The sequence below is a fragment of the Bidens hawaiensis genome, unplaced genomic scaffold (genome assembly GCF_021521415.1).
Source record: "Bidens hawaiensis isolate Kalapana, Puna unplaced genomic scaffold, B.hawaiensis_p1.1 tig00011793_1, whole genome shotgun sequence".
NCBI lineage: Eukaryota > Viridiplantae > Streptophyta > Magnoliopsida > Asterales > Asteraceae > Bidens > Bidens hawaiensis.
The window spans coordinates 27147-99235 of NW_027491937.1; the positions used below are offsets into that span (position 1 = coordinate 27147).

General features: G+C 33.0%; 5 protein-coding genes and 1 non-coding gene across 6 annotated transcripts; 2 read left to right on the top strand and 4 right to left on the bottom strand.

Annotated features, from left to right (window-relative positions):
- Nucleotides 1–10789: 10789 nt before the first annotated feature.
- Nucleotides 10790–13668, bottom strand: LOC143539075 (uncharacterized). The gene is made up of 5 exons (XM_077032496.1): nt 12124–13668; nt 11952–12003; nt 11744–11874; nt 11534–11632; nt 10790–10867 (listed from the first exon to the last, which is right to left on the bottom strand). The coding sequence occupies exons 1-5, from the start codon at nt 13666–13668 to the stop codon at nt 10790–10792; spliced, it is 1905 nt and encodes a 634-aa protein (XP_076888611.1).
- Nucleotides 13669–25827: 12159 nt separating this feature from the next.
- On the top strand, nt 25828–27608 carry LOC143539036 (uncharacterized). Its single transcript, XM_077032456.1, has 3 exons — nt 25828–25934; nt 26033–26108; nt 26751–27608. Exons 1-3 carry the CDS (start codon nt 25881–25883, stop codon nt 27521–27523), a joined length of 903 nt encoding a protein of 300 aa, XP_076888571.1. The 5' UTR covers nt 25828–25880; the 3' UTR covers nt 27524–27608.
- Nucleotides 27609–32518: 4910 nt separating this feature from the next.
- TRNAI-AAU (transfer RNA isoleucine (anticodon AAU)) lies at nt 32519–32592 on the bottom strand. Its single transcript has one exon. It is a non-coding gene; the product is annotated as a tRNA-Ile (tRNA).
- A 7932-nt stretch (nt 32593–40524) lies between these two features.
- Nucleotides 40525–40872, top strand: LOC143539077 (rapid alkalinization factor-like). Its single transcript, XM_077032497.1, has one exon. The coding sequence runs from the start codon at nt 40525–40527 to the stop codon at nt 40870–40872; it is 348 nt and encodes a 115-aa protein (XP_076888612.1).
- Nucleotides 40873–46118: 5246 nt separating this feature from the next.
- LOC143539037 (uncharacterized) lies at nt 46119–49419 on the bottom strand. Its single transcript, XM_077032457.1, has 5 exons — nt 49350–49419; nt 47850–47903; nt 46732–46755; nt 46605–46647; nt 46119–46459 (listed from the first exon to the last, which is right to left on the bottom strand). Exons 1-5 carry the CDS (start codon nt 49350–49352, stop codon nt 46305–46307), a joined length of 279 nt encoding a protein of 92 aa, XP_076888572.1. The 5' UTR covers nt 49353–49419; the 3' UTR covers nt 46119–46304.
- A 3796-nt stretch (nt 49420–53215) lies between these two features.
- Nucleotides 53216–56214, bottom strand: LOC143539038 (WD repeat-containing protein GTS1-like). The gene is made up of 8 exons (XM_077032458.1): nt 56023–56214; nt 55745–55943; nt 55045–55140; nt 54535–54609; nt 54235–54345; nt 54041–54132; nt 53862–53946; nt 53216–53648 (listed from the first exon to the last, which is right to left on the bottom strand). Exons 1-8 carry the CDS (start codon nt 56166–56168, stop codon nt 53280–53282), a joined length of 1173 nt encoding a protein of 390 aa, XP_076888573.1. The 5' UTR covers nt 56169–56214; the 3' UTR covers nt 53216–53279.
- Nucleotides 56215–72089: the final 15875 nt, after the last annotated feature.

Below are 72089 nucleotides of genomic sequence, written 5' to 3' on the forward strand. Positions count from 1 at the left end.
CAACTAGCCCTGAACAACTTTGAGAACCGAACAACTCGTTTAACCCGTATAAAAACGAACTTTAAGTCAAACCTAACTTGTCTAACTCCAACAAAATAGAAATTTATTGAACTCCTTGTTCAATTCAAACTCAATCCCTGGGAACAAAAAATATCTCGACTAAAAAAACTATTACCTTTATTTTTTCTTTAATCTGTTTGTTTAATCACAAAAAAAATCAACAAAAATGTTGGAATATCAAGGATTGAACACAAGAAAAATTGAGAACTCAAGGAATTTTGATTACATTGAATTGATCGTACAATGAAATTGTTCACCCATTAACATATAAATAGTAAAAGGAAGCCATAAAAAGCTCAACAACCTACTGACTACTTGGGTAGTGGGGACACCACTTAACCCATTATTTCTTAACTACTATGATAGATAATAAAGGAAAACATGCAATCACGTGGGTGACGTGGACTTATTATAAACAGCTTCATGCACCTTGAGTTTAAACATGTGACAGTTGAGTCAAATTTCTTCATCCCCTCTTGAGTCAAGCTGTCGCATTCCAAGAAGCCATCTGAAATAAACAAACTTTTCCATTTTCAGAGACTTGGTAAGTACGTCTGCAGCTTGATCATGAGTTCCACAGAATTCCAAGGACACCACTTGCTCTTCTACCATTTCCCTAATGAAATGATACTTCAATTCAATATGCTTTGATCGACTGTGATGAACAGGATTTTTTGACAAACTGATAGCTGACTTGTTATCACAGAATATGGTTGTAGGTTCGGTAAGCCTCAGACCCATATCTTCAAGAATACGACGCAGCCAGATGGCTTGACATGTGGCACCTGCAGCAGCGATATACTGTAACTTCTCTTTTGCAAGATTCATAATTGTCCGGTTTTTCCGTTCCACCACCCCGTTATGTTGAGGGGTGTATGGCACGGTAACTTCTCTTTTGATCCCAGCAAGTTCACAAAATTATTAAATTCTTGTGAGCAAAATTCTCAGCCTCTGTCAGAACGAAGAACCTTGATGGTTTTGTTACATTCGTTTTCAATCATTGCCTTGAAACGTTTAAATTTCTCAAAGGCCTCACTTTTCTTATTCAAGAAGTACACCCAACACATGCGTGTGAGGTCATCAACCAATAGGAGATAATACAAGCAGTTTCCCAAGCTAGGTGTTTGCATTGGTCCACACAAATCAGTGTGCACAAGTTCTAGTTTGGCCTTTGCACGCCATGAACTTGAGTTAAATGGTTTCCTAGCTTGCTTCCAAAGTAGACAAGCCTCACAATGTAGTCTAGACTTGATTTTGGGAAGACCCTTTACCATCTCTTTGTTATGTAACTGTTTCATACTTTCAAAGTTTAAATGACCAAACCTGCGATGCCATGTTAGAGCTTCTAGGCTTGGTGCTTTCAATTGCAGTGAGCAGGTTCATAGCATTTACCACAAACATATTATTAGTAGCAACAGCAATCTCCATGACAGTATTCCCAGTAGCCTTATTCCTCACCGTGCACTTACCATCATCAAAGAAAAGCGAGTAACCTTTTCTCATAAGTTGCCCCACACTTAATAAGTTGTACTCCAACTTGGGTGCATAGTAGACATTTTCAAGTGTGTTGTACATATTATGGCCAACATGCATCTTGACGGTCCCCTTGCCTTCAACATATAGCCTTTTTCGGTCACCGAGTTGCACACCGACCTTGAAACTTTCATCCAACATCGTGAAGCTCGATCGTAACCCAGTCATGTGGTTTGAACATCCTGAATCGATGATCCATAGATGCGCCTTGTTGCTAGATTGCTCAGCTACCGTCATTAAGGCTAATTGATCATGTGGTTCTTCATGGAGAGTAAATAACAGGTGTGGTATTTCATCTTCTTGCACTTCAGGGTTTTCATCATTTTCGGCTAAGTTGACTTGCGGTTCTTCTACATTGTACCAGCAATCCTTTTTAAAGTGCCCATATTTCTTACACACATGACAGAGAGGTACTTTACTCCTGTCAAAAGTGCCACGACCCCTGCCAGTTCCTCGTCCACGTGGAGTTCCACGACCCCGACCTCGAACACGAATGGCTTTGGCCTAATCATGGGCAACGTGGAGAGCCTGCTCATCTGGGAGTTCAATTTTTTTTTTTGTGTAGCATCAGTAGTGATACGACTGTTGAGTCGTTCCTCCTGGGACTGTAGGATCCCCATAAGTTTTACCGGAGAGACCTCGGCTAGGTTATACACCACTTCGATGGAAGGTATGACATAGTCATATTTTTTGGAAAGGCTTCGCAATAAATTTTCAACGACTTTCTGATCTGTTAGCTCTTCACCGTACGATCGTTGGCGACCTACGTTATCCATAACGCGAGAAAAATAGTCACCCACAACCTCATCATCCTTCATTGCGAGATTCTCGAAATCTCGTCGGAGCCCTTGAAGTTTCACCGACTAAACTTGTGAATCTCCTTGCAACTCGACCCGCAGCGTATCCCAGGTATCCTTGGTCGACTCTGATGCAGCAATTCTAGAAAAAAGATGATCATGGACTCCTTGTTGAATGATTGACATAGCCATGGCATCTCTTTTCTTAGTTTCTCGACGATCAGGAGTGGTATCTGTGATGGCAGTGACACCAAGATAGACCACGTCCCATAATTCACAAGACTTGAGAATGGCCATCATCCTGATGCTCCAATGTTCGTAGCCATCCCCTTTAAACACAGGGATCGAAACAGCAGACGGAGGGTTTGGGAGGGAACAGTTATCAGCCATGGTTTGGGACGAAAGGGTTTTTTTTAATGGAAGTAACACGATTGATCGAGAGCCGGCGCCGGCTCTAATACCAAAACTGTTGGAATATCAAGGATTGAACACAAGAACAATTGAGAACTCAAGGAAGATTACTTTGAATTGATCGTACAATGAAACTGTTCACCCATTAACATATAAATAGTAAAAGGAAGCCATAAAAAGCTCAACAACCTACTGACTACTTGGGTAGTGGGGGGACACCACTTAACCCATTATTTCTTAACTACTATGATAGATAATAAAGGAAAACATGCAATCACGTAGATGACGTGAACTTATTATAAACAGCTTCATGCACCTTGAGTTTAAACATGTAACAGTTGAGTCAAATTTCTTCAAAAAATATTATTTAAAGTAGGAGCAGTCAACCACTAGGGGTTTGATTGTTGAATTATTTTTTCAAACGCAACAGTAAAAAAAGTCAATCAGAGAGTTTGGTTTTGTTTCGAAGACAACAATTGGCTTTTCGGTTTTTTGAGACGTATTTGTGATCGGGTTTAGCGAACAAATAGGTTCGGTTCTAAAAGTTGTTCGGTACTTAAGTTTTTATACGGGTTGAACGAGTTATGTTTTGGCCAAAGTTTTTATTTGAATGATGTGCTCGTGTTTTGATTCGAAAACTTTAAAAGATCAAGTAAGACTGGTGTTCGCTTGACACTAGTACAAAAAACAAGAGCTAATAAGACGTTTTTTTAATCAAATAAGACAATAACCTTAACGTCTTAAAAGCCACCGTAGTATTTGATCATTTACCGTCCTTTTTAGTACTAAAATCTTTTAAGATGGTTACTTATAAACGTCTTATTATGCTTCATTATAACTGTCTTATCTATACTATATGTCTATATATAATATAGCATTGATGGGCAAATTAAGACGCTCTTTTTAAGTAAATTACAACATGTAATGCATGAGGTACAACATGAACTATGGGCAAAAATGTCATTATAACCTTAAATCTCACGAGCATTTGCAATTTTTCAAAATAATTACAAGTTTCATCCCCTAAAATTACAACATTGGTCCTTAGTTTTTTATTCATATATTATTTTATTTTTACTTTTAACCCAACTACCCCCACGATTGTTAAACGGTTATAACTTTTTCGTACGTTAATATTTTTTAAAATAAATGGCATCATAAAAACGAGCATTTTATTATCTTTAATTTGAGTATCATATTGCTAAAGTTTTCGATGTAAAAAAAGTTATGCAAAAGTGTATGCGGTTTGCTTTTGATGGTGTTTTAAATTAAACCATGAGCCAACTTTACACGGTTTTTTTTTTCGTCGAAACCGAAACTAAACTGTTTCTAATTAAAACCCAACTAAACCGAACCATTACCAACGATTAGGTTTCGATATAGTTTGTACTTTGATAAAAAAAATTGAGTTTAAAAATTAAAATAAGAATTATTAATCTACGTATACATTCACTACAAACTAAACATCAACTAATATGTTATTAAGAGAATCATACTATGAACAAAGATAACTTTAGTCTCATAAATAATAAACCTTATTAGAATAAATAGAATGCGAAATCATAACAAGAACAAAGATTATAAAAAACCATACTAGAAATTTGGTTAAATTAAAGTTGTAATAGACAAGTTTGCTCGTATTAATTAAAACTTTGGTTAACTATATTTTAACTATGTCTTATATATATGTACGGCCAGCTCCGGTTTCAACCGTGAAACCAAACTGGTGAATAGTCATACAGTTTCAAACAAAATAATACACACCCAAGAATTTGTTACATGATTATCAAAGTATGTGTTTCCAGTTTCCCGCTGCATCGCGCTGACACTTTTCTAATTTGATATAAAAAGACACAACACTAAAGCGTCTTATTAAAGCATAATAAGACGGTTATTAATTTTTTTATCAAAAAGTCAAGACGATTTGTTGGTGGCCTAGTAAGGCGTTTAGTGGTTTCTAGTTTTTTAATATATATTTCACGTAGATCATTAACCATATAATGGATCCTTTATTAATCAAGTATCAAAATCAATATATATACAAATTATAAGAAAATATATATAATACATCAAACAAGGGTAAATTAAGACACTTGATTTTAAGAATTCACAAATCAATTAACATATGGTACAACCTTTAATGCATCTAGGATAAGGGCAAACTTGTCAACAACTAAAAGAGGTTATTAAATAGTTACATAATTGATCCCTTAACATTGCTTAACTTTTGTAAATTTTAAAAATTGTTACAACTCTGATCCTTGATCTTTCACTCTTATATGATTTTTATTTTCATTTTTAACTCAACCTCCCTTATTATTTTTAAAAATTAATGACTTTTTCATGTGCTTATACTTTTTTAAGGAAATTATACTATAAAAACGAGCATGTTTTTATCTTTAGTTTGAGTATCATATCGTTGTAGTTTTTTCATTTAAAAAATATCATTTTACGTAGGGGCGTTTGTTGTCTGGTTTTAATGGATTTTAAATTAACCGTGGGTCAAACCATTAGTAATCGGTTTTGTCGTCGAAAACCGAAACAAACCTTTGAAAATTGAAAACAACCGGGCAAAAGTTAATGAAAAAATCAATGGTGAAATCAAACCAATGACCGGTTTGAACGTTTTTCGGTTTCAAATCGAACAACGAACATCCATAACTTGTTACATGATTACAAATGTAAGTGTTTCCCGCTGCATCGCGCGGGCACTCGTCTAGTAAGAAAATATACAAAACAAAGAAAATTTTATAAATAACTTAAATATCTAAAGCATCCATATTGACCAATTGGTCGAAAGCATTCACTTATAACATAAAAACCATACGAGCATTCACTTTAATCCAAACATAAACAACGATCAAAAAACCTTCTTTGACTTCGTACAACCTCCTTTATCCACCACAAGCTCCAAGGCTAGCTAAAGTCCGTTTTGCGCTTTGCCACTGATCAATACATATAAATTGTCTATTAGCTACCATAAAATTAAGATTAAAATAAAGCACATTCCATATTTGGAATAATAGACGAAATAAAAATGACTTTGAAATTAAAATGCCTAAGTCATGCCTACTAAAATCAACATTAATAAAAAGCCATTTCGGGTTCCTATGAAAACCTAACATTATATGTGATCTATGTTGTCAAAAACCCTTTAGCGAATGTAGGCTTTGGGTCAAACAAACGGGTCAAAATGGTTGAATGGGCCAAAGTGACTTAAACATACATGTAATGAACTCTAAATATAATAAATAAAATGATTGTGTTTTGAGGCTCACTCAATCTTCCTGAACAATTATTTTTTTATAAAAAATAAAGAAAACGAAAAAAATAACTATAAAATAGATAGTATACTCTACTTACCTTCATTCATCCTCCTCATCCTTCTCATCCTCTTGGTTAGCAAATAACATTGTAAACGCTTCTAAAGTACGCTCCACAAATTTATTAATCTCATCTTGACGAACCATTTTTATTTTATTTGGCAACTAAAACATAAAGATAATACAAGTTAGATTACGTTTTAATGTACATTGTGAATATATATAAATAGAAGTGTATAAATATGCTTACCATGCGTTCTTTGTCACAAACCACGAAATCATACATAGCCATCATAACACAATAACCGCACTCCCATCCGTTAGGTTGTTGACGACACTAAATATTTAAATGACTTAACAGTTAGTTAATTAAAATATAAACGGAAACACCCTATAAAAAACGAAAGAGAACTTACCTTTGCCATATCCCACGTTATTGTTTGGTTTGTGGCCTTCTCAAACAATTTTGTGATCTCATAATTTGAAGGATCGTTTGTAGATTTAATTGAGTCAAATATGTGACCCTTCCAAGTTTTAGAAATCGGATGACATTGAAGCAAAATCAATACCCAATGTCCACTGCATAAGTATGAAAATGATATGACTTAAACAGCACTTAACAAATAAAAATTACAACATAACTAAAAGAAGGTTGAGATACTAAAAAAATTGATCCTGATATGATATATATATAATATAAACTGATACCGGACACATATAAAAAATAAATTTATATTACCGGATAATATGTGGTGCCATAAACCATTGTTTGTCATTATGAAAGGTTATGACTTTTTTGATGTGTTCAATCACAAAGTCAGCATCATCCGAGACAAGATCAGCATCGGTATAACGAGGATGAAAGTATATGGTTTCATTTAAACCCTTTTGTCTCCCAGTTTCATATAAGTACCTATAATAAAAGTAGAAATGAAACATGCTAAGGTTAGTAACACTCCACTATAATGTAAGAAACAATGCATATAATATTTAAACAAAAACAAGTCAAACATACATTGTAAACCAATGCATAAAGCAAACTTCTACGAAACCATTGACACATAATTGTAAAACCTCCTCAAACTCAACTGTCTCTTCCAAACCATCCTCATGCATCCCCGGTGGCGCGATACAAAGTACTGACAAGGATTTTTTAGATTGAATTGCCACTTGTTGTGCTAATTCGTATATGCTTTGAGGCCGAGACCTCGCCTTTTCTAAAAGTTTTGATATTTTTTTTCTTTCTTTTGATACTTCTATTTTTTCTGTTAAAGGTTTAGAAGCAGCAACAACAGGCATTTTTGTTTTTCCTTTTGATACTTCTGTTTTCTCTGTTAAAGATTTAGAAGCAGCAACTGGCAATTTTGTGTTTTCTTGTGATACCTTTGTGTTTTCAGTTAAAGGTTTAAAAGCACCAACAGGCTTGGTAGGTTGACTATAACAAACGGATGTTGTAGGTTGATTAGCAACGAGCTACATTAACCAATAATGATATTATTAGTAAACATAGTAACACACACACACACATATATATAAATAATTAATGTGATTACCAAGTCGTTAAAAACATCATCGTCTTGTAATGCATATGAGTATATTTGATACTGATCATCTCTTTCATCTAGAAATGTTTGATGTTGTTGAGTAGATGTTGCCTCAAACTACTATGGCAAAATTAATAACATTTTATTTCAGATATTTATTCAATAATTATATATATATATTAAAATTACCTGTGGCCTATAAGGTGTATTCATAGAATGGTGAGACGATTCTAGAGATTGGGAAGAATCATTGTTTAAAGTCTGTACGTTGAAAACAAAGTTAGTATATCAACAAATGAAATTTGTATATAATTATTTATATAAAATACCGTATACCTTTATTAATTTAAATGGCCACTGAATAAAACTTCCTTTTGCATCTTTGAAATATTCTATTTCGTTTGTACATGACTCAGGCAAAAGTTGGGTTGATCCATAACCTTCTACAACTCTATCCACTTGCACTTTGACAAAGCCATCTATCATTGGGCATCCATGAATAATCCTCCCAGGATTAGGATGAACACGACCCATAGCCATAACCTTTAGGGCGCCTTGGACGTCATGATGTAAAAGGTCACATTTTTTAATAGACTGAAAACAATAAATTATGGTAAATATTCTTAAAATAAAGAAATTAATAAACTTTGACAATATATTACCAAGATTTCTGTAGGTGAACTACAAGACGCGCGACTCAAGTCACAAACATCAAGTCTCTCATTAACCGCTAACTCTCCAGCCTCGGTCTTCTTTTTCTTTTTTTTTTTTGTTCAAGTATTGCTGTCAACTTTTCTTCCGATTCTAGCTCTTCTCCAAGTTCATATAATTTTGTGATCGGATTGAAATGCGCTTTACTAACCGTCAGCTCTTTAGAACGTTCGTCTTGAATAAAATTTAAGAATGGATAGATTGAAACAAGTTGATTCCATCTACTTTCAATGTGGGGCTCTAGTCCAGCGTATCCAGAGCGTCCTAAATGCGCAGGAGCAGTGTTATGTTCTACACTCTTATGTGCTTTTTGTCTTTTTTTCTACAAAAATATTATAACAAGAGTAATTAAGAAATACAAATATAATAATAAATAAAGAGAATAATGATAAACTAATAAATAATGACAAATAACCTTCCAAGTTTCATTTTTAACAGCTGAAACAAAAGATTTCCAAATTCCCTTGTCTAGATAATCATATTTGCTAAAAGGATTTTTTTTCCTTATCTTCATCTTCATTTTCATCTCCATCTTTCTGTTCGTCTTCATCGAGAGATCCAACCTTATAAACAAAATCGTTTCTAAGAGTGTAACGAAATTTCCTCGTTATAGCTTTCCCCTTTTCTAATGTAACTTTTTTTGCGTCGTCATTCGGAATCTTCCACGTTTCCTACATATTATAATTAATAGTTAAACATGAGGAAGAACAATTAAGCATGGCAGTAAAGAACCCAAATCTTTTGCCTACTTATTAAACAAAAGATTCAAAAATATATTTTTTCAGATTATATAGAAAAAGAAGAAAACAATACCTTGGCGAACTGCCAGATATCTTCGTACTCTTTTGGGTTTCTCTCTCTAACAGTTTTATTATACGGAATCCTTCTTCTGAATTCTTGACCAAGCCAAGACATAAACTCCGCTCCGGTCTTACCGACAGCTCTACCAATTGCATCAAAGGCAATTGTACTTTCATCAGGATTCAAGAGCTTCTTTTTACATTTTGCAACTCTCCTCGTTCTATTTTTCTTGTAGGACATTTTCAAACTTTAAAAAAATAGTTTCTGAATAAAAGTATGTCTCTAAATATGATATCAACTACTCCATTAAAACAAATTTGAATCCTACATAATATACAGTATCTACATCTACATAAAAAAGAAAGCAAAACAACAAATTAAATGGTTTCACATATCCCATCTATAACGTAAAACCCATTTCAAAACCCCGACCGAACCATTTGTGGATGGTCCGATTTCGGGTTTGAAAATCCCATCTAATTGGTCCGGGTCGTACCCGTTTAGGGAAGGTTTGCTGCTACAGGTTGCATAATTACAAGACTAGAGATTAAAAAACCAACTGTCATCTAGTTCATTCATAGACAAAGCTGGTTGATTTTGTAAAAACTCTATATGCGATCGAAGTTACAGTTTCACTTTCAAACAATTCAATACAAAACAAACCGAGTGCGTGCATTTAGAGTTGCGAATTTCGTACCTAAGTCTTTGGATTATTTCGTCGTCCGTAGAGTCGATCGTGAAGAAGTTTGGGGACTTAGAATTAGCGGGATCTAAGAATTGAAATACAATGTGGGAGGGAGACTTAGAATTTTGGCGGGGTAGATTAAGGAAACTGTAATATCAATTATCTGGAGTTATACTATATTTAACATAATTATTCTTTTAAAATCAACGAAGCTTTTAAGTTTTGATCCATAAATTTGAATTTAGATTCATAGGATTAAGCGAAACTACTAGAATGTGAATAATCGTAAAAGAATTATAATCATAATAATTATCTAATTTTAAAGAAAACTACTTTAAATGTCGACATTATGATCGGTTTCGGTTCGCCTTCAAACCGGTTTCTTACCATGTTACAATAGGTTTCGGTTCGGGGTTTGACCGGTTTTGGCCAGTTTCGGTCCAGCTAACCGGTTTGGAACCGGTTTCGGTGAAGAAAATTACAAACCGGTTCCGAGCCTACGGTTTCAATAGATTCCAAATGGTTTCTACATAATCGGTTTCAAACTGGTTCAGTGTCGGTTCAATTTTTGAGTCGGTTCGGTTTAACCGGTTTGTTTGTCCACCTCTAAATCCCACACCATTCAACAACCAACAAAGATTATACATGCATCAACAATCAATCAACAATAAGTAAATATTAAATTTACTAAAATTACCAAACGCCATACCCAGCAAGTAAACAAGGTTTTCAAACGAGCCAAAAACCCTAGCTATAGTACTCGAAAGATTATGTAAGTTTAGCCGATAAGCCAGTTTAGAGCAGCAAACAAAACAATAATAATTGGATTTATTATGTGTTTGAACAATTAAAAGGAGTAACTAAGTTTTGTAAACAAAAATTAAAAGATGGCTAAAACGGAAATAAAACACTTTGGATAACAACCTAAAGTATAACCAAATAATCGACATATATCATTTTAGTCATGGTAATATTGTAAGTATTCACCATTGTTAATTTGTCCTGAAAAAAAAAACAAAAAGCTTTTATTAATAAAATTACTTTTATTTAGTTATTTACATATAAAGAATATATAAGCATAAGATTATGTCAAACCTTTATTATTAGGTTGATGTTGGTTTTTCGACGTATATCCCATCAGTGTGGTCTGTTCGTAAGTATGAGGTGCCAAGAGTGGTAAAGTCATTATCTGGTTGAGTACCAACGGAAAATGGTGGTAATTCGTCAAACTGGTTATATTCTTCCTCGTCGTCAACATCATCAACCCCAAGAATGTGTCGCTTACCTTGCAATACTATTTGGTATCTTGGTTTGCTTGGGTCTTTGACAAAAAAATATTTGTGTGGCATGAGTTGCGAGAATGAATGGTTATGATTTATACCCATTTGTTGAAAGGTCGACAAGTGTAAAACCATGTTTGTCAACTTTAACACCGGTGCGATTATTGACCCACTTACATTTAAACAAAGGTATTGTGAATGAAGAATACGATAACTCCCAAATTTCTTGTATGACACCGTAATATGATTCTTTGGCGATCATCGTTACGTCGACTATTGTACTAGAGGCTATTTGTGTAACTCCGCTATTTTGCGTTGTACTTTTATCATCTTGATTTTTAGTGTAAAATGTATAACCGTTAATATCATATCCTTGGAAAGATCTTACTCTAAAATCCGGCCCCTTTGCTAACTTCTCCACGGTTTTATCAACGTTTGGTTCACCATAATTTTCTTCCACCTTCTTCTTCAACCAATCAGAAAACAGCTACTTATGTTGTTTGGTATACCAATTATCTGTCTTATGCAAATGTGTCGACCGTAATATTTTATTGTGTTCATTAACATAAGGATCGATGCATGTCATATGTTGCAGAACAGTAAAATGAGCATTTTGTAGCTCATCAGATAGTGGGGTGATTAATTTCTTACCAACTCCTCTCACGCCTGTAAGTCGACCTGAATGACGTGATTTAGGAACGCCAATGCTTTTGACCCCTTCCATATAACCTGTAAATAAATCAAGTATTTTAATGAATTTTATAATTAACGGAAATATTATATTATAAATGTTGTGTTATAAATACCTGTGCAGAACTCGGCCGCCTCTTCGGAGGTATACTCTTGAACAATGCTACCCTATGGTCGATTAGGGTTTCTCACATAACCTTTTAGCACACCCATATATATTTCAAAGGGGTACATGTATCGTAGGAATACAGGGCCACAAGACTTTATCTCTTTTATGATATGAGATACTAGATGAACCATTATATCAAAAAAGGATGGTGGAAAGTACATCTCTAGTTCACAAAGGGTAATATAAATACCCTTCTCCAGCTTATCTAGGTCTTCGGGATCAATAACTTTTGAGTGAATCATGTTGAAAAACAAACAAAGTTCAGTGATTGTGTGTCGGACTTCCTTAGGTAACAATCCACAAATTGCAATAGGAATCATATGTGTCATCAAAACATGACAATCATGAGACTTCATACCAATCAATTTACGATCTTTTATCGATACAAACCTCTTAATGTTTGCAGAATAATTAGATGGACCTTTAATATCATGCAGACATTGACAAAACTTTATTTCTCTTCTTTTGACATGGTATGGCATGCGGGTGGAAGAAAAATACTTTTTGTCTCCCTCAACAGGGGCAAGCTCTTCATGTATTCCCATCTCTTTCATGTCTTCACGGACTTTAATCCCATCTTTAGTTTTTCCAGGAATGTCTAGCAATAAACCTATCAAACTTTCACATACGTTTTTCTCGATAAGCATAACATCCAGGCAATGTCGAACTTCTAAACTTTTCCAGTAAGGTAAATCCCAAAATATTGACCTCTTTGTCCAGTTGTCTATTTTCTCGGTTCGAGTTCTTTTTCCCATAACGGTATTCATATTTTCTACTTTCTTATATGCATCAGAACTTTTCCTAGCCCTTTCAAGCTCGACATTCCCGTCAAACTCTTTTGTAAGTGTTCGATAACGGTGATTTCGCGGAAGAAAACGCCGATGTCCCATATACACAGTTTTTTTGCAATGTTTTAATCGCTTAGATCTTGTTTGGTCTTCACATACAGGACATGCTTGTTTACCTTTCGTACTATATCTTGACAAATTGGCGTATGCCGGGAACTCACTTATAGTGCAAAAAATCATGGCTCGCAACTTAAAGTTTGCTTTTTCATAAGCATCATATACATCTACACCTGGGCTCCATAGGGTTTTAAGGTCATCAATCAAAGGAGACAAATAAACATCAATGTCGTTACCAGGTTGTTTAGGACCTTGAATCAACAGTGACAACATTATGTATTTTCTTTTCATGCACAACCATGGAGGAAGGTTGTAGATGGATAGAAGAACCGGCCAAGTACTATGACGACTACTCATGTCTTTGAAAGGATTGATACCATCTGAACTAAGACCGAATCGTATATTTCTATCCTCCTTACCAAATTCAGGATAATCATAATCAAAATTTCGCCACTGAGGTGAATCCGCCACATGCCTCAACTTTCCATCATCTTTACGCTCATCAGAATGCCAACGCAACAACTTTGATTCTTTAGGATTAGCAAATAAACGCTTAAGTCTCGATATAATGGGGAAATACCACAATACTTTAGCTGGTGGCCCATTTTTCGTCACATCGTCATCATATTCATCATTTTCATTTTTACGCTTGTACCTTGATTCACCACATGTAAAACACGTATGAGCTTTTTCAAACTGATTTCTGTACAATATACAATCATTCGGACATGCGTGTATTCTTTCAACCTCTAATTCCATTAGGCACAATAGTTTCTTAGCTTGGTATACGGATATAGGTAGCTCGTTGTCTTTGGGGAGCATGTCATGCAATAACTCTAACAAACATGTAAAACTCTTATCACTCCAACTGTAGGTTGTCTTTAAGTTAAAGAGTCTCAACACAACGCTAAGCTTAGAATATTTTTGGCAACCAACATATAACGGCTTTTTCGTGTCAGCACATATCTGTTGTAGTTTTTCTTATTCAGTGTCACAAGCATTAGTTTCCAAATCATTGAACATGCCATTTAATTATCATTCCCCTCGTTTAGATTATCACTGCCCTCATTAACGTTATAAATGTCATGACTAATGTGCGGAGCATTGTTCTCGTCTATATATTGAGCGTCTAAATTCTTCAAAGTTGTGCTACTACTAGCAAGTGACTCCCCGTGTTTTGACCAACAAGTATAATTGAACATAAATCCATTTCTCAACAAATGATACTCTATTTGTTTGATATCCTCGAATTCGGTAAATGTTTTGCATTCCATACAAGGACATGAAATGGTTTCCTTTCCTTTTTTCACACGATCCTCTTGAGCAACCTTGAGAAAATTTTCATGCCAATCGCAAATCTTGGGTCAGTATATCTATTTCCATACATCCAATTATTACGATCCATCTGAAATCAATAAACAGAACCATATATTATTTGAAATATGATATACAATGTGGATAAATAAACCAAAATTAACCTAAAGCGTTGGATCCTTTATCTACGTAAGTTTGCTTATAAATAGCAAGCTTGATAGAGTATATAGAAAGTTTATCGTAAATTTGTTGGTTTTTTATTAACCAATCAAACTGTTAAAACATTTAGTATATATATATCGTAATGAGTTAGAACAAAAAATAAACATTACCTTCGGACAGGGACAATCCAAAAATTAATTGCATACGGTTGTAAATCTAAATTAATATGAATGTTTGTAGATATTTAGCAAATCAACAATTTAAAATTAATTAAATATAATAAGACGTGTAACTTCCTAAAAATTATAATCCTAAATGTGCCTTAAAGTAGGGCTGCCACTTTCACTCAAAACCCGACCCGTGAAAACCCGCACCCGAACTAACATGAGAAAAGACAAATCTAATCTCAAATCAAAGTAATTCGGGTTGTTATTGGGTCTGATTTTCGGGTTTTTGGTCAACCCGAAAAACCTGAATAAACTTTTTGTTTTAAAACCTTGTATTATTAGTTGGTTCAATTATGGTATATTCTATTTAATTGATTATATTTTTTTGATTGATCTAATAACAAGTTTGATTATGGTACCTGCTTCCATTTTTAATCAATTACAACAAAAAATAACATACTTAACAACTTCTTATGGGTTGAACAAGTTAGTTGATATACGTGATGTTTATACCGGCAACCACTTTCTTAAAAAAATGTACATAATAGGGGTGTTCACGGTTCGGTTCGTAACCGTGAAACTGCTCAACCGGTCATCGGTTCGGTTTCACGGTTGGTTTTCTTTTTCAAGTTTCGGTCGGTCGGTTTCAATAATTTCAAACCGTCGCAAACGGTTTGGTTTAAGGTTTGTATAAAAAACCAACCGTATAAAACTGGACCGGACCGTATAATTTAGTTATATTTAATTTTATAAATATTTACTTTTATATGTGTCAATACATCTTAAATAAACTGACAGTGTAATACATCTTAAATTATTATTTAATTAATATTAATACCTATATAGTAATTAAAGAATGGGGTCGACCCAAATCCCAAACATTGTTAGTAACACATCGGCCTTTAAAGTTTTTTAATAAAATATAAAAATCTAAATCTGTATATATCTTATACTTATACGAAATTGTAATTAAATAAGTTAAACTTTTACAAATTATTTAAACCCTAACATGTCTAAAACATGAAGCTAAACCAGAACCAAACCGGAAGTAACGGCTTAGTTCGGTTCGGTTTAAAAGTTCAACAATTTGGTTTTGATTTGTAAGAGTCAAAAACCGTTATCAACGGTTCGGTTCGCGATTTAATCCAAAGACCGCGAAAACCGGACCATGAACACCCCTTATACATAAAACTTTAAAAGTTTCTTGGAAAAAATAATCATTGTACCATTAACCTATATGTGAAGAGGATTCAAAGAAATAATAAGAATGGAAAACGTACCTTGAATTACAAAACCTTCACTTTAATTTGCTCAATGAATGAAACCAAAATCTAACAACATATATATTTTAAATATATATACTTTTTAATCTTTAAAATACCTTTGTTTAAATTTTAAATTCTAAAAGGATACAAATAGATATATCATAATTATTGATATAGAAAGAATACATGATGATTTTCTTTGTTTAAATATTTTACGTTTAATATTTAATATATTAAAGTGAGAAACCTAATATGATTTTCTTTAAATGAAAACTATCAGACTTTCCGTCCAATATATAAATAAGACGGTTATTATAAATTATTTAATTTAAGAAATGGATTTAAATATCAAATTTGGCATTCCATCAAATAAGACTGTTTTAGTTATACTATTTAATTTAAAAAATCAAAATAAATATTCAAATATGACGTTTTAACTTTAGGAATCAAATGAGACGGTTATCAAGTAAGACGATTCCATTAAATAAGACGCTTTCAGTAAATTATTTAATTAAAAAAATTGGTTTGAATCTTAAAAGTCACTATTTTCCTTAAAACCGTCTTAAAAAGTTTTCACAAACCGTCTTATATGACGTTTTAACTTTAGGAATCAAATGAGACGGTTATCAAATAAGACAATTCCATTAAATAATACGCTTCCAGTAAATTATTTAATTAAAAAAATTGGTTTGAATCTCAAAAGTCACGATTTTCCTCTAACCCGTCTTAAAAAGTTTTCACAAACCGTCTTATTTGATGTTTTTTGTACTAGTGTGATTAGCTTACTTTGTCACCCGGGATCCACCACAGGTTGGGTTTGAGAGCCGTGTGATGGGTGACTATCCAGCACGATTCGGAGATCACTTTTAGTCTGCGCTGGTGAATGGAAGCCCCCCTATCAAGCAAGAAAGAAGCGGCTCTTCCCACGGCGGAGTCCGCATTGACTCTATTTATTATTATGGTAAATTAGTGTATCAAGATGTCAATCTTAGATCTTATTTCGGTTACCAGTATCGCAGCCAAAGGAGTGGATGTGTGAGTTCATACGACCGAGCGAATGGTCGGGGACAAGGTCATGAAGTTGATCGAGTTCGGGAGAGCCAAAAGAACACAGTCATGGATCAAGAGAAGTTTCAAGAAGTCAAGACCGAGATTATGAGGACCAATATGGTTGTGAAAGCCAAGATGGTCAAGATCGTGGTTCAAATCAGTCACGTCAAAGGAGACAAGTTTGGAGACAAATATCCACCTATTTTCGAGTCGGAAATTAAGGGGGTGATTGTTGGACTTAATTCCCGTCCTCGAGTCAACGAGGCGGGTTGGGCCGACCCATCGAGCCTATGATGGATTGGTGTCTTGTTAATCAAGTTGAGCACGCGACTTGGTTGACATGGAATAAATTACCCGGTGAACAAGTCGAGCCAATGACTTGGACAACAAGGAATTTATTTATTAATTATTATTTAGATTTGTTTTACCAATTAGTATTTGAATATGATTATGGTATTTGTTCTAGTCTAGTTGGGTTTTGAAATCTAAACTATAATATATACCCGAGATTGTGGGTTATATCATTAAGAGAGTTAAGTGAGTTTAAGTATTGTGATTTTCGAGCTAAGTGAGTTTAACTTCGTTATTGTGTTTATCGATCCTGGTCACCAAACTTCATTTTATACATTATTATTATTATTACTATTATTTTGAACGACAAATTTTCTTTAAATATTACATTTAAACCCAAAATTGAAAAGTCCGACCCACACTAATCAGAACCCGAGTACCCCAAATTTAAATGGGTCAGTTACCAGTTCAATTTTTCTTGAACAAACCGTCCCGAAAAATACAAAACCTGAAAAACTAAACCAAAAACACCCGTTATGAGATGAAGATCAATAATACATAGGAGTCCTTCACTTTGGGATTTATTGCAATAAAAGCTGAATTACATTATATACAGTATACACATCATCTGTGATCGGGACGCACATAAAAGTTTATGATTTTATCGACTGCCATGCTTTAAAGTACTGTTAGACTTTAATGAAGACACGAACATGTGAGCTGTATATTAAATGCACGATTTGTATAATGCCTTTTTATCTTTCCACATGGTATTTGAATTTTTTTTTGAACTATGAACTTTTATAAACAACAACTGACACAACAACACCAAAAAAACCCCCACTAACAGGCCCTCTCCACAACCCGGAGACCAGCCACTAACAAAAACAAACTACAAAAACGAAAAATTACACCAATTAGACCAATCTATAGATCCATACTTTGACTTATACTTGAACCAGAGAAATCCAAGCACTTTTGTATCCCCAATAATATCTTCCACTTTGATTTCTTTACCCTCAAACACCTTGTCATTTCTCGTTTTCCAGATTCTCCAACAAACAATAATAATGACCCCATGGAACACTTCTTTTTCTATGACTCCAAGTTTAATGGACTTGTGAAGCTCCAAAAGATCTCTAACCGTGAACCCGAAAATAGGAGGAACTTTACACCAACGACTAATGTGCTCCCAAATTATCACCGCCACACCACAGCCCGTGGTTATATGATTTGCCGACTCCACCTCAACCTCGCACAAGGCGCAAACATTGTCAGACACACTAATATTTCTGCTTTCCAGCGCCCTCCGAGTAGGAATTCTGTCCATCTCTGCTCTCCAAGCATGAATATTGCATTTAGCCGGCACCCACTTACTCCACTTCATAATATAGTTATTACCATCGATTTTATTCATGTTGATCATTCTTTTTACCGACCTGACCGAGAATTCCCCACATTTGTCTCCTTGCCAATCCCAAGCATCAGGCCCTTCTCTCCACTGAGCAGTTGTCATGATCTTGAAGCATTTCTCCCATTCCTTCATCTCAAGGGCTGAAGAGGGATTCTTGATCCAACACCAGGTCCATCCAAAATTGTTACCTAACCTCCAAAACCTTTCCTTCACTTTACAAAGTTTATTCTTTTCCAATTTATACAAATTAGGACACTCTTCTTTTAGGCTTGTGTTACCAACCCAAATGTCTCTCTAAAAGCACATTTTTTGACCGTCTCCAATCTTTCCTTTTATCAAATTCATGAGAGTACTACCATCCCATTTTAATTTATTTATCACCTTTGCAATATTTAGCCACACCCCCGGATTTCCTTTTTTTTCCGGGGACCACTTCTCGGTCCATTACCTGATTGTGGATAGCGTCCACAACCCTTTTCCAAAGACCATCTTCTCATGTTCTATATCTCCAACCCCACTTTGCCAACAAAGCATTATTAGCATCTTTAAGCCTTGAGATACCCAAACCACCCTTCTCTTTTGGAATCGCAACCCTTTCCCACGCAACCCAATGAATTTTTTGCACACTACTAGAACCGCCCCATAAGAATCTTCTCATAATTTTTTCAAGATTCTCTATCACCTTACATGGCACCTTAAAAAGTGATAAATAATACACCGGTAAGCTTTCTAAGATGGACTTAATAAGGACCACCCTGCCACCAATTGATAAAGAATGGGCTCTCCAAGCCGCTAACCGTTTTTTCAAAAATATCCATAATTCCGTTCCAGTTCTGAATCTTATTCATATTAGCACCCACAGGGATGCCTAAATGAATGAAAGGCATCCTCCCAGGTTTACACCCAATCACCCCAGCCATCTCATTTATCTCCAAAAAATTAACAACACTACCATACAAGTTAGATTTTTTGAGGTTGATTTTTAGCCCGGAACACAAGTGGAAACATCTCAAAATTCGATTCACATTTTCCAGGTTACCTTTTGACCATTATCCTATAATCAGAGCATCATCCGCGTAAAGCAAATGAGAAACCGTAGGACCCTGTTAGGGGTTTGGATACCCTTCACAATACCTTCCTCTACCGCCTTATTCATCATGTAAGAAAACGCTTCCATGACAAGAAGGAACAGAAACGGAGAAAAAGGGTCGCCTTGCCTCAACCCTTTAAAGCATTGGAATTCGAAAGTAAGAGACCCATTGACTAGAATCGAGGATCTAGCCGAACGTAAAATTCCAAACATCCAATTGCACCAAATCGATGGGAACCCCATATGAGACATGACCGAGATCAGGAAGTTCCAGTTAACGTTATCGTAAGCTTTCTCGAAGTCAATTTTAAGAAAGAATGATTTTTTCTTGGCTTTGTTTGCCCAGGCTATCAGTTCATTAACAATCAACGGCCCGTCAAGAATTACTTTGCCACTTAAAAAAGCCGATTGCGAATCAGAAATAACCGACCCAAGCACCTTTTTCAACCGATTAGCCATAATTTTCGAAACCACCTTGTTTATCACCCCCACCAGGTTGATCGGTCTGAACTCATTCAAACTAACAGGATCTTTGCATTTTGGAATTAGGGTCATGAAGGAGGAGCTAACCCCTTTGTTGAAGTTACCTGTCATATAAAACCCTGCCACCACCTGTCATATGGTATATGAATTAACTTCTTTTAAATTACTTTTTTTTAACAGTCATTTAACTATGACGGGATATATGTAAGGATTGAACCAAAACATTTTCTTTTCTTTATTAAAGTCTTTACGGCGTGTTCGTTTAACGGAATTCGTAGGAATTTAAAAGAATTGGAATTAAAATCTCATGACATGACGTGTTCGTTTCATAGGAATTGGAATTGTAATTCCATTTTTGCGTGTTCAGTTCAAATAATTGGAATTGGAATTCAGTTCTTTCAAATTTCTTTAAATAAAAGAATTCTAAATCTTTTCAAAATGTGTAGGAATTTAAGAAAATTCATTTGAATCTTTTCTCGAGTTTTTTATTAACGAGAATAACGAATAAAACATTTTTAGTTTTATACTTTATTTGTTTTTACTTTATATTTTGAGTTATGAATTTTTTATTATTTTTTTGAGGATTTTTGATCTTAACAGAAAACTCATAAAAAACAAAAAAAACCCTCAAAAAAATTCAAAAAAAAAAAATAATAAAAAATCGTAACGCAAAATATAAATAAAAATAAAAAAAAACTCAAACAACTAAAATGTTTTCGTCGTTATTCTAATAAAAAAACGATTTTAATTTATTTGTGGTGATATATTACTATTTATTTGTCAAACGAACACATTAAAAATGAAATTGGATTTCAATTCCCTCAAATTCCAAATTCTATTAGAATGTTTAGATTCTAAATCCAATTATTTCAAAATTCAAATCCTATACAAATTCCAGTTCCATTTTATCCTGTAAAACGAACGCGTCTGATGTTTTAACTCAACTATTTCTACAACTGCGAGTAAACATAAACTCTTTAAAAATCTCTACTATATATAAAGGAGCAGTGAAGGACCTCTTAAAACTTAAGAGGTACAAACTGTATTACATAAATCACAACACTTGATGCATGTCTTAAGGTGGTTAAGAGGATATAGTAGTATTTTGGCAAAATAAAACACACGATTAAAAACAAACTTACACTAATAGCCCCTCTACTTTAGTTAACTACTTGTAAATATAAGTAATAATTACATATTTGGCACTTCATCTTTTCCTTTATATATGACAAGTTTATTTATTTTTTTTGTTACTACTATATCTTTAAATATATTATGATTTAAAAAAACCGAACCCACTGTTGCAACATGCTTATTTTTGTTGACGTTTTGACATAAAATTTGTTTAATACCGAGCTATTGATTATAATGTACAACTCATTAATGCATCAATGTACAAGTCACTTGATAATAAAAAAAATATTATTATTTAATTAACATTAAATACAATTTTTAAATCTAATGGAAAAACACGTTCCATCCAAGGCCAAATTAACGGTTACCACTATTATTCTAGGGTCAATTTGTATGGAATTTCAAAAGAATGTAATGGAAATCTTCAACAAGGAGATCAAATGGTATTTTACAATTTTTATTTTCTACTTTTTTAATTCTATCTGTTATTCTATTTTGAATTTGATTATTTAAAATGTATTTAATGTTTCATTTTTATTTTCTAATTTTATGTTCCAACTATACTATTTTATGCATACAACATACCATTTAGTGACCACCTTTATAAAATATATATGTGTATATGTTAGTGTGTATTCATGTAGAGTTTTCTTTGTTGCTAAAGAATAAAGATTAACCCAAAGGCTTCACCTACCTTCATCATAATAATATGCTTTTCTAATGGATGGGCATGAAGCAATAGTTTCTTTGGTATCAATGCTCTTTTTTTAAGAAAGTTATTATGGATTATTATCGTGTACTTTTCTATATGTACTAATATACCGATCTTTCTACGAAGTTAATTTGATCTCACAGGTTGTTAAAGTTGCTGATTTTGGAGTCGCAAGGTTGCATGAATCTATAGTACCGACTATAGAAACACAACATACAAGTGGGTGGCGCTCGAGCTATGACAATGCTTTTATGTTAGGTGCAGCCATGATTCTTGAACCATTGCTCAAATATTGGATTAATTGGGGCAATACTAATTTGTATATGGTCAGCAACCTAAGATCATTCTTGAAAAATAAACTGGTATTATTTTGGGAAAGAGTATGATATGAGTTATCACAATAAGACTTGGAAACTGTCACTACTATGAAAACTTGTAAAGTTTAGTGTAGTCATTACCTTAATAGAAATACTAAAAGTATACAAACTAATTTTTGTAACTATTTCTTGTGTCCTCGGATTTTTATTTTTAAATCACAACCCAAAAAGGCAATTTGTCTATCACCCTTAGCCCATGCTGTTAGTCTATTTTATTACTTTTAAAATATTTTTTTGTTGTATTATTAATTGTGTCAATTAGAAGCAAATATTTAATGGTATTTTTTCCCAACATAATAAATATTTTGGAGTATGAGAAAGTGCTAAAAATTTCTATATCCTAAACAGTTGTCGGTACCATTCAACATCTTGCAAACAATACTTGTAGCGTGTAAGGGTAATATTTTTGAGGTAATAATATATTTGGCATCTTTAAATTATTGGTATGACCAACATTTATGTGTATAATATTTATATTGTTCAGATATATTTTATACATTATATGGTGTGAATCATCTGAATATAAAATAATCCCATTTTAAGTAAAAACTATCACTTATTTTTTAACTTGATTTGGGTTTAAAATTTTTTGTTAAGTCGATTTATGTGGTTTTGTTTTTTAGACATATAAATGGTGAAATTTGGATGCTTAGAATGATGAGGTTTCTTTACAAAAAATTTTGCAACAAACTTTATTTACTGAAAGATTTAATCGGTTTATTTTTAGGTGGGCGGCCTCGAGTTTGTGTTGCAGAAACCAAGCACGTGAGCTAATTTTTCGATTCGAGGTATCCTAGCCATTACACTATGTTTTGTATACTTTTGTTCAAATTTATATCTTCATTGATTAGCTTGTTTTTATTTTTATTCTCTATCACAAAACTAGCTTTTAACAATTTGTTTATGACTCGGATTTTCAGTGGTCTCTAGGGTCAAAGAGGATAGGAGAAAATTGGTAGCTTTATTATTGAAGTATGGGCAGGACTAGAAATTGCAGTCACAACAACATAATTCAATAGTCGAGTCAAAATGAGTTTATGCCAAAATGAGTAATTATATTACGGGCCAATATAGATTTGGGTCAAAACAAGTAATTTTTAGTACAAGTTAAAATGAGCCTGTTGACTTGCAACCAATAATTTTACATTTTTGGTGACCAATAGACTCTTTGGATAATTGAATACTTCTTTTTGGATATTTACAGATAAGATAAGATGAACCCGAATAAGTGAGGAAGTTGCAAGATCTTGCGCCAAGTATGGACAAGATAAGATTAATGTTGTAAAAAAAATTAGTGTAACACTATTATTTTCAAGCCTGCAGCAAACAAACAGATCAGAAATGTTGGATTTCAGTGTTGTCTATATACTTCGAAAACAAGCTGAGGTTTGAAAAAAGCTTTAAATTTATGCCAGCTGGGGCTTCAAATGCGTATTAGACTTTCATGGTTATGATTTATGCGATTGTTTTAAATGAATAGAATGTGTGAATGTAGGTTGTAGGGGAAATAGAAATAAAGGCTCAGATAAAGCTATGTTTCAAGACAACGTAGGTAAACATGTGGTGTAAGATCATTCCAGTTGAAGCCCATTGAAAATGTATTGCCGGTTCCGAGCGAAGATTGATGAATAGGAGGCTAGATACATTAATGCACTGAGCTAGTTCTGAGCATGTACCAACACCAATAGGAAACGAATGCACAGTGAAACGTGTGGGTGATAACCACTAATAGAGTACTTATACAATATATCACAAACGAATTGATAAACTAAAAAAACACGCTTTGCAAATTGCCGACACCGCAGCATCGCGCGGGTACCCTACTAGTATATATATAAAGAGTGAGTGAAGGACCTCTTAAATTTTAAGAGGTCCAATCAATAATGCAACTTGTACAATACATAATGCATCAAATTATAAGATTTTAAGGGCACTTTTGTCTTTAACCATATAATAAACGGTTAAGTTCAACTTTGTCAAAAATAAATTACAACTTTAGTCCTTCAACTTCAATTAGTTTTTGTTAATTTATATAATACTTACACTTTTACCCCTTATCCTAAACAAACTACCCCCACGACTTTTAAACGGCCTTAACTTTTTCACACGTTAATATTTTTTAAAAATAATCACACTATAAAAACGAGCATTATATATACTTTAATTTGAGTATCATATTGTTATAGTTTATTAATTTTAAAAAAAAGGAAAATATTGGATTTTAATAATCCCAACTTAATGCAGTTGGCTGATAATAATCCCAACTTTGAAAGTAGCTGTCACTGATCCCAACTTTCACACTATTTATTTTCATTGGACATCCGTTAAAAAAAACTTAACGACGCTATGTTTTTTTCCAAATTTCAAACTGATATTTTAGGGCTTTTGATCGGAATGAGAATACGAGTCGATTGATGTAAAACTTACTTCCAAACGGTGGTCCAAACGACTAAAGGAAGCTTCAATTTCGGTGTTTAAACTTTTAATTAACAAAAATCAAGCTGTTTAGAGCGTCGTTTCGAGTTAAGTTTTACATCAACCGACTCGTATTCTCATTCCGATCAAAAGCCCTAAAATATCAGCTTGAAATTTGGAAAAAAACATGACGTCATTAAGTTTTTTTTAACGAGGTCTAATGAAAATAAATAGTGTGAAAGTTGGGACCAGTTACAGCTACTTTCAAAGTTGGGATTATTATCAGCCAACTGCATTAAGTTGGGATTATTAAAATCCAATTTTCCTAAAAAAAATTAACATGTTACGTGATTATCAATTAGTACCGGCAAAATGTCGGACATGTTCGGCTCATGGGTCATAACAAATTATGGTCAGAATATGTCTATACAAAAAATGGTTAATTTGGTTCGTTTCTCGATGGGTTCAGGTCAAAAGAGGGCAGATCAAAACGAGCTTTGGGTTAAAACGATGTTGGGTTGGAATGGGTTTCGCGTCAAAACGGGTTGGGTTAAAAAATGGTCTACTTGAAATTACTGTGCATTTCATCTTTGTTTCTTGATTTTCGTCACCGGTTACGCGCGTTCAAGCATTAGTTACGTGGATGACCTTGTTTATGCGTACCAAATTACTTGCGTGTAGGCGTTGTGTGACGCGATTACCGACACCGGTTACATGTCTGATATCACGTTACGCACATACCATTATCCGGATATGAACATACTGTTGCGAGGAACATACTGACATCGATAACATTCGTGCGTATCCCGCTACATCGCGAGGGCACCTATCTAGTAGTTAACAAACGCAGAGTGGATGGGTTTGGTGCCTAACAAACTGCCATTGGATTTATCATTTATGACATGTCACGTGACATTAGTGACGTGTTAGTTAACTGAGTACATTCATAAGGGGGTCGTGCTGACGTGTCTCCCACCCTTCCACCTCACCACCACCTTCGTTATAATTATAACCTCACTCACCCTCTCACCCTCTCACCTTTATATCTAAATTCAGACATTTCATTTCAGTAAAGTAAATTAACAAACCCTTAAGTTATGGCAAAACAACCAGCTGTTTCCGGTAATAACACCACCTCCGACCACCTGCAGGTATATATATACTCATACTCCGCTAGTTATATAAATTTTCTCTTCTAGAATAATAATATTATTATTCATGTTGTGTTCTGTAATTAATTTCGTTTCAGACATGGGTTTTGAGAGTTTATATCCACTGTGAAGGTTGCAAGAAGAAAGTCTTCAAAGTTCTTCAACGCATCGATGGTGATTTACCTGCTATTTTGTATTTTAACTTCTTGATTTCCTGTTTATATATACTAGGGATGAGATATTTTCCCCGTACCGTACCCATACCAGTACCGAACGAATTCGGTATTAATTTTTAGTATCAGTCCTAGAATATTTTTCAGTATTTCAATATTTAGTACTGATAAAGAAATGTAGAGTTTTTCTTTTTTTTTTTAAAAAAAGAAATTGATATAGTTTTTACTTTTTAGGATATGTTATATGTTTTGGTTTTGATGTTATGGTTTTTTAATTTAATTACAAATGAATTTGATACGATTTTTTTTAAGAAATTAATACAGTTTTTACTTATTAGGACATGTTATATGTTTTGGTTTTGATGTTATGGTTTCTTAATTATAAACGAATTAAAGGTATCAAAGCAGTTACCAAACCAATACATTCGGTACAGTATTCGGTACACAATTTTGTTTAAATTCGGTATTGGTATTTTCGGTACACAATTTTGTTTAAATTCGGTATTGGTATTTTCGGTACACAATTTTGTTTAAATTCGGTATTGGTATTTTCGGCACATCTAAAATACATGTAATTTATTTTAGATTTTTTCTTCACTTTATTATCAAGTTATAAATGTGTATTTGATTTGAAATATTTTAGGTGTTTATAAGACAGTAATAGATGCAAAAGAGCACAAGGCTACAGTTACCGGATCTGTTAATGGTGAAATTCTCATCCAGAAGCTTCTTAAATCCGGTAAACACGCCGAGATTTTACCCGAGAGTTTCGCCCCTGCGGCTGCGGATACCGCTTCCGGAAATTCAAAGAAGAAGAAGAAGCAGAACAACAAACAAAACGACAGCGTACCGGTAGCTGAAGATGTTGAAAATGCCAACAATGTAAAAACCGAAACCAAAGACGCAACGAATAACGGAAGTGATGCCGGAAAAGGTCAGGAAGAAGCTGTTACCGTTACTGTCACCACCGCTGACAGTAACGGTAATAGTAACAGTAATGTAATGGGTGGTGGTAAAAAGAAGAAAAACAAGAAAAAGAAAGGTGACAATAACGAGAGTAACGCCCCACCAAAAGATGATACTGAAAGCCTACCTACGGGTAATCCAGCTGCAGGGAATGCACAGACTTCCATGGATTATCCACATGTAGGCCCACAGGTACCTCAGATGGTGTACCCAACACCATACGAGGTACCACCGTATCACTACTACCCTACTTCAGCATACGGAGTGAGTTACAGTACATCATACCCGAGTACTGAATCCTCATACTATACCCCACCGGTGTATGGATACGCGCAATCGCATCCGTCAGTTTATTATCCTGTGCCACCGCCCTCGTCGAGTTACAGTAGGAGTGCGTTTGATGATAACGACGATGACGGTGGTGAGGGCAGGTGGTGCACCATCATGTGACGTGAGCCTAATTCTGTTAGGATCCTTGTTACAAAAGAAAATATATGTAGTACGTAAGTTTGTTAGTGTACATATATAATTTTGTATTATACATATATAATTTTGTATTATAGTTTGAAATAGCATATGTATAATGTTATTATAATGTAAAAGTTTTGGTTTTAAAAATCTTTTATGTTGTAAACGAACGGATCAGCTCCGTTAGGCTTGTTGTTTGTAAACGATCCGAGTTCAAGTTTGACCTTGACCTGGCTCGGTTTGATTCGTTTTTGTCTAGTTTTTTCTTTCATTGTTTTGACTTTTAAAATGATCAAGCTTTTATTTGTTTTAATCTTTTTCTAGTTGATATTATGATATTGTATAATGTCTACTTACCCAGAATCAGTTGGTGAGAACCTGAATTTCGAGTATGATCGTTATGTCTCTTCAAAAAACTTGAAGCTTGATCAATCTAGAAAATATCTAAAAATAGGTTTGAGTATGATCTTTTTGTTACTTCAGTTTTGAAAATAGCCACACGGGGAAAACCAATCCTCCAATTTCTACTATGATTTTCCTTTCAAGCTTAGTTCAGTTTTGAGTGTTTTCTTTCAAGTTCGGTGCTGATAATGTTTAATGATGGTACACACTAAATAAGTGATTAGCCACTAGGTTATTCAAATCAATAAAACAAAATCTAATTAGAAATAAATTAAATTATAACAAAAAAAACTTATCATATAACTAAAAACTGTTTTTAAATGTGTAAGACCTGAGTATTTGACTATGTGATTATCGTCACCTATCAGTCAAACATCTACTCATCACTAGTGTGATTCTTTGAGTGGGATAAAATGCGAGGAAACGAAAAACTAAAGACTTATCGTTACGTTCTTGTCCTTTTGTTGTTAAAACACTGTGTTTGTTTTTTATGGTTTTGTCTTTAGCTTCAAGCATTAAAAGATGTTTAAAACTTTTGGTTAACAATACTATGTCCATGGCTTTGTAGCCTAGTGGCATCTTGGTGGTGGGATAAGGCTTAGGGACCATAAGGTCCTGGGTTCGAATCCCATAAAAAGGGGGTTTTCCCAACTTTTGTTGGCTTTCCTCCTGAATTGGTGGTTAGGCATTATTGCCTAGTGGAGATGGATATGATCGCGTGGTTCTGCTGGTACTATACTCCAGTGGTCCGTGAGTGATCCTAAATTTGCCGTTCAAAAAAAAAAAAACAATACTATAATAGCATAGTTAGGCTATTTGCACTCATAACCCTTTTGTTATGCGTTACGAGACACGTGTTACTCACATTAGCAAAGGGGTGCTAATAAAATGTGAGGAAAACATGAATGGTTAGAGTAGAGGCACTATATACTTCAAAACGGCCCGAAAAGGGGGTGTTTGGGCGCTATAAGGCATCCATAATGCCCCACTACACAGGCTCTTGAGGTTACCATGCTTGCCGTACCGGTTCTTAGATTTAAAACCTGGTCAAGTTATAAGGAGTTGAGCTTTTTAGCTCTACGTATGCCAATTTTGTTAAATGTTTCTTAATTCATAAAGCAGAAGAAAGACATGTTATATATGTATTTATAAAAAAGACTAGAGAAAAGTTTTTCTATAATAAACACTATAATTTATTTATTAAGAAAAAGATACTGGTGACTCGATTTGATTATTTTGGTTTTGTATACACATATAATCGTAATTTAACTGTAAAAAGCGACTGAAAAGCTATATAATCAAACCATTGGTTTCTCAATTAATTTAAGTTCTTAGATTATTGGTTAATTTTATAATAAAACAATAGGTGATGAAAAGGTTTGTTTTAAAGAGAGCATATCCTCAAAAGAAGTTAAGATATTAAATGGTTATGCTTTTTAGAAAGGAAAAATAAAAAAAGCATCAATTCCTTTGGTTTAAGCCTTTAGCTTTTCATGTTGATAGACATACCACTTTTAACTGTAAAGCACATTTGTCTGTTTATTTATGGCCTCTTCTCTCTCTTGAATGATATTGTACATATGGGTCCTCTAACCATATTGTTACGGTTTTTGTGTCATCCCGAAACTTCACGCTGTTTTTGTTTTCTATCTTCATCTCAGATTAGGATGGTGGTCACGATTGGTGTAATTATGATACCTAGATGTGGGAATAGTGTTCCCCTTGGCGTTGCCTTGCCACCTCACTGCCACTAAGGATGAGCGGTAGCAGTTCTAATTTTCTCAAATTATTGATACTAGTACATACAGAAATATTTGGTTCAGTACAGGTACCGGTATTGAAGGAAAATATCGGGAAATATTGGTACTTATGGTGTGTACAACACGGTTTGGTTCGATTTTAAACCCAACATAGCTAAAACTAAAATGTTCGGTTATTGTAGTCTCTTAACTGATTGGTGATGGATATGTGTATAATTGAAACGAAACCATAAAGTTTGATTTTTAGAAAAACACTAAACTAAACCATTTGTTGGTTTGATTTGGTTTGATTACGATGGTTAATTCACTTTTAGGTCGGTTAATTTAATTTCCTGCTCACCTCGAACCCTTATATGCAAATACTGAGCAAACTACTATCTTAAATAAAATTTGTACATGGACTAATATTTAAACATTTTATGCATTCAAACTAACTACAATCGTCCTTAAAGATTGAGAAATAAATATAGGAAAGATTGAGAACGTTCTGTAAACCATTTACTTTATTTATTTTGTTTAGAATATTTCAGTGACCTTAATATTATTTATTTTATTCTGTAGTATTAGTCAAAACGAGGCTGCTTGGTTTTCTCTTATATTTTATTCGATAGTAATTTCAAAGCCGTTCAAAAGAAAAAAGATATATATTAATAATTTAAATTAAAGCTTGACTAGTACTCCCATCGTTCTATTTTAAATGGTATGGGACCCAAAACACACTAATTAAAAAATATTTGCTCATTTTATTTTATGAGTTATAAAATGACAATAACGTCCTTTAAGTTATTATGGCTAAAAACTATTGGAACATCTAGTATATGTAATAATAATAATAGCACAATTGAAAATTGAATTTATATGTATAAAAATGACATTTAAATTGAGACAACCAGAAATAAAAAAGTAGACATTTAAAATGGAACGGATGAAGTAATATACTTTAATATATAGTATAGTTATTAACACATAAACACTAATAATAATATTCACTCAATGGAGCAGACTTGATCCAATTAAAGCGTTGTTTAAAAAGTAAAACCAAAACTCTAGTATGTGACAAAATATTTAATAAATAAAAATGATTATAAACTAAAACCATGAGTCAGTAAAATATTTAGTGAATAAGAAATATTTGATAAATATTTTGCTAAGTGAATTAAAAATAGGTTGTTCAAAAGAGAAAAGTAAAATATTTCTTGGTCTAAAATAGTTTACATAAGTCTTGTTACGTGTCATATGATGAATGACAAAAGGTGGAAACATTTATTATGTGTCGATCGAAATTCCAGAACGTTCTATTGCGTGGTCTTATTGAATGTTGATAGTAAACTGTACTGACTTTTAGTCAAAAAGATGGTAGGATTTTGGAGGATCACAATTCACTTCTGGATCCTTCTTCGTTTTTTATTATTATTTTTTAGCAGCATTAGCAAGATGATAACTGTCTCTCAATAGCTAGTAATATTTGTCAACCTCTTCTTACCCCAAGTTCGAATCCTTCCCTACGAGGTTTGCTAGTATTTACAAAATTTACACTTGGTAGGATTAAACCGAATACCTCTAAAAAAAAACACCACTTAGTGAAAAAGCTATATGTAATGGACTTACACCCTCTATCACATCACACCCAAGGTGTGGAACACCGGTTGGCGTGAGTGTGATGTGGGTGAGTGTGTGGTCATGCAGTGGGGCGAGTTTGTTTATTTACGCACTAGCAAACATCTGATCATTTGTTTTAAACTTAGAACCATTGTGAGACCATTACACGCTTTAATCTTAATGAGTGTGAAAATGCATTTTTTAGATACCAGTATAAATCGGTCGGTAATACCGTTATTACGGGCTACCGGACACGACCCAGGTATGATCAAGGTCGGTAAAACTAGAGACAACATATCTTTTGAGCCATCGGTAAATCCAGTTTACCATTTACCGATTAACATCGTTAAACCTGTCTTCAAATTTGATTTTTAAAAAATATAGAAGTTTGGGTGGTTGATGAAGAGCCGGAGGAGATTTCATAATGATGATGTAGATAACATGTTTGGCGAGGAAGAGAATAAATCGGTTTCTCAAACACAAGGTTACTTGTTATATATGTTACTTATCTTACGTAAATTTAGTATATTATGGGGATTGGTAACTAAAACTTCTTATTTTATGTTGTAGAAAACGAAAATAGTTATGTTCTTATTGTTGAGGATGACGATGATAGTGAATTACATCTTTTAAACAATCGTAAACTTTATGCATTCAACACTCCAATACCATAAACCTATTATAGATTTTTATTTAAAAAACTTCGTCAAATTATAGAGTTAACTAGTAGTTAACTAGTCATACTTGTATGAACCGTCCAACACAATCTGTTGTGTCATTTCTAGGCTCATTCATCTACGGTCAAAAACCAGTAGAATAAAAAGTAATAAAAAAATGGTCGCATATGATGAACGACTGAGCAGAGTTGTTTGAATTAGCGATTTTTGCCTTGCGCTGCAGTGCCCTCGCCGATTGCATATTGAGGTTTATTTTCGAATACGAACATACGAGTGGGTAATGTTGAAGAAGGCCGAATGGAGAGAGGTTACTTGCAATTGTTATTTGTTAGTTATTTTGAGTTAAAAGTTAACTGTAAATTGAATAAAAATAAAATGGGTTTGGGCCCTATTGATTGTTTGGGTTAGTATTGCTTATTGGGTCTAATTCTTTAAAACCCAAGTAAACTAGTTATTGATCCAATTCTTTTAAACCCAAATAGTTTGGGTATTTAGATAAACGTATGGCACTAGTAAAAGATTCAAAAATATAAAGGCAATGGCCCATGCAGGCCTCAAACCTGCGACCTTCGCGTTATTAGCACGACGCTCTAACCAACTGAGCTAATAGACCGTTTTGTTTTTCGGAAGCTGAATTTTTATATATCCGTATATTTACATATAATACTGTATTTAATTGTATATGCATCTATCAGAGTGCGCGTTAATTTGGTATTCCTAAGATTGTATTATCTATACTATATAATACACCAAATAAGGGTAAATTAAGACATCCATTTTTAAGTAATTTACAACATTTAAAGAATGATATACATGTGTTAGTAAGAGTAAACTTGTCTTTTAAACACCATTCATTCAACTTACCAGTTTGGCCTCTTATCTTTAACCATATTATGTTTTTAATTTAAGTTGTAAACTAACTTCTAACCCATGATTTTTAAACGACTATAGCCTTTTCAAACGTTAATAGTTTTATAAAAAAATTACACCATAAAAACGAGCATTTTATTCTCTTTAATTTGGATATGATATTGTTATAACTTTTTTCATTTTAAATAAATTAATATGTTACGTATGGGTGTTCAGTGTCAGTTTTGATAGTTTTTAAGTTAAAATTGTGAGTCCAACCGTTAATACTAATTTTTTGTCGTCCAAAACCAAACTCAACCATTGAAAGTTGAAACCAAATCGTTACTAACGGCCTGATTCCAGTTTGATTTCACAGTTTAAACTTTAATAATAAATTTAGTTTAAAATAATTATTAAATTAAGGGTGTGTTTGGGATTACTTATTTAAGTCTAAAAGGACTTTATGTGAAAAGGAATTATAAACTTATGACTTTTTGAAAAGGAGTTTGTATAAAAGTGTTTGGATTAACTTATGTTAATAAGTTGTTTTTAAAGAGTGTTTGGGAATATTATATTAATAAGCTAGAGAATCATAACTTTTCAAAACCCTCTTATTTTGCCTTGGCCATAAGTTAAAAATCATAAGTCCTTATGGTTTGCCAAACACCTTATACACATTATTAACTTTTCAAAAAGTTTATAAGTTATAAGTTGGTGGAAATAAGGAATCTCAAACGCCCCCTAAATGTACTATCAATTTTAACTAAATACTAACATAATATGATACTTGAGAGGATCATAAATAAAAATGATAATTTTAGCCACATAACTGGTAAATATTAATGGAAGATCTAGGACGTGAAATAATAACAGCAAATATCACAAAATGAATCATACTGCAATTAGGTTAATTTGAAGTTGTATAGCCAAGTTATTTGTAATAAAAAAATTATGTTCAATTAAATTTTAACTATATTTAATATATATTACAAAACATATCTAATAATTAATAATAAAAAAACATTAAAATGCAATCAACATTTACAGTCTTGTCTGGTTTCTTATGCCGGTTGCTAGTATAAACCGCGAACCAACCGTTCACTACGTTTTGAAAATTTTGAAACCGACCAACAAACCGAAAGTAAAAAAAAGGAAAAATAAAAAAGAAGTCAAACCAATGACCAGTTTAAACGATTTCAAGGTTTTAATCGAACCGTAAATACTTATATTTGTTACGTGATTAACATATTCAAACACCCGCTGCATCGCGCGGGCACCCATCTAGTTTTATAAATAAATTAGTTTTTATCCCCCGTATTACGGGGGTTGTTTTATCTTATTTGTTTATAAAATTTATTTATTTTTTGAATTTTTATTTTTTTATTGTATGAAAGTTAATAATATACTTATGGTTTGATGATAAATTGTTTCATAAATAAATGAGATGTTATAACCCGGTTTAAAAGCTATATGGGTTTGATGAGACTCAATACCCGTTTATTTTTTTAAGCAAATCTGAAAACTCCAAAAAAGGTGGGAGCGACCACATCGCGACACATAAGATTTTTGAGTTTTCGTTTATATATATTATAGATAAATAGAGGTCATCACCTCAAGAGTAATACAAAGTAGTTTCCCCGTATTGGTGTTAATAACCATCTAAGAAAATTGTAAGTTTTAGTTATAATCAAAGGCGATACTTGTATAATTGTATAACTCTCGTGTTGTAACAAGAACCTTGTTGCGACTAGTAAATCATTATGACAGAAAAGTTGTTTCTCGTTTTGACTTCCTTTCTTAATTAATGACCTCATTAATCCACTTTCAAACCAAAATAACAAGAAACTAAGATTTTTTTTTATTTTTTCTTATTACCGGTGAACATTTAAGTAATAAGAAAGTAAGATTCTAGCGTGTTCTTTAACTTTAAGCAGGGAATAAGTAGGGTTTTTTTATTTAATGCAAGGCAACATATACTAAACAAAAAACTCAGAAAACTACATGTGCCAGAAGCTAAGAGCCCTAGAATAAGTAGGTGCATGCTAGATAACATACTTTCTTCACCTATTGTTTAGGGTGTCACCTAAGTTATGCAGTTAGTGATCAATGCACATGACATGTTTTTGTATTCATAGGTTCTTATAATTCATGTTAGATGCGTACCGGTATACCACATTATGTGAACATGCACACTTGGTGCTCAACATATCTGATGGCCGGTGCTTATTAGTTATTAGAACTGGCTTTTTTAACAGGCATGTCGGCTTGGTGATGCCTTGGGCTTAACGACATGTTGGTAGGGCATTAATATCCCGGGGTGAACTTACTTAGGGAAAACGGATTCAAAAATTGAATCTAACTAGTGAAGCACAAAACTCAAAAGCTAGCAGGTGAGGAGGGTGTTATAAACTATAAAGGGCTCCAAAGATTTTGTCACACCTCACATCAAAAGAACAATAATTGGATTACTTTATATTACACAAATAATTGAACATTGTTCTGTTGTTCATAAGGAGAGCAATAATGGAGGAACCCTTTTGTGAGTAAAAGCAGCTACGTGCTTATTGCATAATAAACAAGTTAAGTTATTGTTGACATGTGTTTTTTCTTTGTATGTGAACATATTGCATAATAACTTAGATTTATCGAGACGTGAAAGAAAAATTGTCAACATGCTTCTTCTTCTCCTCCTTTTTATCAAATATAGTATAAACAAAGACATTTGGTATAAACAAGATTGTCTTTCGATGAAATATGAAGTGATTTTAATGGTATAATAACCATAAAAGACAAAAACTAAATGGTTAGGTCTTTTCCTTAAAGTCATCCCAACCAATAACATAACAAAAACAAATATGTATGTATGTTTTTTTTTCTTTTTCACTTTTGCACCACTTAAGGTTTACTATGTATAGTGAAAGGCTCTTTCAATATCAAATGTAAGTAAGTATGATGCACATTTTCCTTTAATTATGATACACAAGATAGTTATATAACACCTGATACTCATTCTTATTTGTATAATTGTATTGTACATTACCGATACTATGTGCAAACACGCATACACTTTTCATACTTCTATAATCAAATTAAAGTGGTTCTGGCTCTATTGAGCATACCAAAATTGTTGGTGGTGGTGGCTCATTAATTAATTTTTACTCCACAATAAGTGCATTTGACTTTGATTTGATCAATCCAATTTCACCCACCCTACCCTCAACATATATTTTGACTAATTACGAAAGTGAAATCATTTTAGATTTTAACATGAAAGTTTGAACACTTCTGTATTTTATAAGCAGATTACATCACTTTCTTTGGTTAGGTTTAGAAAATGTCATAAATCAGTAAATCCAACTTCTTGCCAGCAATAAGAACACGTTTGAATGGGAGCATTAGACTTTCATTGAATAAATAACAATGGTCAATGGCCCTCTAATGTTTATTTTAATCATACAATGGTTGTTTTTTTTAATATATATATATATGATTTGGACAACAAATCTAACGGTAGTTGGTACCTCATATTCAATCTCTACATTATCTCCCTAGGCATCTTGTAGTATGAAAATGATCATTCCACCCATAAAAGGTCGATGATAATAGATTTAAAAAAAAGTTATCTACTCATTCTATGTAGTTGCAGTTTTAGGATAAAACCTTTATTTTCCTAGTACCTAATGTGTCTTGTCATTTAATCAGAGCTACGAGGGACAAAATGACTTTGATTTGTACATAGTCGAATCCATCGATATAGTGGTTTTAGCGCATCACTATGAACGCGTGTGTAACAATGCTTGAATTTACGAAGTTGGGCGCGTTGTAATATTTAATGTGCCATTATAAACTTATGCATCAAAATTCATCACAATAATGCATTAAACATGCAAAGTTTGACCTATTGTTTTGACACAATGTTCATCCTTATGCATTTCAAATTCTTTAGATCTCACGGCATTGCTCCAATGGCCCATGCTTTCTGTTTTGACGTACCATTTATAAAGGGGGTGTACACATAATGTTAATTATAAAAAAATGAAGACAGAATTACAAATTTTGTCCTTTAAAAAAAGCCAAAAACCGGTTCGTGTCCTTTTCTAAGTTTCCTTGCAGGCGGTGTACTTTAAACTTTTTTTTTCTACACGTTATGTCTTTTACGCTAACTGGGTTAGAAAAACACAGTTAAATGCCCTCACGTGAGGCGCATGTGAGGGCATTTTTGTCTTTTCACCTGTACCTGCAACTCCTTCTTCTTCATTTTGCAGATCTTAAGCTTCTGTTTCTGTATCTAGGGTTTCACTCAAAAACAACGGTTTCATCCTGAGTCGTGTACCTCCACTTTCCTCTTTCACCGGAAACCCACCACCACCACCACCAGCGATGGACTTCCGCCACCACGCCCCCGGCGGATCTCCTTCCTCCTCTTCCACCTCCTCCTCCTCCTCCCAAACCCACCACCGTAACGGCAACCACCAGATCCTCAACACCACTCTACTCTCCTCTTTAACCGACTACAACGCCGTCTCTCTCTCCTTAACCTCCTCCGACCACTCCGGCTCCGGCGACGACAACCTCTGCAACTGGCTCTACGACACCTTCCTCTCCTCGGACCCAGACCTCCGTATTATCGTCCTGTCCTTCATCCCTTTAATATCCGGCCTTTATTTATCCCGTATCCATTCAATTTCCCAAACCGTACCACCAATAACAACGAAGTGAAAGTACAATAATACCCCCCAAAAGAATGCACAGAGTAAGCCTAAGACACAGATTCTAGAGTGGTGTGATTTGTTAATCGTCTTTTCCATGTGATCGGATGATGGAGTCACCGGTGAACGGCGTCTCATCAGATCAACAGATCACAAACATAATAATAAGAGTTAACGGAATTGAATCTATGTGAAGCTAAATTGGTGAAATTAGGGCACGGAATTGACGGAATGCAGGTGGATCTCACAAGTCAAAATTAATCGGATCGAGTGAACGAGAGATTATGAGATGATGAAGTGAATGATGATACTTACAGGAGGATTTGATGGAGGCGATGAATGTGAATATGATGATTGATTGATGACGAATTGGGGTTTATGCATATATATATATAATATGTAATTTGAATGGATGAAGGAGAAGGAGTTGCAGGTACAGGTGAAAAGACAAAAATGCCCTCACATGCGCCTCACGTGAGGGCATTTAACTGTGTTTTTCTAACCCAGTTAGCGTAAAGGACATAACGTGTAGAAAAAAAAAGTTTAAAGTACACCGCCTGCAAGGAAACTTAGAAAAGGACACGAACCGGTTTTTGGCTTTTTTTAAAGGACAAAATTTGTAATTCTGTCAAAAATGAATAATATATTTAGACTTATACCAAATTAAAAGAGCATTTTTATTAAAGCAAATGTATTATTTACAAACCACCCATAATAAGGATCAAACCCCTAACTATCATTTTAAAAGTAAATCACTTTTGTCATCACAACAAATTGTGTGGGGGTATTAAAATCAAAAGAGCATTAAATTATAAATTTAATAGTATAATTATATAAAAAAAATATTATACATATTTGGTATTGAAAGAATCGTTAAAACTATCTTTTAAAGTTTGAAAGAAATGTGTATTGTTTGTAGCAATTTATTATTGCATTTTCTATTTTTTCTTTCTATAATACATTTAGTTTATGTCAATAATTCTTGATTCAACCATCTTATTGGTTGAGATGAGACATTTAAAGACTTTATTTAAAAACAGAGATGTCTTGTGTTCAAATCTCATTTGTGACCAAAAACATAAAAATTTTATGGGTTCTAGTTTGCACCAAGGGGTTTCTCACGTATGGTGGGATTCTTCTTGAGGGTTGTCTTCGGGCCAAGATTGATTAGACGGAATGACGTATGAGCTTCCTCTTGAAGATGTACATGCTAGCCTATCACCTCACGGTTCCATACTAGATGAATGAAGATGATCGGATGTCCAAATTGTCGTTAAAAAATAGTTAAAATTTTATTATAAATGTTCTTTAATATCTATGCTTATTTAAATGCAAATAGGGTCCATGTGCAAGATATGACACAATAACTAATGGCATTAAATTTGTACCCTCAACGCCTGAATCGGAATGGTTTTTCTGTAACACGGAACTGGTATGTGAAAAGCAACCATTTGGGACATGTATGTATAAATGTCTAATCCACGTAAAAGAATTTGAGATTACTATATTATCCATTGGGTTTCATCATAAAATATTAAAATTGTTATACAAAGAATAAATTAGCAAAAAGGAAAGAGAAAAAAGAGGTTAGAATGTTAGATACACCAATTATTACTAGTTTAAAGTTGGTGCTTGATATGCAAGGTTTAAGGATTAACTCAACTAGTCAATTTTAATCTTAGCAATGTCAAGAAGTGATTTACCTTTCTTATCTGATTAAACGGTATAGACTCATATAATTAACATTTAACATTATAAAGATTCATTGTTTTGAGAACTTAAGAATTTAAACAATTGAATGCACTTATAAATTATAAGTTATAAGCGGTAACACTTTTATTATTTATTTAGAACCACAATAAAACTTTACTCCTAGGTCAAATTTCTTTTGGTACATATGGTAGCATTTAATCGATTCAACATAGCATACCATTTAAGTCATGCGTAATGGGACATTATATAGATGGATGAAGCCCTTACACTATCACATAGGGCTTTACAAGGGCAAGAATATTATTACAATATAACCCATATGTTTCTTGAAGTGTAATGATTGAAGGGTATCAAGGAGAATTATCCATTACACATATCTTTAACAAAATAAATAGTGATGACAGTTTGGCGGAAATAAGAAACATGTTTACTCATAGCCTCCTTATACGATGTGGCTATAATCTTTGACACTGTGAACAAGCGTGCTCAATGAAATTACACAATGTAGATGTTCACCATTTCTGAAATTATTCTTTATTACAAAAACTGGAAGCAGTCAAGACATGCTTATGTAAATTGACGAAAATATCCGCGCTATTAAAATTGATATGTGTGCGGTGTACACGAGTCACATTCTCATTGTTTCTTGTTTTTTGTACGTGAAATTCACCTTGTACTATAACAAGTTTTGTGTTGCATGCGTTTAGAGGCGGATACATAAAATTATTATATGGGGGGCGCATTACGGATCGACAACGACAATACGGTGACGCGATGCGATGGAAGATAAAATATGAGAAGTCAGAGTGGGTTATGAGAGACAAAAATTGATTCACGATGGCATGATGTATTAAAAAAAAACAAAATTAACCAATCATGACTAGATTTAATTGGTTTGAACCTTCGGCTTAAATCTTAACACTAAAACAAGAAAACTAGCTATTTATTACACTACAAATTATGGCCAGACGGTGGGCCTTTGCCCGCCCTCATTTTCCTTTGGATCCATCTATGTGTGTATATATGTATGTATAACTATATATATATAAATAAATCATAAAATAAACACCTTGAACATGTCAAGCAAATAATGTTTAATCTAACACAAACCAAGGGCAATTAAGGAAAAGAACATAATAATATGATAATATGAAACCGAGTACAATCATATGTGTTTAAATAAGACATGCAAGCCACCCACCTTTGCTATATACTTGTCTTTGTTCTTCCTAAATATAAACCCCCAATCACTTCCCATTAAACCAAACACACAAATGGCCAATTCCTCCAATCTCCTTCTCATCCACCTCCTCATATCCACCTTAATCCTATCATCTTTCAAGTCATCCGCTAGTAGCAGTGTTGATGAGTTCAACTGGATATCCGGAGTAGGCGGATGCAAAGGATCAATAGCCGAGTGTATGGAGTCCGGAGAAATGGAGATGGAATCGGAAAGCACGAGGCGTATATTGGCTACGAGTAATTACATAAGCTACGGTGCGCTACAGGCTAATAACGCCCCGTGCTCACAGAGAGGGGCGTCATACTATAACTGTAAATCGGGCGGTCAAGCTAACCCGTACCAGCGTGGTTGTAGTACCATCACTCGTTGTTCGCGTTGATTTAATTTGTTTTTATAAGTATAATTTGATGATGATGGTAAGATTGATAAATGTGATTGTTGGATAAATTTTATGTATGATTTCTTTGTGTTACAATTTCTAATGTTTATTTTGACTGTTTCATACGTAACAGTTGCGTGTTACTATTGTTATTATAAATATGTTAGGTGTTTAATAATTATATACTCAATAATGTTTACAGTCTGATGATATTATTTTTTTAAGTGAACTAACGTGGTAGCTTTGATTCAACCAACAACCAAACTAGATACGGTTTCATTGTCTGTATGATCAGCTAATTTTTAATAATATTTAATATTTTTAATACATTATTTTTTTATGTTTTTGAAATTTGAAATTGTAATAACTCTTATTCACAATATCAAGAACAAGTTATCGAGATTCGGTAGTCTTTAAACATCGTTAATTTATTAGCACTCCTTTTTTTTCCTAAGAAAATTGTGATGAATGTTGAATTGTATTTTATTGTCATATTGAGGAATTGTTTATACATACAATTATAACTTTTGATAATTTGATACATGTAATATATAAACATAAGAACCGTGAACTATTTTTAATTCAATAAAATTGAGTTCTTCACTAAATTATAATATTGTCAAATTATTTGTTGATATATATATACTAACTTTTGAACCCGTGTATTACACTGGATTTATCAAATGATAAAAATAAATAAGTTATGTTATTTAAAAAAAAATAAACAAAATGAAAGGTAAAAATAAATTAAAAAAATCATGTATGATATTTTAATTGTGATTCTTAAAATACTTTTCATAATTGAAATTGCGTGTAGCTTAGCATCCCATATAATAAATCTAAAAGATTCAGTGACAATGATAAACCGAGTTGCTATAAATGCAAGTGCCTACATAGGCCTTTGAGGCTATATTAGTTTTTATTAAAATTATTTTGAAATGAACCAAAGTCACCATTTTTTAAAAATGATCCATACGTAACCAATGATTGTCTTATGTCAGATCAGAATGAAACATGTGATGCAATTGTAGTCCGAAATGCGACAAACTCAATTGGGTAATAGGATTGCATGTCCAAAAGGTGTCTTCACATTAAGCACAACATGATACAAATTTTGTATACAAAGAAGTATTTTTCAAATTTGTAAACATCATTTTAAGGTCTCATTTACCATATAAATTAATGTATTAGACAAAGCAAACAATTTATGAATTATAATTTTTTCACGTTTCATGACTTATAAAATGTATCTTCTTCATGTTTCACTATATGTACTACACATGGTGGATAACATGAACTTAGTGTAATTTTTCGTGTAACAATGTTTAAAAGATGATGATCAATGTGCATATAGACAATAATCTATAGTATAATGTCATCGGATTATATATATGCACATCTAAATATATATTTTATGCAATGTTGAAAATCCACAGCCAACCTAATAAATTGATTATATTTAGCATCAAGTCTTCTTGAATGGTGATTATAAACTTGACATTTATACACCTTTAAATAGTTAATAAAATCCATCTAATGATTCTATAACCCAATTGATAAAATGGTTTTGACTAATGGATAGTTATGATGAATGAGATGAGATATTATGAATTATGATGAAAAATTAGGCTATGAGTGAATGTAGGCTTGACATCTAAGCATCAACACTTTGTTTTATTAGTAGAGTAAAATAAGATTTGTTTTGTTGAAATTGATTATGTAATAAATGTTTATGAAATAAAAAAAACAAAATTTTACAGTTTCCAAAAAACAAAGAATTCGGTTTTATAACTTTTTAGAAAAAATCTAAATTACAGGACTCCAAATTTCTTTAGGTATAACTGATAATTGTTTCAATGCTTAAAAGTTTTTTTTTAGAATGACTACGTTTATAATTTTAAATTAAAGATACAAAATTAATAATCGAATTAATTGGAAATTTAAATTAAATAGCATAATTAAAAATTTATATATATGAAGTGAGAAGTCTTGTATAATTTAAACTGAATTCATGAGTCCTTATTGTTAAAACATGTTTTGACATCTTTAATAAAAGTAATGTATACATTGAGCAAAATTATGTTTTAGGTTTTATATTATTGTAAATAGTCATTAATGTATGCATTATATCTTGAGATGTAACTCATGGGTCAAACAATTTTCACCATTGACCCATGGATAGCATGGATTAAAGAGAAGAGGGATTAGAAGATTAGTATGAAATTTTAATCTAGTAATGAATGTGGTTAGGACACCTAGACATTATTATTTTTGTTTATTGGTATTGTAAGATTAGAATTTAGAACCTACAAACCCAATTTACACAAACAGAAAATTGTAAGGAGAGAATGGCGTGCCTAATTGAGTGTGAGTGTTTAAAATCTTTTCAGTTATAATTTACAATTTAATGTTTTATCAACATTTATAATTATTATCTATTTTGTAAGATAAATTTATGTTCTGTTTTCACTTCACAACCAAAATAATACATATCACAATAAAGTTAAATAGTCTTATGATTTTGGTTTGACAATTAGCCCAACATGTAAAGTTTATGATTGTTTTGGTGGCAACCATGTATTTATTCTTTTCTTGAACCAAATAAAAGCATAAGATATAAATTTTGGCAAATATCTTAAAAGCCGTTATAATTGTTCTTTTTCAATATTCGAATTCAAAAATGAAATTATATCCTAAAAGATAAAATTAGAAAAGAAAAGAAAAGTAAAAGGGAAAGGTATCCTCGCTGCCGCCTTGATAGACATTACCAAACCAAAAGAAATGTCAAAGAAGAATACGTGATGATGTAATTTTTAAATGTGTAATGTGTTTTTGTCATAAAAGTTTTTTATTAAACAATTGAAGTCAGATAAAAATAACAAATAAATAACAAGTTTTGTCTTACGAGACATTTTGTGAGTGGAACTTCTAGAACCTATGAATTAAGACAAGGAAATCACAAAATTTTCACTAGATCAAAAGCAGATTTGGTAAAAACAAATATATTTAATTGTATTATAACTGAGGTATTTTTAAAAAATTAAATTAATTGGTACCATAAAGAGAGCGTCCTTGGAGTCCAATTCCCGTGTCAAACGTGAAAGTCCTTTGACGTTTATTTTTATTAAAAGTTCAACGAAAAAAGTCTAGCTACCTAAGGTAACTCACTAGTAAAATGTGGCCTCATACGTCTATGATTGTAGACAACACTTGAGTTGAATTCTTAACAAAGGTTCTTTAATTGTGATGAGATGAGTGGTCAGTATCCAGGTATTATCTTTGTTTACCTAGAGCAAAATATTGTTGGGAGATGGGTGGTCACTCATCCTCATTATCCAGTTTAAGAAGAAAAAAATTTATTGAATTCTTGTTTCCTTTATTGGTTTGTACCTTTTAACAGTATACATCAATTGTAAATTGATTTATACAATATTTTAATAATTCTTAAATAAAACTAAACATGTCATTTATACATTTTTAATTAAGGACTTAAGGTATTATAGTCTTCTAGCATCTAAATTCGAATATCCGTTTTCAACTAAAGTTCAGGACCTATATGACAATAAAATGTAAGAACATGTCTAGGGGTGTTTGGGATTCCTTATCTAACCTCCTTGTGACTTATATAAGTCATAAGCTATAAATTACAAAGTTGTAACTTATGACTTATACATTTGTAAAAAATTAAGTTTCCCAAACACCTTACTATAAGTCATAAGGAGATAAAATAACCATCTCAAACACCCCGTAAGTATAGTATATTGAATAGAACTCAAATTATTCCCAAAAGCATTCACAATGATTTATTGTACCCAAATTATAACAAAATTATATGATTTTATTCATTTTAACTCCCGCATTGAAGAACCATCTCCATGCCCCAAATTATATGAAAAAGAAAGCTAAACCCTCGTATTTGGACGATAACTATTCACCCTTATCTAGGCATGTTCAAAACGGTTTGGGACTAGGAACCGGAACCGGTTCCTAACCGGTTCCTATATTCAAAACCCCCTTTTAAACCGGTTCCAGGCTCGAACCGGTTAGGGAACCGAACCAGTTCTCCCACCCTCGGACCCCTAACCTATCTAACCGGTTCTTACCGGTTCCTAACCCGGTTCCTGTACCGTAACCGGTTCCAACCGGTTACAGTGTAAATTTTTTTTTTTTTTCGTTTTTCGTTTGCGATTTGGATTCTAAACTACGATTCGTATTTGTATAACATGAAAAATAAAAAAAACAATTAACATAAAAATAAACAATTAACTGATGAAGAAAAGACAACTACTGAAGATGTTTGCCACTGAAGACAACTACTGAAGGTTGCCACTGAAGACAACTACTGAAGGTTGCCACTGATGAGGAATACTCATCAGTGAGAACATTCATCAGTTGCAGAGTTTGTTGTCACTGATGCAAAATATGAATCAGTGACACATCAGTTGCAGAGTTTCATCAGTTGGAACATCATCAGTTAAATATGTAACCATTGTACAATGTAAACTTGTTCATTGGATTTGCGTTTTGAGTGTTGTGATGAACCCATGACACCAAATACAGTGGGGTGCTTGGGGGAGCCAAAAAACGGCTATTTTTGACCCCAACGGTCAAAAAACGGCCAAAAAAACGATTTCCAACGGCTATATTCGATCCAACGGCTAGAACCGGTTAGGAACCGGTTCCGGATGGTTCGGTTCCAGAACCGGTTCCGGTTCCTACAAAAAACGGGTAGGAACCGGTTCGGGTCCACCGGTTCGGTTCCAGGAACCGGTTTCGTTGAACATCTGTACCCTTATCCATTATTTTATGTGGTTGTAGGTGAAAAATAATATTTTTTTAATTGATTATAAAAATACATGGGAATCAGATGTAGATGTGATTATGTGAAGCGTATTTAAAAATGAACAAATTTTATGAAATAATGTGCATTTTAGTTTAAATAATAATATATTGATATGAATTGGGAATGGGTTTCAATTGTGAATTCTCTAAATAGATAAATGAATGGCCATAAAATTCTAAGTAAACAAATAATCACTTAACTTCCACCCCAGTTCCTCATATTTGACACCTAATAATACGGTATTAGGTAGAATCAAGAACTAATACACATTTTATGTCATTTTCTAATACACTTCAATCATATTTTTCTTTTTCCAAAAGCAAAGTATGCATGCATCTTTAGAGCAAAAGGAAAAATAATTGAGCCATTTATCAAGTTAAAAAAAACAGAAAAAACGGAAACGAACAGCTTAAAAGGTGTCTGCGCCTCAAAACAAGCATTTTGTAGACCAGAAAAAGGGACCGGAGTCAACAAATTCAAATCAGTTACAGATAAGAGTAGACGGTAGAAAGTAAACGAGTAGCATACGAATTAGATTCAAACAAATCTCACTTCATTGATAATATAGCACGGGTTGATAATTGATATGCTAAGCAGAACCTTCTTCGGTCTTGGGCTCGATGTTGGCCTCAACGGCTTTCTTTGATGTAGACAAAGGAGAAGGAGAACCCTCGACCCCCATATCTGTTCTAAGGTCATTGATGCTCTGCTCCAGCTCATTTATGCGGTCTCCCATCTCATCAAGTATATTGCAGTTAAGAAACAACTTATATCCAGACACTTAAGAACGTCCTACTTAATTTTAATTAAAAAAAACTATAGTGTTATTCTAATAATTTAGCTTTGTAATCCAAATGAAATGTTAAGCATGAAAGGTAAAAAAGGATATTCTTTTGCACAATGGAGTCGGACATTGTCTGAAATCTGTTTTGCTGCGATAACAAGACTTGTCAGGATGAAAGAAGAATAATTTTGGGTGAAATAAAGATAGAAACACAATAATGTTTAAATCTTACCATCTGCTGAAGAAGGGTTTGAACCTGCAAAAAATAGACATGTGATTTAGTGAAAATTGGGCCCTTATACAGTTAAATTATAAGTAATGACTCATGAGTCATGATCCAACTTAGTGGATTATTAATGGATTATAGCAGGGCTTCTGTCCAATTAATCTAATAGATCAGGACCCAAATAGGTTCACCTGACTTTAGTTCAAGACTTTTTTTTTCCTTCCAGTTTTGCACATTTAATTTTTGTCTAAAGTTGTTGCTAAAAAATTTTCCAAGCATAGAATTTTAAAAAAACAAGGGGCAACATTTTATATGATTTTACAAAAAAATTGGCAAACTTCACAATAAACTTACAATGCCACTGGACTATATTTAAACAATGTCAGTATGTCACTATACTCATAGGCTAATAGCAATACATTGTTGAACTTGAAATGTAACAATTGTTTCATAACATCAATAATCTAAAAACGTGACCACTTTTTGGTATGGTAAATATAGAAAATGACAAGCTCTCTCTTTGACAATCTTTTTCATATTTCCAACTTATTAGAATATTTTTGTGATGGCAAATATTTTAAAATGTGGGTGGTTTTATGACAGAACTTTTTATTACACTTCACATTTATATTTAAGTCATAAAATCGACACTTGTAAAACTGTCATAAACTATGGCCATGTTTTAAAAAGTAACACTGAATGGCTCATTTATATATACGCTTTTCATATAAAAATTAATTAGAGAAGATTTATCCAAGAGAAAATCGGTTGGCAAAAGGAGCACACATAGTATGAGGGAGACATGCTTAAAAGTAAGGAATAATAGAAAGCAACCGTGAGGATATAATGTTAACATAAATGAAATCAGACTCAAAAACTGAACCCATATAAAGCCTAATAACAAGTCAAAGGTAGAAATACTATTCGCAAAGCAACTCTAAAACAAAACGAATGTGATGACTTATAGTAAAATCCAGTGTATGTAGATTAAAAAGGTCAATATATACGATATACAGAGATATGATCAACACGCAGTTTAAGATCCAACAATAAATTGCTAATTGCACATGAATATGAAACCAATTTGACAAGATATAATAGAAGCAAATGCTCAAGAAGCTTACAAATTGTGTCATGTCAGCAGTGCTTTGCTTGTTATCTCCAGAATCTTGTCCGTCCTGCAAAGAATAGCAATCCAAATGTTTTGAAACGAATAAACATTTCAAATCGAGATAGAAACAAACATTCGATTCACAATCAACTCAAACTCTGAAATCAACAAAATCTGTTGTCACTGGATTTTCTTAAGAACACCAATGAGATCAGTATCAAGTAAGCAGAATTGCAATGAGATCCTTTCAGGGAATAAAACAAGATCACACAAAAACAGAAAGCAAGGTTCATACAAATTCTAAATACTGAAGAAACAAAAAGGAGGAAAGAAGGTTAAAATTGAGAGATTGAGAATAATGTGGTTCTAAATTACTCAGACGACTAGACGAATTCCTAAAACCACAAATGAGAATCATCCCTTCACAAACTCCCTAATAACCCTAACAATGGGGTGAACATGAAACCGAAAAAACAGATACGAAAACAAAAAACCAAACCGAAATAACCGAACCGAAACAAAAACCGACGATTTGGTTTTATGGTTTCTTAAAAACCGAACTTTCGATTCGGGTTCAGTTTCGGCTTTGGGCATAACTAAAACCGAACTGAACTTATAGATTACTATTTTTATATTTAAGTAACATGTAATAGCTTATTATATAGTTCAACTCAACTATTTTATCTAAAAATTATAATAATCTATTAATTATTAACTAGCAAAAAAAAAATTAATCCAAATTCATTATTGTTGGCCAACCATTTTTAAGCCCAAATGGCAAAACCAAAACCGAACTGAACCCAAACCAAAAACAAACCGAAACGAACCGACCCATGCACACCCATGAAGGATTAATCTTGATTAAGGTTTAAAGTTTAAAGAGTTTGAGTTTGAGTCAGTTTAGTTTATTAAATTAGGAATAAGTTTTGGTTATTATTATTAATTTATTTAGTTTCCTAGTTTGAGTCTAATTAGGTTTCTTGGTGAGCAAAAGTTAAGGTTTTAGTATAAATAGATGGTTTAGGGTTATTGTATTTTGTGTGGTTTTCGTTCTTAATAATATCGAAAGAGTTGTGAGGAGTTCTCACAAAATAGTGTTGTTCGTGTTGCTCGATCCAATTAAGTCCAACAACCCCTACCAGACATTACAGCAAAACAACGTCGGACATCATTAAGGACACATAAACACAATTGCATACCAAAAGTGTTATTTTTCAATACTTAGGGCTTATTTGGGAACTCCAAATCCATGGCTTTAGATGACAAATAGAGCAAAATCAGTTCAAATTTCGAACTAAAGGATCTCGAGATCCATATGCATGATTTCAAATATCAACATCCTAAATATCAATTTAGAGCAAAAAGCAACTTGCATAAACACTTGCAGATACTCAATTTCATATCAATAATTGAAATCGAAGAAAAACCTTCTGAATACATGAAACCCTAGCCCAGCGTATACTGATAAGCATGCATATTGAGAAAGCAATTATAGAAAGATAGATTTGCTTACCATACTACTAGCGAGTGACTGTGAATCGGTCGGGTGTTGTGCTGATGGTCAAGTTCCGTGTGTGTGTGTCGATGACTTATTTATCTACCGGAGGATTCGTGTCCCTATATTTCTTTCTTGCCAATTGACCCTTTTGCCATCCATTTTCAAATTTTGAATTTCACTATTTTTCTCCTCATAGGATATTTTTTTTAATTTTTAAAAAGTTTTTATATTCTTTTTATCTTGCTACTTTTAAGTTTTAAAAAATGGAGTAGGGATGAGCATCTTGTCCAAATACCCGTATTCGTACACGTACATGTAACTGTATCGATTTTGTTTATTCGGTACGGGTATTGGTACTCAATTTTGTTGAATTTTGGTACGGGTACGGTACGGTACATTTGGTATTTTGTATCTGTTTGAAGTATATAAAGGTTTAATTGGGATTCTTCATATTTAATATATAAATTAAATTCTCCAACCATCTTATTATTGAACAAGTAGCAAACGTTTATTCGAAATTAAATAATATAACAACCAAGACTCGAACCAACAAACAAATCACTTAAAGTCGGCGATCGAATTAGGGTTCTTCAATATTATCTTATCATTAAATCGGCCAATATGGTACATTTACTAATTGGTACTTGTCACGTACCTGTGAAAGTCCCGATACCCGGACTAATTCAGATTATTTGTTACTCGTACCGGTTTCAAGATCGTCGAAGATTTGAAAATAAAAAAACAAAGTAGTACAAAAACAGGTACTGTACCGAAATACCCGTACCATACCGAAAAATTTGGTACGAGTATTAGTGCGTGTTTTTATTAATTTTTGGTACGAGTACAGGTACAGGTACAAATACAGGTATTGTCCCACGCTCATCCCTAAAATGGAGTGCTTTCATGTTTGGCTTATCAAAAAGTTCATAGCTCACGGCTCGATTTTAAATGAGTCGGTTTGGCTCGGCTTGATTTTAAACACGCCGAGCTTAAGCTAGGGTCGACTTTGCTCGTGGCTTGACTCGTTTAGATTAAACCTTAAATTTTAATATCTATATATAATAATAGCATACCAAAAATAAAAATGATACATATATTATGTCACTCAAAATTTAAAACATTATAAAAAAAAAAAGCAAAAGTAAAACATATAATGTTATAAATTCTATAGTTCATAAAATTTATATAAAAATATTGTTAAATTTATATTTTTTTTCTTTTATATATCAAAATCTGTAAAAAAAATAATAATTAAATATAATAATTAAAGGAGCTCGGATTGAGCTTAAAATGAGCTGATTTTGAGTTCGATTTGTTAGCTCGATAAAGTAAACGAGCCAAGCTCAAGCTAGATTGTAAGTTCAAGCTCTCAAGCTTGAGCACGTCGTGGCTTAGCTTGACTCGGCTCGATTACAACCCATGGTTAAGGAATTATCTAATACTTGTACTTTTTAAAATATTAAGTGTTTTTAATGGTTTAAAAAGTGTAATGATATTTGTTTATGTTAAAAACTATAAAAAAAAGTAAATATTTTGATGCAAACATATCGGTGTGTTTTAACTTCCAACACTTGTTCAACTTTCTTGGTTTTCAATATGGTTGTGGATCTCCTATGTGAAACAGGCGACGGAGCCGTCTTAACGTTTCTAGAGGCATAAAGCGAACTTTAAAATTAAAGACATTTTTAAGATATTAAAAATTAGAGGCCTAAAGCACATGTTTCACTCGGCTAATGATCGAGACAGCCCTGCGAGAAGCACATAAATGTAGTTGCATTATGGGTTTTATTGTGCACAAACTAGCCCATTATTCTTATAGTTAGATTTAGTCGTCTAGAATCATTGGGACTCATGTTACAAAACTTACTGCTAACGAATGTTGATTGTTAGTAAAGCCACGATTCAATCCAAAATATATATTAAACCACGAAAATAGCCTGCTTGCTCACCTATTTTGAACAATCTAGCCATTTCATCTTTTATTTTCTTTAGGTTATCATTTTGATTTTTTATGTTTTAAGAAAACCAACGGCTATACGAGGCTACGTTTTAGTTAATCAATCAACTAATAGGAATATATGATATATTCCTATCATAAAGTCACGAGTTTGATCCAACACCAATGTAATGGAAACTAAAATAACCTCTACTTAACCACAAGTTTATATAACCTAGTTATTAACTTTTGTTTATTTTTAAATTATCATTTTGATTTTTCAATTTCGAGTGAAACCAACACATAATGGTACTTTTGAGTCAATCAGAGTTACCGCATGATCTTATCAAGAAACATAACGTTAGGTGATTGGTTAGCGCCTTATTACATAAAAGTACATTTTAACCCGAAACATTTTGGGTGTAAAAGTATATTTCTATGAAACACATTTTCATTAACTATTTCTATAATCTTTTATAACATGTATTAATTTCTTTTTTTGGGAAAAAAAAACTCATTATCGTTCTAATTAAAAAGCATACGAATTAATGAAATACATAAAGGTGTAAATTGTGTGAGTGATGATAGCAAAAGGCAAAAGGTGATTGCATATTTGCCTTTTCGTAAGTAATTAATTTAAACACTACAAACTATATTCCTGTAACAAAAAAAGGAAGAATGGCTTCGCCCATGTTCGAACCGGAGACCTTCAGTGTGTTAGACTGACATGATAACCAACTACACCACGAAACCTTGATGTTTATACGACTTAATAAAGACAATTAATCTATTATTTTCTTCGTTCCCGTTGAAAACAATTTTTGTAACATAACGTTTACATACGATTTTCGTTCCTCTCCATACACACACATAAAATGATACATTTTTATCGACCTCCTGGTTATATAGCCGTGGTGCTAAAACAAGTTTGAGATCGACTTTGTAGCTTGGTCAGAAGACGAGATGTATGGGTGGAACGCAATAATAGACTCTTTACAATCATTCATTTTATTTTGTTAGTGTGGGTTGTTAAGAAGCCGGGAACTTCCACAAGTTGGTAGGTCCACAGATGTGGCACGGGTGAATACAGAACCTGTCCGAGTAATAAATGATCGATGCACGCTAAAATTATCATGGAGAGTTGTCGTGAACAAGCAACGATGCACAAGCACGTGCGTTTTTTTGGTGGTGGGTAGGGGTGTGCAAGAAACCGAAAAAACCAATCCGGAACCGAAAAAACCGAGAAATCCAAACCGAAACAAAAACCGACGGTTTGGTTTTATGTTTTTGTAAAAACCGAACTAACGGTTCGGTTTTGGTTTTGCATATAATAAAAACCGAACCGAACCGAATTCCTAAATTTTTGTTTTTTATATATTATATTAAGTAATTTATAAGAATTTAATAAACGTGTAACTCAAATATTTTTGGTAAAATGTTTAATAGTCAATTATATTACAATTAACAAAATTATTTATACCTAAATTAAATATTTTTTGAAAACTTTCGTTTGACCTAAAATTTTCAAGATCAAATGGCAATAACCGAAAAAACCGAAACCGAACTGAAACCAAAATGAAAACCGAAAAACCGAAACCGAACGGTCTGAAATACTACAAAAACCGAAGTTTTGGTTTTCGGTTCGGTTTTAACCAAAAACCGCACACCGAACCGCGTCACGCACACCCCTGGTTGTGGGAGAGAGAATAGTGGTGGGAGAGAGAATGTATCGTTATCAGCTCAGTTGCGCCAAATCACTTGGTTATCTTAGAGCGCCTAAATGATCAATACACAACGCAATGACACAAAATTGAAACCAGTTTTCTCTTTTAAGACTAGAAACCAGCACCGAAATACAATTTATAGATATTGATTAAACACACAGCACAATCATAAAACCTTGCATTGTCACACTAAATTAAAAAATACCTTAATTTTTAAGAACAATAAAAGGAAAAAAAAAAAAACTATAGTACAACACACACCAAAATCTCATCAATACTTGCACTCTAATATGGTCTATGCCTATTTTTCTTGTGATTTTTGGGGTATCTTTCAACCAATGAAGTTGATATCCATGAATGATTTATAGCAGACGACTCGTCAGATAACCAGCAACACAACCGTCCATCTTCACCACCTGTCCACCCGAAAACACCTGGTGATTGGTTAATTCCAGTTTTCATGGTGGGAGAAGCTAACACGCTCCTTACAACACCCGTATGACCACCATGAAGAACAGCTTCCGGAGATAGAATGGATCTCATTCCTCCACTATGGGCTACCGGAAAGTAGCCCAAACTGCCACCATTTGTGGCGCCTATAACCCATAAATTATCATCCACAGCCGAGTAGTGACAGACAACGAAATAGTCAACCTGTGCATATTTAAACAACTGAGTATGAACTTGCATAGGCAAAAATAATTTTTAAATGGGGTCTTAGTTTTAAGCAAAAAAAAAACATTATGAGAGCATTTTGGGCATATTAAAAAGGAAATTTTATTGTATTTTGCAACAAGAAACAAACAAAAATTGTTCAAAAAAACTAATCATTTTTCTCTAGAAGTAAAAAAGAGCAAGGTTACATACATGATCTAGAGCCCAACTATTAGAGGCCAAAGTGCGAGCATCCTCAAAATTGGCTTCAAGACTTGATTCATTCAAATCCCAAATACTAAACAGAAAGCATAACACAGTTACTAAAGCATTAAAAAATCTTTTAAAAAATTCATGTTAAAAATAAATACAGAATGTATAGAGCAAAGTACCTTAAAGTTTCAATGTGAGTTAAACACCACAGCTTCTCATATTTCCTGCCAAAAAACCCCACCTTTCCGATCGATGTCCCCACGTTCATCACCTTCATAACATTCATCATGATAGAATGATATCAAACTTATTATAGATGCCAAAACAAGATTCGTATTATCATTAATGAAACAATCAAATACACTAGACCTACAGATTCTAGATAATCGTCATCATTGATTTCTCCACTGGTATCAAATGTACAAATTAGCCCATCAATAGAGGCAGATAAAAGCTTATTTTGCTGCTCTGGTACAAAGTGAACCTGTTACCATTCATAATTCACATTAAGTTATACATTTAACATAATCCAGTTGTAAGCAAAATCAATAAAGTGACAGTAACTGAAGTGTTCAAAAATTCCGATTAGTCAACTATTTCGCCAAGTACAATATTAAAAAAGAGGTTATATATTTGAATTTAATATGAACAAAGCCCTAGAATTAGAATGAACTTGTGTGACATCATCCATATGAGATTCCTCCAAGCAGGCAACCTGCTTCTTGTTTCTCCAATCCCAGAAAAGAATCTACAAAGACGAATTTATGTCTCTTCATTACAAAATAACTTATAAATTTGACGAACAGATTGGAATTATCATTTACAGTTGTGCATTTTAATTTTATAATAAAAACTGAGTAACAAAAATGTTATAGATTTGGTAAGGAGTGTAACATGCTAACACCCTAAGGAAGATTACATACAATTTAACTCATGCTACATATAAAAGTTATCGAAGATTCACCTACATTATGTAGCTGAGCTTTATTAACACAGTGTCCATTCGATTTAAAGAAATTGATTTGATATGAATAACGAAGTCTAGTAAAACGCACGTCATAACAATATTAGAAAAAACTGCAAGAATTAGTATTTATTTTGTTATCTACCCTAGGTAAAATTTTACACATTTGAAATAATTCTTCGAATAGCTACCAATTATTTGATTCATTATATCATTTACCTGAGATTTACAACCTGCAGCAAGAAGATTATCACCTGATCCACCAAACGAGAAGCTAAATACTTCTTGTGACGGACCAGCACTTAGACAAGACACCTGCAATTCATGTACAAAAGGTGAAATCAATTTCAGCCAAAATCTTACACTAAAATGGATGAAAAACGGCGATCAGGCCTATAAACGAACCAAACGTTCACGAACCGTTAGGCGGAAGGTTCATTTCTCCGTTTATTTAACAAAAGAACAAACATGAACAAAAAAGTTTTGTTCGTATAATAAAAAGAAGAAACATGAACACGTCTTGTTTGTTCATTTATGTTCGTGAGCTTCCGTTTATGTTCGTTTCAATTTTAATAAATGCGTAAGTAATGGTATTTATATAAATATAAACATATACATAAATACACATGTTTCGTTGAATTGTGATGTATTAGACTTGTTCATTTGTGTTCGTTTATATTTGCTCAAATATGTTCTTTATGTTCATGAAATGTTGTTTACGTTCATGAACTGTTTGTTTAGTTTTAAACAGCCAAACATGAACACGCCCATTTTCTTAATGAACAAAAATGAACACAAAGATTGTTAATTTACGAGTTCGTGTTCGATTAAGTTAAACAAACGAACACAAACATGCCCCGTTCATGTCCGTTCAATTCATTTACAGGCCTAACAGTAACCGAAGTGTTGAAAACACAACCTGTTGGTACGAACGAGTATCCCAAGCCCTAACAGTCCCATCAGACGAGCAACTATGCAACATATTCCCAGAAAACAATATCTGATTAATACTATCAGAATGACTTCCACCACACTCTCCAACAAACTGACCGGTCACCGGCGAATACAATTTCACAGTGTTCGATGACAGAGACACCGCCATCGATGTCCAATCCTCCCTATATTAACCAAACACACAATAACCCAAACACTCAAATTCAATAATAATAATACATACATACATACATACATACATACTTGGGAACAATTTGGAAAACATAATCATCACCAAAGTTGGTTTGAATAGAGTTTTTGACTGAGAATCGCTTTGATGAGGTACCATTGCTGTGTTGTTGATTTGGTTCTACTTCCATGTCGGTAGCCTCCGTGTGCGGCGAAGCCATTATTTTCCGGTGAGCCGCCGAGGGTTTATGTTTTATACGCTCTTTTCCTCCTTTTTAATATTTTTAAATGACTTGATTGAGTACCTATGGTTTGTTGGCGGGTCGGTTTGAGTCCCTTCGTGTATTATCGGTGTTAGGGGGTGTTTGGGATTTCTTATTTTCATCAACTTATAACTTATAAACTTTTTTAAAAGTTAATAAGATGTATAAGGTGTTTGGCAAACTATAAGGCCTTATGGATTTTAACTTATGATGAAGGCAAAATAAAGGAGTTTTGAAAAGTTAGGAATATGTAACTTATTAACTTAATGGATTTGATTTATCTATTACACCATTCTAACCTTCAAAACCCATTACACTTATTTTAAAAAAGAGTGTCTATTTTGGTCATTTTGATTTTCCCTAACACATAAGCTAATCCAAACATTTTTATAAAAACTTTTCAAAAATTCATAATTTATGAGTCTTTTTAACAAAAAGTCCTTTTTCACATAAATAAGCAATCCCAAACACACCCTTAGTTTGAAGGATAATATCGACTTTTGAACCCTTTATGAAACTCCTAATCAGTTTGTATTCTTCCCTCACAACACCTAAATCAGTTTGCATCCCTTATCTATAAATCCATCCTCAGGCCTCGTTCTCTTTTTAAAAGATGATTTCTTTTGTGTTTGATTATGTGCTTATAAACAATTTGAAGCATTGAAAAGAATTGAACATGGCATATCTCACAAGTCATGATCACCTTTTTTGTTACACTAGTCTTAACATTATTTGTGAGAGCCTAATACGTAACCAACAACTATATACAACAAATTATTAAATTATAGAATAAAACTAATGAAAAAACTAGTTACCTTGAGATTGTCATTGCAAGATCATGGTGTCTTCAAATCATTAAAGAAAGCTTCCTCCTAGGAAATCTGACACTCAACCACGGGAAATAAGGGTACATCCCAATCCTTGTTTTCGATCATACAATTTTAGCATGATAAATTCAGATTCCGTATAAAGTACACCTCGATTTAAATTACCCCAACAATTTGGCGATAATTGTTTAGCCAGAATCAGATTATACTATTTTTTTAATTTACAACTTCTTTTCACTATAATGTGCATCAAGTGTGGTAATTCTTGCTGTTAATGTTGTGAATTGTGCATTTAAAGTTGTACTTATGGTTCATTTTGCTGTATAGTTTTCTTTCGTTGCAACCTTTCTCATTTGTTTGTACACGTATCAACAGTCTTTCTACGTATCCTAGTGTGTCACATTTCCCATTTAATCTTTTTGTTACTGATTTCTCTTTGCACGAATATCTATCAACCCTTCACATTCAACATACAAATCAATAGTGCCCGGTTGTCTAGTGACGATCCAAATGATGTTAGGTCGGCAGCGGTGAGAGGTAGGTCATCAACGACCGTGGCGGTATTGGGTTATAGTATGTAGTGTAATGCATTACAATACATAAAGAATGATATTCAAACCCTAATCACCTAAGGTGGGCCCAGACTACATAATATAATCCAATAAGCGGTAGCGATGTGTCAAGGGCGGTGTGTAGCAGGTGGTGTGGCGACCCACATACCTTACGAGGTAGTGATATCTTCCTCGTTTCTACCCATTTCGTCTTCACAATATAGAATCACGTCAAAGACCTTCGGTAGTTTGAAAAACAAGTTGAATTCGACATTCAGTAATATTTTGAACATTTTAATTTTGAATAGGGTCGTTGGAGTCACGAATAAACCCATGGAGTTGGTAGCGTGGGAGCAGGGGCGTGGGTATGACGAAGAAGGGGATGGTTATTTTGGGTGGTGTAGCGCCTTTTGATGTGGACCAATTGGCTCAGCTATATTTCGATCATCATGTATAGGAAATCAAATCCGGACTAATTAAGGTTAGCTTCTACAATATTCGACTCCATATTAGTCGATTTGTAGTGTTCCAGTGTTTTATACTGTCTTCGTTAATATGATGACGAATAAGGTAGCTACAATGACGATAGTGAAGAAGATAATGGAGATCTGCTCCAATTGTATTTGAATTCATTGTTTGCTGTGATAATCTTTCTACATTGGTATTGAATAGGTAATTGAAGCAGTTCCAGATTTGCTGACTATATGCAATAAGACACCGCACTACATATGTGGACGACAATGATGATAATCCGAGTGATCTGGTTTGTATTTGATCAACTGAAGTTTGTTTGAATTTATCATGTAATTTTAAACTGTTGTGGCTGATGTTGATTAACTAAAGTTTGTTTGACAATAAGATGTGTATTAGGATTTTCCCACGTGCATATTAATGCTTGAACCCCGGGTGAGATCTGTTCTTGTTAACTATTTACAACTTGATTAATTGATTGATTTACTTTAAACTCAAATAATTGCTAGTGTGATTAACACTACAATTTGTTGCTTCATAATGTTAGGAATTAATGGCAGATGCTAGGGCATTTAATCAGTGAATGGAAACAGGCAGATGCTAGGGCATTTGATGTGGCACGGACAACCTGTCGAAAAATTTGAGGGTGGCTGGAAAACAGTTTGTCGCTAGAAAAACGTGAATAATAGGGGTGGTCGACGAATATTTACTTTGCTAATGTAGAAAATATTAACGAAGGTTTGAAAGTTAATTAAATCAATAAAGGTTAGGCTTTTTTTAGGTTCTTAATGAATTTGGGGTTCTTGATTTCAAAGATAACGATTGAAGCTTTTGGTGTAACTTGTAAGTTACAGTGGGAAACAAAAAGAGAATAAGGATTGTGAAGATGAAAAATCAACGGTTATGGACATGGAAGAGGTGACAGTGGTGGTGAAGATGAAGGTGGAGGTGATGGAGACGGAGGGACACAAACTATAATTCTTGAAAATGACGATAACGTGATAAAATGGAATAATAGTCATTTCGGTTTTACGCTGTATGAACGTGATGACGGATGCATGCAAACCGAACCAAAAAAACCACATTAACTCAATCAGATCATTTTGCGTTTGAAGGGCTTAATGTGCTTATGCCATGAAATCACATGGACACATATATAAATTATTTCTTAAAGTTATCTCTATTATAACAAAGCAAAATCTTGTCAATTTTAGGTCATTATTACCACTTGTCACTTTATTAACATCTCACTCAAATTTTTAGCGTCTATTTTCAAATAAAACAAAAAAACAAAAATGATTTTAGGTCAATGTTGCCACTTGTCATTTTGTTAACATTCCATTATAACTTTTTGATCATTTTTACCGGGAGTGTTTAATGAGTTTTTTTAATTAATGTTAAAACTAGTTTCATAATTTAATTAAATTAAGAAAACATCATTTCCTTATTTATAAACAATTAAATTGAGATTAATGGTGTTACATTATAAATACTAAAATTCAAATTTATAAAATGAATATTTAAGATTAAGCATTCATTTTAAGTCTTTAATTTTTTCTATTTTTTCATAAATAATTATAAATAAATAATAACCTAAAACATTAATTAATTATATATATATATAATTACGAAATCTAGTAAAGCAAAATCATTTTTTCTATTTGTCAAGATTTTATACCACTATTTTCACTTGTCACTTTATTAACATCTCACTCAAACTATTTTATTTCAACTAAAAACCCTTAATATTCACTTATTACAAAACAAAATGATAATAACAATTTCAATAACGTGAAATCTATGCCACCCGTCAAATTTTTAGGTCACTGTTGTCACTTATCACTTTATTAGCATCTCACATAAATTATTTATTTTATTAAAAAAACCTTAATTTTTCACTCATTATAAAGCAAAATAATAATAACAATTCTAATAAAGCAAAATTATTTCGATTAATTGTTAAATTTTTAAGCCATTACTGTCACTTTATTATAGTTATTTTGCTTTATTGAGAAACCTTAATTATTCACTTATTATGAAACATTATTATTATTATTATTGACATTTTTCAAGTTTTTAGGTCATTATTACCACATGTCACTTTATTAACATCTTACTCAAATTTTTAGTCTCTATCCTAAGATCATTCGTAGTAGATGCGTTTCTCACCTAAAAATTCTCCCATAACTCTACAAACACCCCCCCCCCCCCTCTAAGTTATGAGGTAAGTTTTGGCAAGGAGAGTTATCCACAAAACGCATCTCCTCATCTCTTCTAGCCAATCAGATTCCCCCCCCCCCCCCCACATTTATTCCTTTTATTTATATTAAAAAATTTGAAAAGAATTAAAAAAATTAATAATTGTCTAATGATTGCTGGAGAGTTTTAAGGCTCTTTACTACTACACCATTTTTTGTAAAACTCTTCATTACTGACTAGGATGACACGTGTCACACAATGCTCATATGTAAAGAGTTTTGACTACACATGGTCTAATAAAACAAAATCACTTATGACAGTTGTCAAGTTGTTTGTCATTATTACCGCTTGTTAGTTTATTTACATCTTACTCGAATTTTTAATCTCTATTCAATAAAGCAAAAATAATTTTTGTCATTCACTTTTAGGTCAATATTATCCCTTGTCATTTTGTTAGCATCCCACACTAAAATGTATAAATCATTTTTATTAGAAGTTTTTTAATGAGTTTTTCTAAGTAATGTTAAAATTAATTTCATAATTTAATGAATGTAAGAAAACATTATTTCTTTGTAAACAATTCAACTTAGATTAAATAAATAAAGATAATGCAATTAAGAGGTTGTTTGGTAGCCTATCAATGATCATTAAGATAATATCTCTTAATGGTTCATAGCTTCTAAATGGTTCCAAGGTAACATTAAGTCTATATGATAAATTTGTAATATCTTAATGGATACCTATTAACTATTAAAAAAAATGAACTATTACGAGATAGCTTTTTAGTGACCATTAAGATGCTACCAAACAATATCTAAGTTAATAAAAAATATATAAGTATAAAGTAATAAGATTTTACTAAAACACATCAAAGAATTGAAAAGTTTAGTAACATATTTAAAAAAAAAACTGTAACTTATTTTTATTGGAAAAGAAAATATTATGCTAATATTTTTAAACCATACTTCCACCAATTAAATGATAACATTTATTTTATACTTATTCACAATTATAGAGGTTTTTATTTCCAAACAACACATCTACATCATCACCATCTCAACATCTTTTTTTTTTCTCCTCTCTCTTACCTTTGGCTCACAAACACTAGTTTATGTTTACAAACTTTTCTCCTTCAAATAGATTTTGAACACTTTATAACAATACATTGAAAATGCTCTAACAGTTTATTGTTATCATGTTATTATTCAATGAGAAACTGTAAGATTTAATCAATCTGAGGGGTATAAAAATGCATAATTAAATACCAAAGATAGCCTGAAATGTTACGTGTGTAAGTCAAATTTAAACTATTTTCTTTTATCTATTTTAATGTATTAATATATATATATATTAAAAAGATGATTTATCCCTTCTCACAAAATCACTATTCATTTTTTAATATTTTATAATTATTATAACCACTAATTCATTAATTATAAATCCATAAATAAACATAATAGTTTTTATTTCTTTTATTATAATTTTTTGCCAACCATTAAATTACTTAACAAATTATATTTTTAAACGCTAAACATGGGCAAGTGTCGGCAATCCTCTTTTTAATATATATATTAATAGTTTTTATTTCTTATATTATAATTTTTTTGCCACCATTAAAATATTTAATAAATTATATTTTTAAACGTTAATCATGGACAAGTGTCGGTAAATTTGCAACAATCGTTTTCAGAGCCATGGACGACGATGTGGCACTTACGGACGAATATGCTTGGATGTCTTGATGTGAGGTCTGTCAATGGATCATTTCGGGGTTCATATTTGTAGAACAGATGGAGGAAGCTAACGCATGAACAAGTGTGCGTGTTCAACTAAAATATGATTTTTATTTTCTAAAATAAACCTAATTTTAATGATATGTTTTCTCAATAATTTTAAATAATATATTTTTATTCTCTAAGTTATGTTTGTTTTTAAAAATGTAAGAGATTTTTTACCTTAATAATTAATTTGATTATTAAAATAAAATATAAAGCATATATATAAAATACAAGGAAGAATCTTAATCTTAAATCTTAAATATATATAAACGAAATATTTAAAAGCACTTTAGTTGTTTCATACATTCTCTCAAGCCACCATATTGTGTTATTTATAAATGGAGTCTTCTCATGCATTTGATCCGAATTCGCGGGCATGGGTCTCATCAAACCCACATAGCCCTTAAACGGATAATACCATCTCATTAAATTAAAAATTAATCTCACAAAGTATTTTATATGAAATCAAATACTAAAATTATTATTCAAATATTCTTAAAAAAGATATTATTTATAATGAAAAAACAATTTTATAATAAACAAAATAAACGAGTCATGGGTCTCACCAAACCCAGACAACATTTAAATTGGGTTATAATATATCATTTCTTTGTGAAACCCTTTACTCATCAAATCATAAGTATATTATTAACTTTCTTATAATATATAAAATTAAAATAAAAAAATATATAAATATTATAAATGAATAATGTAAAACAACTCCGTAATACGGGCAGATAAAAGCTAGTGAATAAATATTGTACAACATCCATCAAATCACATAGTGGTTTAATGATATGATGTTTGTCTTTCAAAAACGATACAATGGATTCAAATCCTTAGAAACACCCATTTTTTCTATCATGTAGACACAAGCATTTTTCCATTTTTATGGGTAGTTGTTGGATCTGTTCCAATAGTTAAATAATTACTAATTTATATATAAAAAAATAAATTAAAAGAATTGTGATGATGTCATGTGATTAATAGATGTAGGGATGAGATCGGGACCGTACCGGTACCGACCGGTCCTAAAAATTGCGAATTCTTGGTACCGGTACCGAAATATTCGGTTCTGTACCGGTACGGGACCGGGATTGAAGGTAAAAATTCAGGAAATACCGGTCCCGTCCCGTACCGGTCCCGGTACCGAAACTGAAAATTTGGTACCGATTCGGTACCAACGGTACCGGTACCGGGATTGAAGGTAAAAATTCGTGAAATACCGGTCCCGTCCCATCCCGGTCCCGTACCGGTACCGAAACTCAAAACTTTGGTACTGATTCGGTACCGACGATTCCAAATTGTAACATCCCGAAATTTCCAAAATGATATTAATTATATTACTTAATAATAAAGGGAAAGTTTACTCGAGTTATCGGGAAATAAATAAATAGAGTATGAGTTGGTATGGGTCGGGCTAGTGTTGGGTAATGGATATGGGTTATGGACTTGGGTTATGAAAGAAGGAAGGAGAGTCCATGGGCTTAAGCCCGTGATCCCTAAATATAAATACCATTAACCACCATTCCTCATTCTCACATATTCCATACACACACACCCAAAACACACACGACCCGAACCAAGATCCGAAGGCGAAAACCCGAGCTTGTTGGTGCTGGAACGTTGTGACGGACCAAAACAACATCAAGGCTTAACCGTGTTCGTAGTTCGACTCGTTCAATGTACGTTTATAGTTAGAAATCGTTCGTGTAGGTTCGGGTTGATTTGAGAAATGATAGATCTGAGTTTGTATGGTAAAAACGAATCCAACAAAGCTAATCTTACTGAAAATGGTTATGATTTGATGGGTTAATCGATTGATAAAAAGAACCCGTAACCTATATGCCTAAATCGCACCCTTTAAACATCGATGTTAGGTCGATTTGATGGTTGGGGTTTGTAGGCGCTGGTCAGACGATCCCGTGGGTACCTAAATCGAGTTATTTGGTTAAGAAACGAAGGTGATTAAGGGATTTAAGAACGAACAGTAGCTGCAGACGACAACTTCGCCTGCAAGCTAAGTTCGCATGATGAACTTCGCCTGCAAGCTAAGTTCGCCTGATGAACTTCGCCTGCAAGCTAAGTTCGCCTGATGACAACTTCGCCTAAAGCCAAGTTCGCCTGATGACAACTTCGCCTAAAGCCAAGTTCGCCTGATGACAACTTCGCCTAAAGCCAAGTTCGCCTGATGACAACTTCGCCTAAAGCCAAGTTTTCCTGATGACAACTTCGCCTAAAGCCAAGTTCGCCTGATGACAACTTCGCCTAAAGCTAAGTTCGCCTAAGGTTTAACTTCGCCTAAAGCTAAGTTCGCATAAGGTTTAACTTCGCCTAAGGTTTAACTTCGCCTAAAGTCAAGTTCGATTAGAAAATAAATTATAAGCGATAAGTAAAAGTAAGCTAATACTAGACCACCGGATTAGATCAGGCGAGTATTGATACGTGTAACTTATACAGTCAGCCGAGCACAGTCAAAGAAGGGATTTACAACTATCAGAGGAAGAAGCAGAGTTCAGGTGAGTTTCTAGCCCCATTTCCTTGTTATGTTTTCGGGGCTGTGTGCATACTCGATGTGAAGTGTGAATACACTTACCTTAAGTGGTAAGTGTATGCTATAGATGTTATACGAGGTAGCTATTATATAATACTTGTTGGTGCGTGAACGATCTTCGGATATTGCACGCATCGCCAAGGATAGTAAATTCCAAGTGGTTGATAGTGTGTATGAATGTTATGATGTGACTTGTTTATTACGTAAATAATGGGCTGATAGGAAGTGGGTTATAGACAAGTAGAAGTATAGTGTGATAGAAGTGGATAGGGGTCTAGTAATAGAGTTAGGGGCATAACGTGAGCACGTGGTAGAGTGAGTCTATGCGTGTCTTCGTTATTAAAGTGGCATAAAGTGGCACAAGTGGCATAAAGTGGCACAAGTGGCATAAGTGGCACAAGTGGCATAAAGTGGCATAAAGTGACATAAGTGGCATTAATGGTTAAGCTGTAGGGGTAATTAATTGGCTAAGCTGTAGGGGTAATTAAGTGGTTGAGAAGTAGCGGGTTAGACAGTGGGTTAAGTGTCTTCGGACACGTATATGATGCATATAGTGGTTGTATGATAAGTTGCTTGATTAACTAGAACTCACTCAGCGTAGCTGACTTTTAGTATGCACGCAGGTGAGTAGAATGAGACAGCTAGCTTGAGCGGGCACATGGTGGGCGAATAGGAGACTGGCATATGAAGACTCAAGATGTTTTAATGTAATTGACGTTTATTTTGAAAGACAATAATGTTTAATTAAGGCAAGTTTTGGATTGTTGTAATGTTTCATGAAAGTTTTTATATTCCGCGAAAGTTTTAATGAACTCTGATTTGTAAGAACTGTGTTTATGAGTAAATCCGACGCTAAAGTAAGGCTACCGGGTTCGGGGCCTTACACAAATCGGTACCGGTACCGATTCGAAACCAGTACCAACCAGTACCAGTACCGATCTTACTTATTGCTACATAGATGTAGGTTGAATTAATGGTGGGGGGCCTATTTCTTTGTGCCAATACACCATCCCAAAGAAACATGCAAACTGGTTTTGGATAAAAACACCCGTAGCGGAGTGTGATGTTTTTGGACTGTAAAAAGCCCCAATAAGGAGGCCCTAAAAAATACAAGGTCAGGGAAATATTATGTGGAAAAATATCTGTAGTTAAAATTAAAATAATAATAAGAAGAAGAATAATCTAGAGTTTTATTAAAGGAAAATTAATGAAGTGAAAAACAATTGTGTTAAAGTTAAACACCCTTAATTTCCTCTTACTTTATTAAATAAAAATAAGAATAAAAAAACAACGAAGACTACTACTGCATATAGTTCTGTTTACATGTTGTCATAAATCATCCTTGACCGTCGTAATCGGTTAGTTCTATTGGCTACGTAATATGACAAGCCAGATTCAGAGTGAGAACATAATATTATTACATTACATTGCAATTTCAAAGCATAATATGACATTTCATATCTATAAATATATGTATATATACCTCTTAACTTCTTCAATGCAATTACTACAATTTATTTCAACTCACATTATCACCATAACAATAACAACTTGTGCCCTCTAAATTATAATTATGCATCCTTCAAAAACTACTGCTGACGTCACCAATGCCGGTTCATCCGATCATCCACCATCACCAGCGGTAGCAGCAGCTTCTTCAGAGTAAGTTCAGTGCACGATATGCATTGAGCCAGTCATCGATGAAGGTGACAGGTCCGTTGCAAGGCTTCCATGCGGACATAAATTCCATCTAGGTAGTTTCAGTTTCTGATTGTTGTTTAGTTTTGATTTGTGTTGTGAATTGATCGTAACCCGGTTCGGTTTGGTGTTATAAATTGTGTTTGGCTGATTAGGATTTAAGAGTGTAATTTTTGGTTTATTAAATTGGATGATTTGTTTGTTTGGTGATTGTCTAATTGGTTAAAAAATTATTTAAATTGGAAAAACGGAATTAGGTTTACTTTCATAATTTGAGAAGTTTTATAAAATTGGGAATATGTTTTATTTACACATGAAGTGATTAATATTAACTAAATATGTTTCATAATTTGTGTTATGTGTTTAGTTGATAATTGGATGTTTTAATTTGATGTGTTTGTTTGATGATTGATTATAAGGTTTTAATTAAATTGGAAAAGAGGAATTAGGTTTTTTTTTGTTGTTTTTTAAAGAGGAATTAGATTTACTATTTGGTAACAAAAATTGAAAAAAATTGACTAATATTAATTGGTTTATAGAAATCTGAATGTTTTAAGTAAAATGTATTTTCTAGTTTAATTGTAGTTTGCAGAAAGAAGTTTTAAGTAATTTCGTTGTAGTTTCATTATAAATGAAGTGATTAATATTTGACTAAATATGTTTATAATTTGTGTTTGAGATAGTGTGTATTGATTAGTAGTGTTCATATGGTAGATTAGATGTTCTAATTTGATGTGTTTGTTTGATGATTGAGATTATAAAATATCTTTTGTATTGAATTAGAATAGAGGAACTAGGCTATAAAAATACATTTAAACACATAATTTATTTATTTTTTTAGAACAAAAAATTCCTTACTTCGCGGTACTTGATTGATAAAAAATTTGAAAAAAATTTGGAGAAATTAGATTAGCATTCATTGATTTACAGAAATCTAAACGTTACCAATATGTACTTAATTTCATTGTAGTTTATTTACATACTAAATGTGTTTTATAATCTAACTTGCTGATGACGTAGATTGCATCGGCTCCACCTTTAATTCAAAAGGGGCGATGCAATGCCCGAACTGCCGAAGAATCGAACGCGGTACATGGCTATACGCAAATGGTTCGACGAGTACAAACTCCCAGGGGCGAAACTGGGTGGTGGTGCCACATAATGTGGCTTATTATAGGGAGGTGAGCACTTCACATATTCTCATTACATAGTTTGATTGATAAATGATGCTCATTAATTAGTTGTACCCTTTTTCAGCCCACAAGTCAATGGCGCCCGTATGGTGGATTTAACGGTCATTCATCACCCGAGTAAGACAACTTTATACACCGTTGTAATTAAATATTCGTGCGCACACGTGTGTGTTGGGGTGGGAGGAGTCATTAACCCTAAATAACATTTTCCTAATTAAAAGATACAAAAGTTGAAGGCACGTGCGCTTATCACATCGCTAGAAATACTCCAACTCAAAAGGCAACAAATATGTTGCTGATGTGGAAATTGTTTAGGGTTTCGGTTTACTCTTAAAGTAGAGTGATTATAGTTGAAACAATGTATACTATAAGAAAAGAAATATATATTTTGTAATGTGTATCGCCCCATGACTTTTGTGTTGGCTTCAAAATGGTCTGTTGATTAATAGAGGCTTTACGAATACGCTCTTAAAAATCAAAACATATTAGCTATTGTATTCACATATTTATCTACTGTTTTGAAGTTAAAGTGTATATGCCAGTATGTCACCACAAGTTCAAGGTGAGAACTGACAGAACTCAGTACTTTACATGGAAATCTTTGCATTTAGAAAATAAAATAAACAACCATCTATATTATCATACCATATTAAAATAATATATAAAATTATAATTTCCAACACGAAAAGGCTCTTATAACTTAAGAAAAGATTAAATAACTTACCACCCGATTCACATTGTTGTTTCCATCCCTAAGTGTGGCTATTTTGTAGTTGATACCTTACTGGTGACTACAGTTATCTGTTTTTTTTTTCCTACAACTGCCTTTATCCAGTATTTGAGCTTTCCATATTTGCATTTATTTTCAATGAAATGACCGCTTTGTCAAATGTAGCTCCCTTTGTGGGACACTATGTTTACAATCCTGACCACACAATTGCAGCTGCACAAGCTTCGGCGCGCTCTAATTACAATGCCAATTCTAACTATTATCACCCCTTAAATGTCAATGCTGCCCCAAGTAATTATATTCTTTCAACTTGCATCCATCACCCAACTAGGGGCTGGAACTGTTATTTCATTCCTTACAATGCAAACACATATTTTACAGACCATGCCTTTTTGATTCTAGGTAATCCCCTTGTCGGATCAACTCATGTTTGGCCTCAAGGCCCTCAATCCACTTACTATACCACCCCAAGGTAACATCATCCTCTTAACTTATATCACAATCACACGCTAAGTGTGTTTCTGTATGTTCGTTACATCTTTAAACTTATAACTAAAAATGCATAAATTTTTGTATAGTTTTGTCATGCCTGCTTTAGATTAATTCTTTGTCCATGTCAAAATGGGTTTGGTTGGGTTGATCCAAAACATTTATTCATAATTATATATATATATATAATATATATATATAGGAAAGGATAAAGAGAGAACTCCTTCTTAAATAGAGAACTAGAGAACTAATAATGAAGTATTTTTAATTTAATTAAAAAAAATATTTTTAAATTTTTTTCTTTCGTCTTTCTTATATGCTGTTATTTTTCACCACAAAAAAATATATAAAAAAAACTCGTTTTAATACATATGTGCAATACATTGACTTTTTTATAATGCATATGTGCAATGGTGTGCATTTTGATATTTGAAATAGTGTTGAATAGCATATATACAGTTGTTTGTATTATATATTTGCAATAGTATTATATTATATACAAAAGTAAAAATAAAATCGATACAATGCATATGTACATTAGTGTTGTATTACATATATGCGATAGCGTGTTTTGCATACAATTATTAGTATTGTATATGCATATATTCAATAGTGTGTATTAGATAATGCATTTTTGTTGTATTATATGCAATAAAACATTATTTATACACGCAATACACATTAATGCACATATTCATTGCATCTACAATTTTTTTAGGAACAATATCATCTTCTTAGAAGGAGGGAAAAAAAATTGCAAAATATTATTTTTAAAAAAATTAAAAATAATTCTTTTGTAGTTCTCTAATTCTCTCTTTAAAAGGAGTTCTTTCTAAATCTCACCCCTTTATATATATATATATATGTTAGTATGATTATGAAAACTGTATTAATTGCCTCATTTGTTATGTTTTTTTATGGCTAGTTTCTTTTATTATGTCATATTTTTCATTAAAGCACTGCTTTTTTGTGCATATTTTAATTTTTATTTATTTATAAAGGCATGTTTCCAGAGAGACGCCGGTGACTAATTACTCTCAGTCACATGAAAGAAGCCAGATTCGTTACCAGACTCCTCATGCGACTAATCATCATGAACAACCTGATGTGGTTACGGTCACACCCTCGTCGACAAGTTTAATCATATCCGGCGGTGCATTGCATCGCCCTATAATAGTGCCAAATCTCACACAACAGCTCAATACCCGTGGGGGTGCATGGTGTGCACAATAACGAAGCTGAAAGAGATGAGCCAACTGATGTTTCCGCCATACGTGGAACACATAACCATCCCAGGCCTTAGAAAGGTCGGGTCTTCTATGTATAGTCTTTTAGGAACTTTTATATATGATTGGTAGCTTTAACATACCTTAGGATAATGTTGGTAAAATGATGATGTTTTTTTTTCCTTCTTGGGTAAGCATATGAACTTTTGTATATGATTTTGGTAACCAAGGAGAAGTTTGAAATTTTGTATGTTGTGACTTGTGGCTTTCTTTTACATTGCTTAAGTATTATACAGTAGTGCTTGTATATATGCAACTGAAAGTTTCATTTGTGTTTCGTAAGGATTGCAGGTAGCGAAAGGGCGGGTCAAGGCTCAAGTGAGGTTGACCCGCCAACATTATTAAACCTTTTCCCCCGTTGTTTTCAAGTTTATTAAGAGTTAACGTCGTATAAAACCGACCGTTTTCAACATCCTAGTTGTTTAGTCCTTTTATATCTTTTAATAGTTACAAGTGGCGTTGGATTAAACTAATCAGCTTTATAAAACTTTATCGGTCGAGTCTTTTTTTGAACTTAAATGTGATTTTTTCTTCAAAAACAGACTTAATTGTAATGATATGTTTTTTCAATAATTTTAAATAATATCTTTTTGCTTTCTAAGTTATATTTGTTTTTAATAATTTAATAGTTTGTTTACCGTAATAATTATATTGATTATCTAAATAAATATAAAAGATATCAATAAAATACAAGGAAGAATGAATAAATAATGCAGAATATTTGTCAAGTCACATAGTGGTCTAATGTAAGGATATGATGTTGTCTTTCAAAAACTGATATTATGAGTTCAAATTCTAAGGGCTTTCGAGGTGGATGGGCTAAAAACACACGCTTTTTTGTCACATAGACACAAGGGCGTTTTGCCAGTTTTATGTGTAGTGGTTAAAGTCGTTGCAATAACTAAATAATTTTTAAATTATAAATAATAAATTAACTAAAAGAACTAAGGTGATGTCATGTGATTAATGGGCGTTGGATGAATTAATGGTGGGGACCTATATCTTTGCGCTCATACGTCATCCCACAGAAACATGCAAACCGGTTTTGGACAAAAATGTCCCGTTAGTGCATGGGGGCGGTTTTGGACAGGAAGAAGCCCTAATACAGCTACCCTGATACTTCCTATTGTGGGCTTCATGGAAGGGCGGTATCGCCTATGTGGTGTAGTGGTTGAATCAATTGCAAAATAAATATAAAATGTAAGGAAGAATGAAAAATTAATATAACATATGTATCAAATCGCATGGTGGTATATTGATATGGTGTTTGCCTTTCAAAAGTCATATGGAGGGTTCAAATCCTTAGGGCATTCGCACTATAAGGGCTAGAAACATTGTTTTTTTTTCTGTCACATGGACACAAGGGCATTTTGCCAGTTACATGTGTAATGATTGAAGTCGTTGCAGTAATTAAATAATTCTTAAATTATATAACTAAATAAATTAATTAAAAGAATTGGGGTGATGTCATGTGATTAATGGATGTTGGTTAAATTAATTGTGGGGACCTATTTCTTTGCGCCAATATGCCATCCCACATAAATATGCAAACCGGTTTTGAACAAAAACGCCCCATAGCGACGTGTGACGTTTTTGGACTGGAAAAAGTCCTAATACGGATGCCCTAAAAAATACAAGATCAGAGAAAACTATGTGGAAAAAAATCTGTAGTTTAAAAAAATTAAAATAATAATAATAAGAATAATCTAGAGTTTTATTAAAGGAATATTAATGAAGTGCAAAACAATGTGTTAAAGTTAAACACCCTTAATTTCTTCTTACTTTATTAAATAAATAATAATAATAAAAACAACGAAGACTACTAGTAATCCGTTAGTTCTATTGGCTACGTAATTTGACAAGCCGGATTCAGAGTGTGAGCATAATAATATTGCATTACATTACAATTTGAAAGCATAATATGACATTTCATATCTATAAATATATGTATATATACTCTTCACTTCTTCAATGCAATTACTACAATTTATTTCAACTCACATCATCACCATAACAATAACAATAACAATAACAATAACTTGTGCTCTCTGAATTATAATTATGCATCCTTCAAAAACTTCTACTGACGTCACCAATGCCGGT

Bases quoted from the DNA above. Each gene is read 5' to 3' on its own strand.
- LOC143539037 (XM_077032457.1), bottom strand. The intron at 46,756-47,849 runs GTAAGCTTCTTG...TATTTTTTGCAG, and splicing joins CTGCTGACATGACACAATTT to GTTCAAACCCTTCTTCAGCA. The intron at 46,648-46,731 runs GTAAGATTTAAA...TTGTTATCGCAG, and splicing joins AAACCCTTCTTCAGCAGATG to CAAAACAGATTTCAGACAAT.
- LOC143539038 (XM_077032458.1), bottom strand. From the start codon at position 56,168: ATGGCTTCGCCGCACACGGAGGCTACCGACATGGAAGTAGAACCAAAT. The intron at 55,944-56,022 runs GTATGTATGTAT...TGGTTAATATAG, and splicing joins GTTTTCCAAATTGTTCCCAA to GGAGGATTGGACATCGATGG. The intron at 54,610-55,044 runs GTAAATGATATA...TCGTCTTTGTAG, and splicing joins CTGCAGGTTGTAAATCTCAG to ATTCTTTTCTGGGATTGGAG.
- LOC143539077 (XM_077032497.1), top strand. From the start codon at position 40,525: ATGGCCAATTCCTCCAATCTCCTTCTCATCCACCTCCTCATATCCACC.
- LOC143539075 (XM_077032496.1), bottom strand. From the start codon at position 13,668: ATGGAATTAGAGGTTGAAAGAATACACGCATGTCCGAATGATTGTATA. The intron at 11,875-11,951 runs GTATTTATAACA...ATTTATTTACAG, and splicing joins GGCGGCCGAGTTCTGCACAG to GTTATATGGAAGGGGTCAAA. The intron at 11,633-11,743 runs GTTCTGCAACAT...CAACATAAGTAG, and splicing joins TACAAAATGCTCATTTTACT to CTGTTTTCTGATTGGTTGAA.
- LOC143539036 (XM_077032456.1), top strand. From the start codon at position 25,881: ATGGCAAAACAACCAGCTGTTTCCGGTAATAACACCACCTCCGACCAC. The intron at 25,935-26,032 runs GTATATATATAC...ATTTCGTTTCAG, and splicing joins CCACCTCCGACCACCTGCAG to ACATGGGTTTTGAGAGTTTA. The intron at 26,109-26,750 runs GTGATTTACCTG...GAAATATTTTAG, and splicing joins AGTTCTTCAACGCATCGATG to GTGTTTATAAGACAGTAATA.